This window comes from Raphanus sativus, chromosome 1, assembly GCF_000801105.2.
Source record: "Raphanus sativus cultivar WK10039 chromosome 1, ASM80110v3, whole genome shotgun sequence".
NCBI classification, from domain to species: domain Eukaryota; kingdom Viridiplantae; phylum Streptophyta; class Magnoliopsida; order Brassicales; family Brassicaceae; genus Raphanus; species Raphanus sativus.
Genome location: NC_079511.1, coordinates 13,513,078 through 13,579,259, shown reverse-complemented (window position 1 = coordinate 13,579,259; position 66,182 = coordinate 13,513,078). Strand labels below are relative to the sequence as shown.

The following is a 66,182-nucleotide window of genomic DNA, read 5'->3' as shown; positions in this document are numbered from 1 at the left end:
AATGTGTCTTTACAATGTTATCAAGTGCTAAGGTGAAATAATGTAGATTGAGAAAACCATATATATATATATATATATATATATATATATATATATATGTTAGAGATAAATAATCTATAGTCATGACTTTTGTTAGATTTCAAAACTAAACTTTACAAATGAATGCAATGAAATACAATATTCATTTTTTACTTTAGTACATAGTCTCCAACTAACCAAGTGTTATTAGGAAAATTAAGTTTCTGTAGTGTATTTAAAAGTAAATAAGCTCAAACGATGTATTCTGTTATTTTTTCTTTTACACTATCACTTAAAAACACATCTAGAATGAGAATTTTTTTCAAACAACTCAAATTATATGTTCGTATTCACATACTGTATATATTCTCTTTCTAATTTCAACGTTATCAAAATAACAATATGTGTGAACATAGTACAAATCCAAAAGATCTATAATATAGCTAAGTTTCAAGGGTTGACACTTATCCAATAACAACTCATGGACAAATGGAAACAAAACAAATATATAACATTTAAGATATGTAAATCACTGAATTAGCACAACAGTAGCAAGACTTACTATAGAGTATTACATTTAAGGTAAATAACCTGCAACTAGCACAAGAGTGTGAGGTTTCTTTTGCATCAGTCTCGAAAACCTCAACCTTTGATTCACTTATGATGTTTGAGGAAACCCGAAACACATAAAAAAAAACAATACATTCTTGCCACAAATTTAATTTTACTTGATAAAAAGAATAGAGATAAGTACCAAGATCAAACTCAAATTGTATATAAACAAAGAAAATTTTCTTTACTTTACACTGCGCATAGATACAAGCTAAATTCAAATCGCTAAGTGATTACGAATAATCAAAAAAGTATTATTTTCAAAATCTCCTAGCAAAAAACCAAGTTTGATAAGCAGGATTTAGAAATTGATCAAATGATCGACAGTATATTATATCAGAAAACAAAAGGAAAAATAAAATCTGGATTGAAACCAGAAAAAAACGTAGTAACACAACAATAAATTTATTATTTATGTTTCTACACATTTAATATTTAAACAATAATATTCAATCAGTTCAAATATTTTCAATTAGTATATTTTTATAAGTTATAACTTATTAACATCAATTAATAAAAATTTATTAAATTTGTAGAAAATCTTTCTTTCTAAAAAATGAGAATTATGTGCTTCAGAAACCGAATCCATATACCCACCAAGGTGTTGCCACTAAGATCAACAAGAGATGATATCGCCAAAGCTCAAGTTTCCTGTATAATTTTTCTTTGATTAGCAGCGATGGATGTCAATGAAATGGCATTTGTCAATATGACTCATTCTCTTTCCATCAAAAGTACCAACTGTTAGTCGTTAAAAATCTAATTAAAAATCTATTCAGATAGCAGCAATGATTCACATAGTTGTTAACCCGTTAATATACTTCTCAGTTCTCCCTCCCCACTCTCTTCTATCTTTAAACAAAGTACAACAATCACAGCCTTTGCTTAATGATGTTGTCAATAACTTACAACACTTGTGTTCTGTTCTTCAGAAACTCTTTACAAGAACTCAACAGATTCCCCAAAACCGAATCCGAAGACTCACTTCTCAAACCCACACGTCTGTTCACATCGTCCATTAACCTCAAAACTGAATCTTTCTCAAACCGGTACAAGACCTTGGACCATGCGTCCGTTGAAAATGAACGTAGCTCAGTCTCCTCTATCTTGCCATTAAGGACAGCAAGAGACGATAAGGCCGTTGCATGATCGCCTTTCTCGAGCTTCCTGCAGAATCTTTCTTTGATTAGAGGCGAAGGTGGAATCCTATTACTCCGTCTCAGATGTTCCCATGTCACTTCCATCACTTCTTCCTGATCACAACAAACACATCCAAGAGAGAAAGATTGTTCAGACAAGAAGATAACATAAGAACCTCAACTCGAATCCATTTACCTGTCCTGCTCTGCTAGCTTCAAGGACCATTTTGAGATGGCGTTTGGCATTGAAATGGTATCCGTGACGCAACATCTCTTGATAAGCATAACCAAAATCATCCCACTTCTTTTGTTCAGCGCAAGCTTCTAGCATTGTGTTGAACGTGTACGTGTCTGGCAACACTCTTGATTCAAAATCTGAGCTGTTTTCTATATTACTTCCATCTTCCAACGCCTTCTGGAAAAGTTCTCTGCCTTCTTCAAACAACCCCTCTTGTAGATAAGCTTTTAGCATTATGTTGCAAGTGACTAGGTTCGGGCTGCAGACCTCCTTCATCTGATCGAAAATGTAAGCTGCGTCCTTTACGTTTCCCGCATCGAGGCATGCTTGGATAAGGCCAGTGTAAGTCACCACGAGAGGCTTATTTGCGACTCTGCATATCTTCTTAATCTGTCATTGGATGGTATATAATCAAGATCAGCCTTCTAGATCAGATTATTGATAAGCTTGAGGTTTATAGAATTTTACCATGTTAAGCCCTTCATCACACCTTCCTGCGCTACATAGACAGCGAGCAAGGTCGTAGTAAAGAGCAGCTGAGCCAACAATACCACGGCTTTCCATATCCTCAACCGTCTGTATGGCCTCGTCGGTTTTGCCTTCTTTCCACAGAGTATTAACAAGAACTGATCACAGGAAGAGATAGTTGGGGATTCAAAAAACTAATAACGTAAAGGAAAAAAAAAACAGAAGATCTCACAGAACACCTCTATATGCTAGAGCATTAGGGATAGAGGATTTCTGCATCTTCCTGAAGAATTCATGAACTAAGTTGTATTTCTCGCATGCTAGCATCACCTGATTAGACAGAAAATACAAATCCACTACTGAACTGTGTTGTTGGAACATTAACTGTTATGAGAAGAAAGACTATTTAACCTCCATGACGAGGCCGTACGTGACAGGAGAAGGTTTTTGTCCTCTTTGCTTCAACTGCTGTAACACCCAGAACGCTCCTTCCCACTGCTTCCGTTGAACACATGCGTTGAGTACCTGTGGTGGATTGATATCCAGCACTTAATTAGATAAACGTAGGATACATATATATCTTTATAAGAAGGAGACAATCATAAATCACTGACCGCATTGTAAACAACAACGTCAGGTTCAAGCCGGGGATCCCATTTTACAAGTGTCGTTGGCTTGAACTTCTTTTTTGGTGGAGATCGCATTGTGTCAATCACATGAAAAAGTTCCTTTATATGACCAGCTTGCCCAAGTGTTACTGCAATTGAACGGTATGCTACCATATCCGGATATGATGATATTTGTAACTGGTGAAGAAAACACAAAGATAAAATAAGACAATACCAGAAGCAACAAGAACACATACAGGACTGGCATAAGTTTTTTTTACCAGCATTGCATGGAATACATTGAGAGCTTCCACAGGCCTTCTTGACTTACCAAGCACATTTAGTGCAGTTGTGTAGATGATTCTGGATCCAAAACAGTAATATTTGTCAGTAATATTCCCCTTGAAATAGACTGTAGAGTTCTACAACTAAATTCAAACAGAGCTCACTTTTAGTACCTTAGCTTATTTGATTTGTAACGGTCTTGCCTTTGAAGCCACTCAATGACTTGAAGAACTCGTCTCCAGTTTCCAAGTTTCCCTAGAAAGTGGATCAGTCTCATTACAGTGTAATCCGTATATCTGATCTTTGCACTCCGGATCGCCTTAGAAAACAGCCACTCAGGCATATTGATGTCTGCACCATTCAACCTAGCGAAATAAACTTCCTTAAAACATAAAATTCAGCTGAGTTTGATAATAGTTACTAATCTCACTCCCTAATCTCATCTGCAATAGCACACAACTAAAATCACAATCCAAAACTCCTAGTTTCTTTCTTCCCAGCAAGCTATGAAACTGAACCAAAACAAGATAATACATACACTTTTGCCAACTTCTCGATTCTGTCTTCCATTTCGAGACGTGAAGTGGCTGGCTTGTCCACTATGTCACTGGACTCATCGGAAAACCTGAAGGCAGGAGTTTCCATGTCAAATAAGCTATCATCATCATCATCATCTTTCTTGGCACCCACTCTCCTGGTTCTACTTCTCAAGTCATGCCTCTCGTTGGCTAGTCTCTCAATTCGCCTTTCTTCAGCGAGGAGATTTAATCCATCTCCTTTGGAACCTCTCGATGTACTATTGTCACGCTGATACCTCATCATCTCCTGCTTCGGACTCTGTCTCCTGAAACCCTCACCTTCTGGCGCAATCACTGAAGACTCACCACTCTTACTCCATTTCACATCTTTGGCTGTTCTCTGAAACCGCCTTTCTCCAACGGAAAAACCAGCTCTCTCGGTCCCTCTAGATGCATCAGGGGAACGCTGATACTTAACCATCTCCTGCTTCACGTACCTTCTTCTGCTGCCAAAGCTCTCATCCTCTGGAGCAGTCACTGAAGAAGACTCACCACTCTTCCTCCACTTAACATCTTTGATCACTCTCTCAATTCCACTTTCTTCCTCCCTCTTGAAACCTCTCTCATCACGTTTCTCCCCACCTACCATCCCCTCCTTCACGTACCTTCTCCTAAAGCTTTCATCTTCTGGCGTAGCCAATGAATAAGATTCACCACTGTTACTCCATTTCACATCTCTCTGAGTTCTACTTTCTTCGTTCCTCTTGAAGCTTACCGTCTCCTGCCTCGAGTATCTTCTCCTGAAACCTTCATCTTTTGGCTCACCATTCTTACTCTTCACACCTTCTACATCTCTTCCCAATTCTACTCGTCTATCAGAAACACCATTTTCACCACCACCACCATCCTCACCTTTATCTACCACCAAGCCGTCGACTTTCTTCTTCTTCCGAGCTGTTTTAACCGACTCCATGATTTGCAGGTACTGATCGAAACTCGGCTTGAACTCACTAACCTCCTTCGTGTTCGAACTCAAACAAAAGATTACATTTTTGTTCGATTTCAGACGAACGAGTCGCCGGCCGTTTAACCAAGCTTGAGGAAACACCGGTCCCCGGAGAGAGTTCCAGCGAAAGTTCCGGCTTTCATCGAAGAAGGAAGCGCTGACGAAGAAGCTATTCGTCGATATCATCACCGCCATTTCAGTCACTCTGCTAACTTCAAAGTTCGAAATTTATCGTCGTTGAACCCTATCGATTATCGTCACCGTCACCGTCCAACGTGGCTGGATCAGTTAAAATGCTTGCCGTTTCTCTGTAATCGAATCTCACGGTGCGTTGTTTTTTTGTGTAATGAAATGGGATGTTGTCTTTTGATGTGTGACGGACGGATCGTATGTACCTTTGGGCCTAGGATTTGTGATCTACCCCGAGTTTGTTGTTATCTTAACCGGATTAGGCATATACCGGTCCGGATCATCTTTAGATATTCGAGATCGTTTAGTAAAACTACCTGACGTTTCTTTGTAATCATTTTTCACGCAGTGTTGTGTTTATGTAACGAGACGGGATGTTGTCTTTTGATGTTTGACGAATCGTATGTGTAGCCCAGCTATTATTGGGCCTAAGATCTGAATCTCAACCGGATTAAACATCTCTAAATATTCCAGATCGTTTAGCTTTTACGGCTTTTGGTCGGAGCTCTGAATGCCGGGAAAATTTTCCATGCCGAAGAGCTTGAATGTGCTTTGGTAAGTTCATATGCATGATGAATTTCTATAACACCATTACCTGCTTGTGTATTGTTTTGTTTGGTGAGGAAACAAGAAAAAGATTTTGAGTTAACCGGTACATGGGGTAAGATTTAGTCATTTAGACCATAGAAGGAGATATTTTTTTAGTGTTGGTTTAAGTTGGAACCAACGCAGACATGGTGTTGATTACAGAATCCATTATCTCTTGCTAAAAAGAGGGTACTCAACGGGTAAAAATACTAAATACAATGATGTAAAGGGAGTGTAATGACTCGTGTTAATTAAAAGGTTAAAAAAGGTTTTAAAGTATAATACAATTGGACCTACTTCTTTTGATGCGGCTGATAATCATGGCTTTCACCTCATGTGCTTCTAGAACTGTAAAGCACATCTTCTTGTCTCGTAATAGTAGATTAGTAAGAAAAAAAAAGTTAAATCTTGGTATCTTTTGTTCATATGCTGCTGTTAAGGGATGATTATTTTAAGTCTGGACCGGTCTGGATAAATACGTTATAGTGTGATCGGTTATGTTGTTTTGGTTGAAAATGGTCAAAAGAAGAAGAGTCACGGATGCTATTAAGAAGATGAACAAAAAGCGACTTCACATAGAATCTTACCGTTGGATAATAGACAAAATCGTCACCTAAAAGGCTAAAAGATAAAAGAACAAACAACTAAAGATTTTAAAAGTAGAAAAAGACGTCTTGTATATGAAACACTTTCACTTGCTGTCTCGTTTTCCCCCTACCTAATTTAATGTGTAAATTGAAGCTATATTAGTTTTGATACAAACTACTTAAACGAAAGATGAATACTGAATGAGTCAAAAATGAAATAAAAGACAAACGAAGGTGATCATTTTTATACTATAAAGCTACAAAAATGCATTACGAAGGCATAAACACACTTGGAAACAAAAGGAAACTACAAGTGAGAACATGTTAAAAGACCTTCCACCGATCTGTGCATTAATAAAGCATTCAGACACCGAGAAGCCTTTTTCTTCTTTCTTCTTCAGACAAAAAGTACTACTCTGAGACCATTGTACTCTAAAACCTTCTTAACTCTCTCTCTCTCTCTGTGCTTCTGAGATACACTAGTCTTCTCCAATGGAGCTCCAATAGGTATCTGCAATTTCCATTCTTATCCCCTTCTCTTCTTCTCAAGAATCATGAGGGAGTCTTCTTCTCTTGTACGCTCCGTGTTTGTGCTCTGTTTGCTTTCGTCGTCTGTGTTCTGCCTCGATGACTCCGACCAAAACGCTGCCGCTTCGTCATCTGCTGTTTACATTGTTACTCTCAAGGACCCTCCTCCATCTGTTCATTCCTCCTCCGGCAGAGAAACGGGAATCTCTCTTACATCTACTTCATCTCAAACTTACAGAACATCGTATGTACAAACAAAGTTACCTCCTTTTTAGTTTTTTTTTTTCTTTCATGTTTGCCCACAAATGTTGCAATTCGTCAATTTTGGGTCCCAGATTACTTGTCTGCTTGTGTTCTTTGGTCTTTTCCTGAAACTCTTTAACTATAAAAAGGCTCCAAGCTGATACCTTTATGCTCTGATTACAATCTCAATCTCTCTTTGTTTATACATTTTAGGAACCGAAGCGCTTCCATAGTTAGAGTTCATGACTCGTTGCTGAGAAAAGTATTGAGAAAAGAGAATTACATTAAGCTCTACAGCTACCACTATCTCATCAATGGCTTTTCTGCTGTTATCACCAAACAACAGGTACTCTCTTATCTCTCTAATTGTTACTGTTTCTTCAATGTTTTAACTGCGGTTTTGTTTCTTTCCAAGGCTGATAGACTGGCTGCAAGAGAGGAAGTACACAACGTGGTTCTGGATTTTCCGGTTAAGAAAGCAACCACTCACACGCCTCAGTTCTTAGGTTTGCCACGTGGAGCTTGGCTCCGTGAAGGAGGCTCTGAGTATGCAGGAGAAGGAGTTGTTATAGGGTTTATAGACACTGGAATCGATCCCACTCATCCTAGTTTCAGCGACGAAGTCTCAGGACATTCGTATCCTGTCCCTCCTCGGTTTACTGGTGTCTGTGAAGTCACCACTGGTTTCCCTTCCGGTTCTTGCAACAGGAAGCTCGTTGGAGCACGCCATTTCGCTGAGTCGGCTCTCAGTAGAGGCGTCTTGAACTCGTCTCAGGATGATGCTTCACCGTTTGATGGTGAAGGGCATGGCACGTAAGTGTAGAACCCACTCTTGTGTTTGATTCATACTAGTTTGGTTAATGCTACTGATATTGGTTTGGTTTGGTTTATGGCAGTCATACAGCTTCTGTTGCAGCTGGGAATCATGGTGTCCCGGTGGTGGTTTGTGGTCATCACCTTGGGAATGCTAGTGGGATGGCTCCTCGTGCTCAGTAAGTCAAAACAATGATAATTTTTTTAATTATACAGAGGTATCCTGACCCTACAGAAGTGGTATAAATTAGTCACGTGTTGCCATATGTCGGTTCTCTGTCTCTGTCTCTGGCGAGGCCGAAATGTTAATTATAATAATGTCACTGGCTTTTTTTTTCTGGTTAGTGTTGCTATTTACAAGGCATTGTATAAGAGGTTTGGAGGTTTTGCAGCAGACATCATTGCAGCCATAGATCAGGTATTAAGAAAAAAAACAGATGTCCTCTGAAATTTTTGATGAAATGATTTGGTAGTTGACATATAGTTATTCTTCTTAAAGGCTGCTCAAGATGGAGTTGACATAATAAACTTATCAATCACACCGAATAGACGTCCACCTGGCATCGCCACGTTCTTCAACCCGATCGATATGGCATTGCTTTCAGCTGTGAAAGCTGGCATCTTTGTAGTGCAAGCAGCTGGAAACACAGGTCCAGCTCCTAAGAGCATGTCTTCCTTCAGTCCTTGGATCTTCACAGTTGGAGCTACATCTCATGATAGAGTTTATACCAACTCAATTATCCTCGGAAATAATGTCACTATCACTGGAGTTGGACTCGCATGTAAGTCTTTTTTTTTTGGTTTATAGCTTAGCTTCTTTCTTGACCTTACAAGTTTCTCATTTTTTGCTATTAGCTGGTACAAGAACAATGCATAAACTTGTTTTAGCTTCACATGCGCTTCGCAATGGTACAACCGTTATGGATGCTATATATATTGGGGAGTGCCAAGATTCAAGTAGCTACGATCAGAAGCTGGTGCAGGGAAAGATCCTTGTCTGCAGTTATACAGTCCGGTTCATTCTCGGTGTGTCAACCATCAAACAAGCTTTAATAACAGCTAAGAACTTAACAGCAGCAGGTCTTGTCTTCTATATGGATCCTTCTTCCACCGGTTTTCAGATGACTTCAACTCCGATGGATATTCCAGGGATTCTAATCTCCTCCCCACAAGATTCTCTGGTACAATCACAATCTTGAAGTAGTTTATTACAATGAAGAAGAATGTAGCTTAACTCTTCCTATGTAACATGTGCAGGTTTTACTTCAGTACTACAATACTTCTCTGTCTAGGGACAACGCTTCAGGCAGAATAGTTGGTTCTGCTTCAGTTGCGAGAATAGTTGGAGGCATGAAGCCTACCTATGGCATTACAGCACCAAAGGTCATGTACTTCTCTGCTAGAGGACCTGACCCAGAAGACAATTCTTTCCAAGATGCCGATGTAATGAAACCCAACTTAGTAGCTCCAGGGAACTCAATATGGGGTGCTTGGAGTCCTCTTGGCATCGGTACTCCTGATTTTCAAGGTACACATATCATCATCACTAGTTTTGTCTGTGTGTTTTGTAGAGTCTTTTTTGAGATTTAAACTGTGCTTGGTGTTTAGGTGAGCGTTTTGCGATGGAGTCAGGGACAAGCATGTCAGCTCCACACGTAACGGGTATTGCAGCACTGATCAAGCAGAAGTTCCCTCACTTCACACCTGCTGCCATCGGATCCGCGCTCTCGACAACAGCTTCTCTAACAGACAGAAAGGGTGAGCCTATAATGGCGCAACGCACTGTCTTAAACCCTGACGCTACTCAAACCCCTGCAACGCCTTTCGATATGGGTAGTGGGTTCGTTAATGCTACTGCAGCTCTTGACCCCGGTTTGATTTTTGACATAGGTATATATGTACACACTATCTTGAACCTCCCATGTGACAACCTGTCCTGTACGTCGGACCCCAGGTTCACAGCCCTACAGGGCACCGATCCCAACCCCTCTATTATGAGTTTTCACTAACTCCCTAATTAGGTTGTTGGTGAGCACTCTTTAACAATTTGTCCTGTGGGAGATTTGTTAAAAGGTGAGAACTCATAATAGAGGGGTTGGGGTCGGTGCGCTGCAGGGCTGTGAGCTTGGGTCTATGGATGGGTGGTTCCGCAGGACGGGTTGTTGCATCCCACGTCCAAAACGTCCATCTTCTTCTTTTTTTTTTTATATTTTATTTACGTAGAAGTGTTTCTGCTAAGTGTAGGTTACAATGAATACATGAAGTTTCTGTGCGGCATCAATGGATCATCTCCCGTTGTTCTCAACTACACTGGCGAAAGCTGCTCTTCGTATAACTCCTCGCTTGCAGCCTCTGACCTGAACCTACCCTCGGTGACAATAGCTAAGCTAGTTGGTACTCGAACTGTCCTGAGATGGGTTACTAATATTGCATCCACGGTTACAAACGAGACTTATACAGTGGGGTTGATGGCACCTGATTCTGTCTCTGTTAAGGTCTCACCGGCTAAGTTTACAATCGGTAACGGTCAGACGAGGGTCTTGAGTCTTGTCTTTCGGGCGATGAAGAATGATACGGTGGCGAGTTTTGGAAGAATTGGGATGGTTGGAGACAGAGGTCACGTGGTTAACGTTCCTGTGACAGTCATCTACAAGATTGCTGTCTGAGAGTATGATAATAGTAGGTTTGTTATATGCAGGAGTTTTCGTGTGATGAAACAAACTTGAGGAAGTTGTTTTAAAAAAAAAGATTTAGTGATTGTGTAGTTTGTTTGTTTATTGTCGTGCTGAACTGCTGATTAAAAAGCTTTAGAGAAAATATGTAGTTTTGTAAATGTGTGTTTGGAGTGTTTTTTTTTTTTGTGATGGTTTTGATTGAATCTAATCCAATCTTTGATTTTTTGAGTAATTTGAAAAAAGTAGTCTTTCAGCTTGAGCTTTGTTTTCCAATGTTGAGAGCAACAAACAGTTCAACTTCCATGTACAAGCTGAACGATTTACTCTGATTTGGGTGGTACGGTTTGGTTTACTTTTGGACAGAATTGGTTATAAATATCTAAAGCGATTTTGTGTACTTGTCAATTTTTCGTAATTTTTGAAAACAATAATCAATAGTTATGGTAACAAGTTCTGATAATACTCATAACTATCTGTTCATAACTAATCGACTTTTCAAGATCTGTTCATTCTAGACTTCATTCCATACAACGGAAAGTGCATCAATTTTTTGAAAATTCAAAGATCCTATTTACTGATCATACAATCAATCTCTGCATAATATTTTTTTTGGAATTTTGGTCTCACTCAATAGTTATCACAAATCACATTTTTCAAATAATAATAAATAAAATAATATCTAATATTTATATGGACATTTTAATTTATATATTTTTCAAAACTACTTATTATTAAAACATATGTATTATAAAAATCCCTTATGCATTATTTGATAAGTGATTTTGCCACGTGTCATTTCTACATCAATTTTCACAAAAATAATATGACATTACTAATAAAATTGATGACATGACTTATAATTTAATATGACATGTACAATTACATTTAATGTTAATTTATATTTTTAGTAAACTTTTTTAAATATGGTAACAACTCATAAATTACATTTAATATTAATTTATATTTTTGATTTTTTTTTGAATATGGTAATAACTCATACATCATCATTAAAATAAATATATTCAAATATAACATTACAAATTTTGAAATATCTATTAGTTATGTATTTTTAAATTATACAATTTTATACTAAAATTTTCAAAAATTTATACAATTTTTATAGAAAATTATAAAATTTTAATCGTAAAATCATTAGTTTCCTATATATTTAATTTTTTATAAGACTGTTTAACTTTACATTTTAATAATTATGCAATTTTATATAATTGTATTTAATATATTTTATCAAAATAAAAAGTTATAAAAATCTATCTAAGATTATAATTATAAATATATACATGCATATTTTTAAATATAATTGAAAATAAAAAATTATTTTTTATCTTAATTTATTTTTAATTAAATTAAATTTATATTAAAATATTTATAAGAAAAAGAAAATCTACAATATTAATAAAATTTTATTTTTAAATATAATTTTATTTTATCTGTTAAAAAATTAATTCAAATTAAAATATTTTTACTGCACATGGTGCATGAAAACACATAGTATTTATTAAACCGACTTATTATTCTTAGATTATGGAGAAATCAACAAATAAACAAAAACAAAACTAATCATTCGTTTACAAAAAAAAAAGAAAACAAAACTAATCATGGTTATGGTGCGATGCTATGGTGCGGACGTTGACGTTGCACACTATACTGTACTGTGATTGGAGGTATTTCTAGTAACACTTAACTTGGGTTAGAAAAACTGTATCCGGCAATGATTCGACGTAAACCGGGAAATATCCGTCCGATTTAGACCGGTCTGAGAGCTGCGCTATTTCTCAACTTAACCTAATTAAGATCATCGCCGTTTAGATTCGTTAATCAGCAAAAAAAGACCACACTAGAATCTCTCTCAACTTTTGTTTATTTTCAAGCTCGACACAAAGAGAGAAACATGCCTCCAAAAGCCAAAGCCAAAGACGCAGGTCCCGTAGAGAGGCCTATTCTCGGCCGTTTCTCTTCTCACCTCAAGATCGGAATCGTGATTTACCTCTCTCTTTTATCATTTTTTTTTTGTGTGTGTGTAGATTCTAAGTTAATTCATTTAGAAAGAAGAATGGGACAATCTTAGATATGCCCATCGCAATATTTCCATCGATTGAAGTGTCTTTTGTTACTTATGAGGTAGACCTGGGCATAAAACCAGAACCCAACCCGAAATAAATAAGATACGGGTTTTGATCCACCAACCAACCTGATCCGGATTTCATATTTGTGATATTTCGGATATTTGGGTTATCTAATAACCGAAAACATAGTCCGAATTAAACTGAACATATATATAATTTTATAGTTTTGTGTGGTATATATATACTACGCCTGTTACAGGTTATAATTTTTGAGTTTTGATTTGTCATCATTATTTAGATTTTAGTGTTATCAAATTTTTTATGTTTAGATTTTTTATTATGTATTTTATTTCATTTTTTTATCAAAAAAGTATTTAAACCTGACCTATACTTTTGCAAATTTATTAAGAATGGACTTGGAATTGAATAAAAATCCGAAAAATCCGATCCACACCTGGATACAGAAATGGTCAAGCCTATTTATGAGTTTTTCTTTTACTGTACTACTCTAGGTTAAGTTTGATGGTAGAATCCTAGGGAGATGATGATGTAGAGAATCATGCTTGCTTGCATGTAACGCACCATGGGTTTGTTTGCGTAGGTTGGTTTACCAAACGTGGGAAAGTCTACGCTTTTCAACACTCTGACAAAGCTTTCCATCCCAGCTGAGAACTTCCCCTTTTGTACCATTGAGCCTAACGAGGCACGTGTCAACATCCCCGACGACAGGTTCGACTGGCTCTGCCAATTGTACAAGCCTAAGGCTGAGGTCTGTTAACTCTGTGTGATTGAATCAAGAATGTTTATGCATGTTGCTGCTCAAAGCTCACTTCTTTCTGTTCTGATTTGTCTCTCACTCAGATCCCAGCTTTCTTGGAAATTCATGACATTGCTGGACTTGTTAGAGGCGCTCATGAAGGACAGGGCCTTGGAAACAACTTCTTGTCCCATATTCGTGCTGTTGATGGCATCTTCCATGTTTTGCGTATGTTTCTTTTGCTCCTAGAGTTTAGTCTGATTTGTGGTTCAGATGGTGATTTCATGCATAGATTGGCCTTTCAACGAGCTACTGCTTCTATTTTTTCTTTTTTTTCTTGTTTTCTATCCCATATGGGCATATGTATTTCTCTTGTCTTTTTTTTCTTGTTTTCTATCCCATATGGGCATATGTATTTCTCTTGAATGCATCTTCTGTACATCTGTGTTTCTGTTCCTCATGTTGTTAAGTACTCTTTTAATAGTAAGATTTCTTGTCAATTCTCTTCTTGTTAGTTTAATTTTTACGACCAAACATGTGCAGGTGCATTTGAAGATTCTGATATTATTCATGTCGATGATATTGTTGATCCCGTTAGAGATTTGGAGACCATTACTGAAGAACTGCGACTGAAGGTGAGAATAAAATCTATTACAACTATTGACATCGACATCTTTGACTTTTTTTTTTTAATATTTAAGTCAGTTGGATCTTGTATATTGTTGTTTGGGTAACCTAATGGAACTAACCTGGTGCAACTTTAGGATATTGAGTTCATTAAAAACAAGATTGAAGATGTGGAGAAGAGCATGAAGAGGAGCAATGACAAGGCTCTCAAAGTTGAACTTGACCTCTTGCTAAAGGTATATATGCTTATTAAGTGCTAAACATGCGGTTTTTGTTTGTCAATGTTGTTGGTCATTAGCTATTAATTGGCTCAAAAAATATTGTGAACAGGTAAAAGCTTGGCTGGAAGAAGGAAAGGATGTCCGTCTCGGGGACTGGAAAACAGCTGATATCGAGATTTTGAACACTTTCCAATTGCTCTCGGCAAAGCCCGTTGTTTACCTGGTGAGTCATCTTGGATGTTCATCTCGTTTTGCAATAATTTCCTTTTTTTTTCCTTCTTCTCAGGATAGACTCTGTTGTTTATTTAAATATCATAAAGGCATGTTGTTCGGACGTTTTCTGATCACTTAATGCTCTCAAATTTGAACTCACAGATTAACATGAATGAGAGAGACTACCAGAGGAAGAAAAACAAGTTCTTGCCCAAGATTCATGCTTGGTACTTGCTAATATCCCTTCACCGAACAATGTTGAATAATAATATGTTAACTCTTGCTGCGAAATTATCTTATGTACTTCTTTTATTATACTTCTCTGAAACTACTAAATATGCATGTGTCATCGTTTTGTAGGGTTCAAGAACACGGTGGTGATACTATGATTCCATTTAGTGGTGTTTTTGAAAGGAGTCTCGCTGATATGCTTCCAGACGAAGCATCAAAGTATTGTGAGGAAAACAAACTGCAAAGGTTAGTAATAAAATAACAGCATTAGGCCCCTTTTCAATTGAATAGAGAGTGAATCTAATGGCCCATTGCTGCTTTTTTGACAGTGCTCTTCCGAGGATCATCAAAACCGGATTTTCAGCCATTAACCTCATATATTTCTTTACAGTTGGGCATGGTGAGGTATTAAAATCCCACTTTCCTAGTAATTCACTTGGCTACACAAATACGCTGGCTGTAGTCTCTATTTCTCTTAGATTTTGTTCTAAGCATTATGCTCAGTGTAAAGTCAAGTAGGTAGATGATCCATCAAATGATATTTTTTTCTTTTCAGGTGAGGTGCTGGCAAATTAGACGGCAGTCAAAGGCTCCTCAAGCTGCAGGGGCCATTCATTCTGATTTTGAGAGAGGATTTATTTGTGCCGAGGTCACCTTCCTCTCATTCTCTTGAATCTTTCATCTCACTAGTTTTTTCACACCCTAGAATTTACTTGTGCCAAAGCCTTTTTCCCTCCTAAGTGTTGAAGATTTTTTTTTTTCATGTTGAAGTGTTTCCATAATCTCATTCAACTTGTTGATTTTCTATTAATGATTTGGATAGACGCAGGCTTGTAAATATCAAAGTAGAATCCTAATGCAAACCATATAGAAATTAATCTATTGTCTATATTATTACAGGTTATGAAGTTTGAGGATATCAAGGAACATGGCAATGAACCTGCCGTCAAGGTACTTATCAAACTCCATTTCCTCCCCCATTGCTTTAAGGTTTCTGGAGTAGTAGTAGCCTCTAATCACAGACACGCAGTATATTCTTGTTGAAGATGTGGCATGAGTTAAAAAAAAAAGTAGTCGCATGCTGACGAAAATCTCTATGCGTCACGGATTTGAGAGTTTTGAGTCTCTAACTTCAATCAATCCTGTAAAATAAACTAATGCAGAGCGCAGGAAAATACAGACAGGAGGGGAAAACATATGTTGTTCAGGATGGAGATATCATTTTCTTCAAGTTCAATGTTTCCGGTGGTGGCAAGAAATGAGATCTATCTATCTTGTCTTTTACCTATCCGTGCTATATCCTCCCAGGATCTTGAAGCTTTCTACAATTCCGAGAGAGGAACCAAACTGTCTTCTCTGTTTTTGACAGTTGTATTTTTTTTTGCCTTTACCAAAACACAAACGTATCAACTCTTGTTCCTTTCTGCAGTTTCCTTGAGACAGAGCTTTAAGCCTGCTGTTTGTAGAACCATTTCAACACTTTTTTGGAACCTAAAGTGATTGTGAGCGAGATAATTTGAAATAGAGAACATGTTTCTTCTGATGCAAGTGGAATGACCTGTTGAAGAATCTCCAATGCACAAACCATACTATGCATGCATATTAGCAAAGGAAAAAAGTAGAAACAAATACCTTAAAAAGCAAATCATATTTGCAAGTAGCAGCATAACACATTACAAGCTCTATTACTAAGAGCTTCTGAATAGATCATAATCAATAGAAACAAAAGAACAAAAGAATAATTTTGAGGATAGCCAAATCCGTTGCCTTCCTCTACACTATGTTGTGAAGAGTTGATCCTGTTTGGCTCTTCTCCGCTTCTGAGGAATCTTGATTGGAACAACAAGCTTGCAGAGAACTCTCCGGCGCTTCTTCTAACGCTTGGCTGCTCGAAAACGAGTTCTCTCCATTCTGTTTGCGAAGCCAAGCTTCATGAAGCTGCAAAACATACTCCAAATGCCACAAAACCTCTCCCATCATCGGCCTGTTCTTCCCTTCATCCGCTAAGCACTTCTCCGCTATCTCACCATACTTCTCCAACGACTCAGGACTGTAGTTCCCTCTCAGATTCCGGTCGATGATCGACTCGAGAGACCTCTGTTTCTGCCAGCTTAAAGCCCATTCCGCAAGGTTGATCTGGTCTTTAGGCAAAGTCGGGTTTATAACAGCTCGAGCACAAACAGCTTCAAACAACACAACACCAAAAGAGTACACATCTGACTTCTCTGTCAGCTGCTGCCTCCTGAAGTACTCAGGATCAAGATACCCGAAACTCCCTTTCACAGCTGTACTCACATGAGTATGGTCCATCGAAGGTCCAGCTTTAGACAGCCCAAAATCAGACATCTTGGCCACAAAGTTCTCGTCTAGTAATATATTCGTCGTCTTGACATCTCTGTGGATGATTCCTCTCTCAGACCCCGTGTGGAGGTAATGCAACCCCCTTGCAGAGCCTATACAAGCCTCAAGCCGTTGCTTCCACGACAAAGGAGGTAGGTTGCTTCCAAACAGATGGCTCCTCAGAGTTCCATTAGCCATGTACTCGTAAACCAAGATCATCTCGTTGTGCTCATCGCAGAACCCGATCAAAGACACAAGATGCCTATGCCTAAGCCTCGAGAGCATCACGATCTCCGTCTCGAACTCAGCAAGCCCTTGCTGAGAATGCGGGGTCGCTCGTTTGATAGCTATGACAGTCCCATCTTCAAGCTCTCCTCTGTACACTTTACCGAACCCTCCAACTCCAATAGCTAAACCGTCGTCAAAGTTCTTGGTAGCTGCACGAATCTCAACCAACGTAAACTTCCTACCCATGGTGGACGCCGCGAGAGTGTTCAGCCTCAGCGAGCCGCCGCCACCCGCGTTTGTAGTACTGTTGTTGACGTGCAAGAACAACGGACGCCAGCCAGGAGGGTTGTTTTTGGAGTCGTCATCATCTGATTTGTTTCGACTCCTCATCTTGCACAAACACACAACCATAGTCACCAAGAAGGCCAAAAGAACGAGGGTTGCTACACCTGCACTAAAGCTGATCCAAATAATCCTCATCCTCGAGTTATCTACCGAGTGACCAGACGAATCAAACCTCACGAGATGAGCTAGGTTCCCATTCTTGCTTAGCTTGAAAATCTCAAGACCACTGAGAAGAGCATCGGTCCCGGAAGCGCCAGCGGACGTGTCAGGTCCGAGCTGGATCCAGAGAACGTCGTTCTTGGAGGAGACGGGATCGTAGTAGTCTTGATAAATAGCCTTGTTCTTCCCACCGGCGCGGGCGTATATATCGAAGTTACCAGCAGCCGTCTGGTTGTTGATGTATACTCTGAATATCCTCTGGTTCTGCTTATCAACCACCAGCTCGCAGAAATGGAGCCTGACCAGGTAATCGAAGTTAGGATCCACTTCGAACTTCCAGGACATGTTGAACCTTTTCTCCAAGACTTCGGTGTCCGACGACATGGTCCTCGCGGTTTCGTAAACAAGTAGAGGAGCCACGGGTGAGTCATTATGCGAAGCGTACGAGATACTCGAGCTGTTGTCGACGTGTTCGCCGGCGTTTTCGATCACCATGTAGCTTGAATCTGTCTCCCATGTTCTGTACAGGTTAAGATCTTGGCTTGGACCTAGCTTGGGACCACCGACGTTGAGCCTGTACATTGTCTCGACCCCACGTCCTCCCAAACCAAGCTCCACCTCGCTTCCACCAACTTTAGTAACCGAATCTTTGAAAAGCTTGTCGTCAACTGAAACAATCTCAATAGCGTTGACAAAGCCGAAAGATTCTTTCTCAGGGATGAAACTTAAAACCAGTTTCTCAGGTCCTATGGGTAAGAGAAACTCTTTAACCAGAGAAGAGGCGGTAGCGTTGTGACCAGAGCTCAGCAAGATGAGGTTCTTATGGGCGATTTCTCCCTGGACGTTGATGTCAAGCATCAGCCTCAGACCGTTCGCGTAGACGCTGAAAGAAGAGTCGTTCACGTTGTGGTCTCCCATGGAGAAAGGGCTGAAGTGAAGCCTAACGAAGTAGCTTCCCTGAGGTATCTCGTGGAATGAGTAGTTTAGAGTGGTTGTGAAAACACGAGCGGACTTGTAGATCTCAGCAAAGACAGAAGAAGAACTCTGTGAAGGTGTGGATGAAGTGGCGGCGTCAAGTCCTGATGAAATAAGACTCAAACTGCTGTTGGGAGATGAGTCTCCAACCCATATCCTTCCATCTGCTTTGGTTGAAGTGTTTGAGCCACAATCAACAAGGAAACTCTTGGACTGAGCTTCTCCATAGCCAACAACACAAGTGAAGATTATCAACAACAACACAAGTTCCACAAACTTCGTCCTCTGCTTCGACATACCCACTCAAAGAGCTCTAGAATCACCTAGTCAACCGATTACTGCTACGAAAACGCAAATCCCTTAATCTAATCTCCTCCAAGAAACATAAATGTCCACAAATGTGTGTAGTTTGGTTTAACACTTTTAGTAAGAAGAGTAGGCAGGGCTCACAACAGCCTTTTAGGCAATCAATCCCAAAATGTTGAAACTTTCTATTCAAGAAAGCAATGCAAATTTAACAAAACAAACTAAAGATCCCCCAGCTTTGACAGTATATTATGATCCAATAAGGTGCTAGATCTGAACATAAGAAGAGAGAGCCCACAAGAGGGTACAAACACACACAAAGTAGGATGCTCTCAGTGAAACCAAAATAGAGATGGAACCAAACCAAAGAAATGAAAGAGCCAAAAAGAACAAAGATCTGGGTTTCAACGAAAGAGGAAAACTTTTTGTGAGGAGAAGGAAACAGAGAAAGCTGATAGGGTTATCTGGTGAAGAAACTATGAACATGGGTTGTTTGCTGATACAGATGGGAAAAGGAGTAAGAAGGAATAATAAAACCTTTTCTTGAATATTTGTTTTTTTTAAAAAAAAATTTAAAAAGTAATTCTTTCTGTACTTTTTTGTTATAAAAATTAAATCTTTGTTTCCTGCTTGTTTGTTCTCTTCTTCACCGAGAAGTCAAGTACGCATCACCTTCAATCCCTTTTCTTGTCACCTCTGAAATTGATAGCACTCATTTGATTCATTATTACTAACAACTAGATCATGACCCGCTCGACCGAGCGGGAGTCAAATTTTTTTTATCTTTGTTTTTACTAAATGTTATACATGATCGCAATGTGTATTAATATAAAATTTTGATAAATAACAATGTGTACTAATGTGTTTAAATAAGCAATGTGTTTAATTAATAAATTTGTTTTTTAAATTTTATGATAACGTAAAGTAGATTTTTTCTATATTATTTAAAATATATAGTACTATATATTTTGTATTTTCAACATTTATCATACAAAACTTACATTGGGGTATTATTTATATGAAAATATGTGTAACATAATATATTTATATATTATATAAACATATGCACACCCGCACGGGTTTTATTTTTAAAATGTATTCTATATTGTTTAGTTTTATGTAGTATCGAGTTTGTATAATTCAAATTTTGTGTTTAAAGAACAATATCAAAACTGTTTTTCGTATGTAAAAATAACACTTTGCAAGCACGAGTTGTGTCTTTTTATTGTAACACAAAATTTTATATAAAACTTATGTTTTTTTGTACATTACGAAATTTAATTTTTTAAAATAATTATTACGTAATTTCAAAGTGAATTTTATCGCTGAGGTCTAATATATTTTGTGTGTAAGTGTTCAAAGCATTTTCGATATATATTATATTTCAGTTTGGTCTGTTTTTAGTATTATTGTATAAGTATAATACTATACAATATTACTATATTCTATACAATATATGAAGTTATGTGTTATTTGTTTTAGAAAGTAGATTAGGCCCAACGTAGTTATAAGAATAGTCATATCTTTATGTATGTGTCTATGATTTATCTACCTAATGTTATTCGTACTAATAAAATTAATATGGCCAATGAAAATATACTGATCAATTTAAAATGAATTGTATAGGATAATTATAGAACGATTAATATTTTTAGTATTCTTAGTATATATCTTATTTAAATCGATATGTAATAAATGTAAAAATCATATATGGAATACGGACAAAAATAAGAACTGTATTTAAGGAAATACATCAATGCAAAGTTAGACTATGGTACATATTATATATAAAGAATGAGACATTTAATTTAAATATATGAGGTCCATCTTTAAAAATCTACCTAGAAGAAGTTGTAATGTTCCTGTTTTAATAAGATAGATTTAAAGATAAACTCCGTATTATTTTGGAGTGTTTCGCATATCTAAAGATATACTCCTTCTTTTAATATGTAAGATATTTTGGATGAGATCTTTTATATTAAAAATTTTAATTTTACCTAGAAAATATCATTCAAAATATAAATGAAAATTAAACTAGTCAATTATAAAATACACCACAATATATAATTGGTTGTACAGTTTTTAATAAAGTCAAAAATTACAAAAATTATTGAAAACATTTTATATTTTGAAACATCAAATTTTTTTAACATATATTTAGAAACGAATGGAATATACTATAAATCATGGATGGTTCTTGATTACTAAATAAACGACCGTCATTATCTTTGTCGCCGTAAAATTACTAACAATTTTACTGGGAAAATTCCTTAAAGTGATGAGTAAAGATGGCAAAACCAAATTAAGAAAACGAACAAATGAAGTAACCTGCAAAATTATAAATTAAAAAATGAATCTTAGAAGAACAAAATTTTAAAAAATTGAAGAAAGAGGGAAAAGATAAAAGAGCGGTGGCAATAATAGGGGAGTGGGTGGTCACATGCACCTGTTCGGTAGATCATCAGCATTCATTAATACTCTTTATTCTTAGCTGCAGATTCCTGTAATACCCTTTCGTCAACATACGCTTGCTTCGAGACATATTAAGGACTTTTTCGTCTTTGGCTTATTTGGTCCGTACCGTCCCTAGAAGTACTTACTAGGGGAAAAAACATTTGTTCACATTTCATATTCATTAAGTCACAGATCTGTTTATTTTTTACTTTTATCTTATACCATTATCTATTTTATTAAAACAGAAGTACACATATGGATTAACCCTACAAGTTGCACAGTATTTACGCCTAAATGCCACTGAGAATTAAATTAAACTACCTAATTTAATGCTTGTCTTTTCCAGTTGAGTTAACGTGTTGTTCTAATATAAATTAAGTTACCTATTTTAATGTTGTCTTTTTCAGTTGAGTTAATGTGTTATCCTAATATAAAATTTAATTTTCTTTCTCTATTAAATCAGTTTCGAAATTATTTATAATTTTATTAATGCTGTCTTTTCAGTTTAATAAATACATTTCCTAATTCTAAATTTACCACATTTAATGATAATAAAAATCGCATATGATATGGTAGGAGATCACTATCTTTTGATATTCGAACCAAAACAATTTTTATGTTAAGTTTAAGTTTTTGCCATACATTATTCAAATTTACTTGTTATATAAATTTTTACTTTTATATTTTAAAATTTTTAATATTTTTTTAAACAATTCAAATGAGTTATCCGAACCAGAACATGAACCAAAATTATAAATACCGAATGAGGCTAAAACCTTTCACCCCAAAAATCTAAAACCCAAAGAAACCTGAATCAAATCCGAATGAATATCCGAACGCACATCTCTACTACAAGATATAGAAACTGAATCACTTATTTTCAAAAAATTATTTTCCATTGATTTTCTCATTAGTCTACAGTAATTATGAAAACTAATTGTCAAAATCCAATCTGAAAATTATTGAACACGTAAGCCCATTTATAATGAATTAGCAGTTAGATCAAATATATATTATATTACATTTTATTTTCTTACAAATTATAATCTTAATTTTTATATGTCACAAATTTGTTAAAATTCTAACAATTATTTATTCTTACAAATTTTATAGATAACATATCATGTTTAATAGCATACTAACCATATTGTGTATTTTCATACTTATCATTTAAAAACTTTGTTTGTTATATATCTTACACATACACCTATACTATTTTAATTAGGATAACTGAATTTATATAAGAATATTTTATTAAAATTTTAATTTTAATTTTTGTTATAACTGCAAAAATTAGTTTTCGATATAAATTTATTATCAAATATTACAAATACATTATTTAATACAAAAAAATTAAAAACAGAAAATAAATACCCGTGCAGTCGCACGGGTCAAGATCTAGTTTAGATTTTTAAGCGACAACATTTTAAGGGCTAATGTAGTAATGTTACAGTTATTTTTATTAGTAACAGTAAATTTGTACGATAATATTAAAATGGTTTTTATATTACAAACATGGGTGGATCTAGAAAATGATATAACATGGGCATTTATATAAATATTAAATATATTATAATAAATTAAATTATATTTTTTTTAAAGATCATTATGTTTTAGAATATTTACATTACTTCTTATAAAAATTATATCTTATTTTTAAAAGAATCAATAATAACTAAACAAGTTCTATAATGTAATATCCAGTTTAAGCAATTTTAATAAATAATACACTGCACATATTAATTCAGTATAAAACAATTATTCTTATTTTATTCTAATTGATAAAAAATAATAAAAATTGTGTGAGTAAATTTTAAATAATTGTATATTTTGAAGAAACAAATACTAAATAAAAGAAACAAATTATATAAAAATAGTTTAGGTTACACAAAAACGAAGGTGATAGAAAAATATTTTGTGACAAAGTGATTAAAATGTTTTTAAAAATTTGAAAGACTAAAAACAAAGGTAAAAATGAAATATAGTTTAGGTGACATAAAAACAGAGGGAATAATTTTTTGTTACTAATTAAAAGTATTTTAATTTAGTTTTAATTGTTAAAAACAAACTTAATAAAAATAATTATTTGAGTGAATTTTAAATTAATTATATATTTTTGAAATAAATTAATACTAAAGAAAAAAAAGAAAAACAATTAGAAAACGAAATAGATTAGGTACCACAAAACCAAAAAAAAAAGAAAAATATTTGTGAGAGTGATTAAAAGAGTTTTTTTGTCAACTGATTAAAAGAGTTTTAAAATTTTGAAAAAAGAGTACATAAGGGGATAAAGAGAGATTCGAACGTGGACTGGTGAGGCAACAAAGGCATGAATTAGCCGAAAGAGCCAAGTCGTTCAATGTGTACTCAGAGCATCTTTATCCCTAAAACCCATCAGAGTCTCTTAATCATTTATTTAGTAATAAATTTGTGTTGAAAACTTTAGTTAAGAGACACCTAAATTGTTGTCCTCCATTGCAAGTTTCTTAAATAAAGTTTCTTAGAAAAAATTGAAATAACTTGAGAAAGAAGAAACAACTTGAAAAGGAAGAACAACGACTTGTGAATACACTTTCAACGTAACTACAACAATACAATATACATGTGCTAAACAAGAAGAAAACAAGACCACAGGTCAGAACCAATGGCAAACTGACCTGCACTGCTTGTTGGCATGGTGAGGCAGTGACAAGTCTTGCGTGTACTTGTTCCATTGTTCCTAATTCCACCTGCAACTATCAGTACCATTTACTCCACCAGAAGACTCATCAATGTCAAAGTACGAGTGATGTCCTTCGATAAAAACAGAGTATATGAAGACCATCTCCATGTCACTCGGGTATGGAGTCTCTGCATCATATAAAAAACAGAAAGCTAATGAGAGCTAAGTAAAATAAAAACTTTAAATGTAAATGTTTTTTGACAGACCTCTGATCTTCTCGAGAAGTTTACTTTCAGTAACACAAGTTTTCTCAAGCTTCTTCTCAATATTCCTTTCCCATAGCTCAACAAGATCATTCATCGAACATACGTTTCCAGGCAGCCTTAAGGTACAATGTCTTGTTCAGTGTTCTAGAATCATCAATCGTTTTGATTGTAAACGCTGCAGCATCACTGTGTGCAGCTCCTGACCTCTTCGGATGATGATCTTTATCTTTCTTGCAGAAAGGAACAACGTTGAGCAACACAGTGTCATCAACCATATCAATCTTCATAGTCCTGATCCCAACAAAAGTGTTGTCCTTGACTCTCACTCGCTCCACTTTAGATCCATTCCGTTCTTTCCGAGCGTCTCCACAACATCTTCCTTCTTCCTGAAGATAGTTCCCGTTTCGATCTCAGCCAACAGTCTTCTCTTCTCAGCCTCCAGAAGTCTCTCAACATCGGTGGAATCATCTTGTCCCTTCTTCTCAGAGATACAAACAACAACAGACCCATCAGTCTCCCTTGTGCACATCATCTTGTTCAGCAGACGTTTCCTTGATCTGTTTCAGCTCAACCTTATCCTCATCAAGAAACGAGGAGCTAGCTTCGGATACAGAAAAGACTCCGGGACAATCCACATCCATCATCGCCTGGGCTTCTTTCTCATGTAAAGAAACGACCTTTATCGAGTCTTCAGACGAATCTTCTCTAGAAATCGAAGCTTTCTCTGAGGAGGTTAGCGGGTCTTGCACAAGACAGTCAACGGAATCAGATCTCGTCGTCATCACAAAGAGCGAGAGTAGAGTGAGAGAAGAGAGACGAGTGAGAACAAAACCCTTGAAGGAAGAAGAACTGCAATCAACTTGGAAAAAAGAGAGATGAAAGAGATGAACGCCCAAAGGACAACACGTGTTCCTGAATACGTCTCTTGTGGTCTCGAAATAAGAAACGTTCTTTCGTATTTCATCTAATTTTCATTTTCTTTTAATTTCAATAATACTAAAAGACGGTCGTTAAAGACCGCGATAATAATGCTCTCAGTTTCGCAAACAATTATATTACCTAGTATGTGACATGTGTCGCATCCTTTTGTGAGTGGCTCTACCTCTGACTATAATCTCGGATAAACTGCATGAAAAATTTTGTCGTGTTTATTGTTGAGATCTTTACATTCTTTTCAAAGAAAGAAATGGTTTTATTCCCAATATGAAGCTGCAAAAAGTGTATCATTTCCAAAATCTCTAATGGCTGGATTAGAGAAACGTAAATCAAATGAACAGAAGCCAGTTACAATAGTATTTTGAGAGGATTGGAATAAAGCCAATTTAGGATACTAAAGGTCTAAAGCCCACCTTTATATAAAAGATTCAGAATGACCCAAGTTTACGAATAGCTTCTTGTTTTTGTTTTAAAGCTAACCATGTAATTTCAAAAATCTTATTATTTTCCAGAACAATTTTAGAAACTTCAGTCACAAATCGAAATGGTGTATCCAATATTTATCTGTTTATCAAGAAGTCATAACCTTTTTTGGAAGGGCGAGGGAGGTAGTAAAAGTCTTCTTTGCATACCATTTGAATTGACTCTTATTGTTTGGTTTCGAAAATCTTAATCATTTTTACAGTTCACAAAAAAAATATAACTTTAACAGGAAATTACCCCTCTTTGGATTAGGTTACATGTTTCAGGAGTAAGTACTAACTCAAGATATTATAAAAGCAAGAGGGATATTTTTTCCAATCAAACCTTAAAACCAAAAAAAAATATTACAACGACAATAAATAACGAAGCGGTAGAGACAAGTACAAATCAGATTGAAATAAAAAACAAGGTGATGATATCATACTGAGGACATCAATAGGAGTTCTTGGTTAAGCAGCAGTAACTTCATCATAGTCAAATGATCCCTTAGTCATACTTGTCTATGAGATTCATTTTAGGTTCTTAATATAAATAAGTGATGTATTATGCCTAAATAATACACACATGTAATAATAAGATAATACTAAAGATTCGATCCAATTAATCCAGAGATCAAAGTTTCAGTCATGAACATGTTAAACACACCATCCCAACTAATCTCTACGATGTAACTAGTAAGAAAAGGTTCAATAGTTGTCAAACTGATCATGTTCCATCTAAAATCACAGTGACTATAGCCTACCAAAACAACTATGTTTTTACAAAGGAATATACCCTATTGATATATTGGACATATACACATATTCATTGCTCAAAATGGAAGCAAATGAACCACATATTGGAGAGATGTTCTTCTAATAATCTTGGAATCCTGAAAAACATTTATGGCATAGCTATGACATTTCCATAGATTATGCAAGATGCAGTTTATACATGCCAAGTATACTAATGCAACAACAAAGAAACCTAATGCATCAAACCAGAAAAGAAGATGATATTTTTCAGCTAACACAATTTAATTCATCAGAAATACCATCATGAAACAAACACAAACAAGTCATTTTCAAGCATCCACATTCCGCAATACCGATTTACATGATGCTTAAAAAAAACACATACTACAGACAAAATGAAAAATAATCGCATGCATAACGAACAAACTGAAGAATAATAGTTTCTATCTCAATAAAAAGTTTATAATATGTATCATTTGCAATATTTAACTGTCAATTCTTGCAATATTTAGTCTCCTATATAAGAAATTGTATGCAATGACAAATCACAAACACAATAATAACAAAGAAAACCAGAAAATCACAGCAATCACAAATATACTAGAAAAGAGAAAGATGTAATTATTCAAAGATCATCAAAGACATTTGGAGAAATACATATAAACGATATGAAAAATTGTATTTATTTCTCAGAAGTTGTCTTTCGTTCATTTTTATATTTATTTTTATATTCATTTTTAAAGAATCTTAAAAGTTATCTAAAAATAATTTGGTTAGTTAATTTGTTGGGTAACTTTTAAGTTAATATATTTACAAAATTAAACATATTAATAATTATATCTTTTAAGTCTTATACTATTTCTCTTTGGTCAGTTAAAGCTAAAGTTTTTTTTTTTTGTCATCTATTAGATTAAAAGAGGATTAGCACCAGTACTTATACAAAGCCGGCAAAGGTATAACACCTTTCCGGAACCACAAGCCGGCGTGAAACAAGATACACCCGGAGACAAACGATGAAACTAAAACTGATTTCACAAACTTAAGAGAACGAAAGAGAGAAAAAGAGTCTAAAACATACTGGAGGTTAAGCATAAACTTCAAGAACAAGAAAGCATATCGAAGCCGGAAGCAGGATTGAGAAGGAAAGCGAAGCTGGCCTATCTTATTAGAGTTGAGCTTATCTCTTAGAACCATTCCTTTAGAAACCAAACCAGTAACCAATACACTTACCACTTCTTCAACCAGAGAAGCCACCATAGAACAAGCCATCAACTCGAGCAGCCAAACGAAGAGAAACTTACGCTTTTGGCGATCGACTACTCCAAGACCGTCGCGATTGAGCATAAGCTCCACAGCTCCTTACCAAGAAATCCGGAGAAACCCGTCGGTTGCAAACCAAAGAACTGTATAACTTCCCCGCTTCGATGCTTCATAGACTGAAATTATAGGATCAGAACCAATGATGAAAGAAGAGACAGACCGCTCAAAGACCACAGCAGATAATTTCCAACCGATGGCCCTAGCAAGAGCTCCATCCTACTAAGTCACCAAACCAAACACACTCCAGCACACTACGACCCTCTAACACACCTTCAACTCCGAGAAACCAAGGATGAGATACAAGCTTGATGAATCACCAATGAAACGCTTGAAAGTCGCTTGACTAGGTTCGATGGAAGAATTAAACACCCACATCAGAGCCGGCTATAACTTGCCACCGCGCACCAGAAAACAGATTCGAACCCAAAGAAGCAATCCAAGCTAACCATATAGAAACACCAAAACTTGATCCCGAAACAAGGATCCTCATACAAGAGACCTCAACACAGCCAACCTAAAGAACTAGCTTCACCAAACTCAACACTTTGAGAGAAGGAACAAACGGGAGATGTTCGAAAACAGAACGAGATCCCCAAATTCCGGCGTCGGAACCCTAACCTCAATCCCGCAACCACCGCACAGAACCTAGCAAGACCTCAACCTGCGGAACCTCCAACCTAGTTCGAGTATCGAGAATCCACCAAGAAGACAGATCTTTCCTCCAAACCAGATCGAACCTTCTAACAAAAGCGTTGAGAGAACCGAGGTGAAGAGACACGAAACTACCAATAAGACTTACAGAAGACAGAGAACAGAAGAAAAGGAGACCGGCGGTGGCGCTATCGGAGCCACCACGCGCCGGTCGACGGAGATCTGAAACTTGACGGCTGAGGCTTTACGAGAGAGACGAAGTCGCTTCTTTTTTCTTTCTAGTGTTGGTTAAAGCTAAAGTTTTTAGTTTATTTATTATCAAGTGGTAATCAAAATAAAGAGGAAATAGAGGTCTCTATATCTTCAAGGACCGATTCTTACCATTAGAGGAAAAATACTGAAGTGGTTTCCAATTACAATTATTATATATCGATTCATAGGTATGAAAAATACAATCTCTCCTTTCTTTCTCTATATTATTTTTACTATTATTATTAAATATGTCTATGAATGTGTTTTTCATCTTTAAATTTTCTTAAAATTTTATGGATGTTATTCTTTTATTTTCTAATTTCTATTTATACCAACTATTTTTTCAGAAATTAAGTTTGATGAAAATATGATCAACAGTATGGTACCAGAACAATTATATATTTTAAATATAACTATTAATAATAGGAATTCACAAAATGTTTAAGGATGAGTATTTTCATAATGATGTTTTTTTCATCCTAAAAATTGTGCATAGAGTTTAAAAATTTGCCGCAATGTCTAAGATGCATTTTTTATCCTTAAACTGCATATTTTTTATAAAGAGTTGTCTTTTCCTTCATTTAAAAAAAATAATATATATATATATATATATATATATATATATATATATATATATATATATATACCAACTAATATATCTTTATTTTACTATTAGTTCAGGGTAAGTTATTTTGAAATTACGAATAAACAAAACCAAACCAAATCAGACCAAAACCCACACCAAAAAAGATATTACAACCCATAAATATATATATTACAGTCGTTTGTAGTCCACATGGAAATTACCAATTTGGTTTGCAAAGTCTTCATGAATATATCTTTGTTTAAATTGTAATCCAAAATTATAAAATAAATATAAATTCGCATTATATATGTAAATGATGCAATTTACATTGTGAAACTTGCACTTCTTGAAAAACAAAAGTAAGCAATTTTATATAAAATATAAGTTAAAAATGTAATATACTTATTTTTATAAAAAGAGTTTAATCACGAGTTCCTTACCTAGTTTGTTTAATAGTAAATCGGTTGGAACAATGATATATGGGTAATTAAGTTTTGAACTGTCGATTCAAGAAGAAATATGTTTGTAACTTTAAATTCGAATAGAAATAAGTTTGTAACTTTTAGTTATGTAGGAGTTTGAAACAAGGTTGATGATGGTTTGATAATACATATTAATTTTCATGGGGAAAGTAGATCTTCACCCCTATATATTAATGTTAAAGATATGGTTAGCACACTCTTAAAATCATCAAAAAAAAATTAGGATTTAATTTTTTTTTGACTTTGAATAGTCTTCCTCCGTCTCTCCATCAGCCATCATTTTTATCCATCTCTTCCTTCGTCTTCCTCCGTCGAAATCGAAATTGTGATTTTCTATCTCTCGCAGGCTCATAAGCACTATCTTTTGTTCTAAGTCATATTTTCTTCTTTTTATCTTATGAATCTGGATTTAAGAAAGAGATTATAGTGTCTTTTGTGTTTAAGAAAATAATTCGACTTTGGTTTGCTTCAATATCTTAGTGGTCGCTATAACAATATGTATGACGATTTTGTTTGTTTAGAGTTATAGGGAAAATCAACCTTATTAACTCTGGTGGCTAAAACCTGGTAAGTGGGATGTCTCGTGAGAAGCATGAAGAAAGCTATAATCAATAACTGTAGCAACTCAATTACATTTAACAACTTGAAAGTTTAACAACTTATGTCTCAGAATCATTAAAACTATTAAACATCTTTTGAGGTTTTTAATGAGCTAAATTTCACCTTTTACATCATTTTACTTTTATCTAGTTTTGTTACAGTATGCAATCACATGAGAAAGTTAGTTATTCTTATGGTTATGTTTTATATTCTTATGTTGCTGGGTTTTTGGTTTCTTCAGTGGTCTACAATTTATTTCATTTTTCAATGAGATCTATAACAATTGTTGTTGCATATAATTTTTGCTAGTTTATAATGGAAGATGTTTTATAGGCACTGATTGTGCTAAGGACAGCCACCAGGGGACAAGAGTAAAATCTTAAGCAATAAAAAAAAATATCTGTAATGGCATGATCCAAGCTTTTTGAAAAATCTCTCTGCTAACGATAAAGGCAATATGAGTAGTTTAGGTTTCTTCACCCAATAGTTTAAAGCATTAGCTAGATAAGAATGGAGTTATACTCACCAAAACAGCCTGTTTATTAATATTTTTTTCATGAAGAGTAAAAACCAAATAAATAATATGTTATTGGACTCTGTCGAACTTATCACTTCTTCTTTTTCTAAACAAGACTACTTCACAATCTTTGATTCCAAAAATAGTAGTGATTTGATATAAAGAAAGAGTCAATGGTCCATGAAAACGAAGTTTTAGCACTAAAAAGTGGGTCTAGCTCCTCCTCCTCTCTCAAGAGTTATAAAAGTGCGTTTGAGAAGGAAGTTTGTGATTGTTTTTGTTTGTGTGTGCGAGAAAGAGATATGAACGACGCAGATGTGTCAAAGCAGATACAACAGATGGTCCGGTTCATCCGGCAAGAGGCTGACGAGAAAGCTAACGAGATCTCAATCTCTGCTGAGGAGGAATTCAACATAGAGAAACTTCAGCTTCTTGAAAATGCCAAGCGTAAGCTCCGTCAAGATTATGACCGCAAGCTCAAGCAGGTCGATATCCGCAAGCGCATGTGAGAGCTTCTTCTTCTTCTTTGTTCATCCCATATTCATCTCCTTACTCTCAGGCATCAAACTGATTCCATTTCTCTCTTCAGCGACTACTCGACGCAGCTGAATGCAAGTAGGATTAAGTACCTTCAAGCACAAGATGACGTTGTCACCTCCATGAAAGACTCTGCGGCTAAGGATCTCCTTCGTGTTTCCAACGACAAGAACGCATACAAGAAACTTCTCAAGGCTCTCATCGTTGAGGTATTTTGATTTATCTTTCTATATATATTTACTATCCTTGTCAACTAGTCCTTAATAGTTATCACTGTGCATGCACGTAGAGTTTGCTGCGGCTGAAAGAGCCATCAGTGCTGCTGAGATGCAGAGAGATGGACAAGAGGGTTGTTGAATCCATCATTGACGATGCTAAGAGACAGTATGCAGACAAAGCCAAAGTCGGGTCTCCTAAGATCACAATTGACGAAAAAGTGTTCCTCCCTCCACCTCCTAACCCTAAGCTCCCTGACTCCCATGACCCTCACTGGTAAACATCTCTTTCTTGTTTGCTCACGTAATATTCATCTATACCGACAATGATGGTGTCTTGATGGTGAAGCTCGGGCGGGGTGGTGCTGGCTTCTCAAGATGGAAAGATTGTCTGCGAGAACACTTTAGACGCACGTCTAGACGTTGCCTTCAGACAGAAGCTTCCCCAGGTTTGGAATCTTCTTCTTTTTTTTTCTCATCATACTTAAAAGAACTCTCAAATTAATCAGTTCTTTTCATCTCCACAGATCCGGACACGCCTCGTTGGAGCTCCTGAAATCTCAAGAGCATGATACTACCAAACCAAGCTTGCTTAAGCCCCTTAATAAATGACATTCAAAAGGATCATCACTTTTTTTTTAACATATCTAATTATTTTCATCTTGACGAAGAGAATAAACTTCTAATAATGCCATTTTCATGTCAACTTCTAGAAATTTTATTTAAGAAATCACATTGCAAGATTTGTTTACGAGATATACACTCAGAAGTAGCCATAGACTTTTTTTTTTTTTTAAGAATACAGAAGTAGCCATAGACTTTGTTAAGAATACATAATAGTAAGTGTTCCCTAGCTATTAAAACATAGACTCTGTTCGGTTACTAACGGTCTTGCCCTTCAACCTGGACCTTGTTTTGCGGTTAGCCTTGCGCCGCTTCTCTTCTCTATCTCCACCACCAAATATCGACATCCTCCCAATCCCCTTGGAAAGTGAAGTCAGCAACGTTCCACCATGACCTGACTTCTCCATCATCCCTTGTTTCATCAGAACCTGATCCTTCTCTAACTCGCTAAGCCTCACTCTCACCCTCGAGATCTCAAGCTTCAACTCTCTGTTCTCCCTCCTCAACGATGCATAAGTGTCCCTCGGAGACGTTGCTCCACTCGGGACCCCGCTGCTGAGTTTCTGAGACGACAGCATCATCCCTTCTTCCCCTGACTCTCCTGAAACAATGTTCTTAAGACGCAGCTGTTCCGAGTAGAGCACTCGAACAACCATCTGCACCGGTAACCGGTCGTTCTGAGCCGCGTGGTTGCATGCTTCCCGTGTAAGTTTCTTCGTGTCTACGAATTTGCATAGACTTTTGCATTCTTGTTCGGTCAGCAACGGATGCCCCTAAAACATTGTATCATTACAAAAACATCAATACGAGAATCTTGGAAAATAAAAAGATACTTCCTCCGAAAACACAATTACCTATACACCTAACCATATTTCAATCAATCGAAAAATAAAATAGAAAATCTTTTTAATAATTTTTGCATTGAAACTCTAAAACACACTTGTTTCGAAATGAAAATTTTTTCATACAACAACAATTAAATCGAAATGAAGGGAGTATTCAAGACTACTTTACCTTAAGAAACATATCAATAGCTCTGTAGAGCCCATCATGCGTGACGCGCACGTAATCCGGCAAAATCTCTATCAAATCCCTAAACTTGTTTAGACTCAGGAACGGATCCGGTGCGATCTCTGCCAAGTACGCATCTACGATCAACCCCACTTTAAGTAACGAGCTGTGACACGTGGAATCAATCTCAGTCTCTGTCTCGTTGTCATCTTCGTTACGTTCTTCGTCCTCTACCCTCTTCAAGAAACAGACTAGTATCCTATGCACCGTGTCCACATCGTACATGGAGTCTCCGTCTTGGACGACAGGTATGAGCAGATCATCGAGGGAGACTCTCTCCAGCTGCTGAGCGATTCTCATCTCGAGCTCAACCCTGCAAGAGTCGGAAACGTTTATAGTAACCCCAACCCTCAACATCCCAAAGAGGAAACTCAGAGGGACTTTGTCGTTTGGGAAAAGGCTAACGATAGCTTCAACGACGCTCCTCTGCTCGTTCTCGATAGTTCCTGAGTCGAGCTTGGTCCGTTCCTGTCGGTTTCTGATGCCTTTCAAAGACTCTTGAGAGTAATGAATCAAAGAAGTGATGATACTCTCGGACCGCAACCCTGTTCTCGCCATCGCGGAGACAACACGTGCGTAATAGTCTATTCTTAGAGCAGAGAGGTCTTGGATCCACCACTCTGGAGAGCTAGCTGGAGAGTCTCCTCCTCTCTGGCTGGCTCTGTTAAGACGTGATAGCCCCAGCACTAACTGTTCTCTGCATGCATTCATAGCTATAGCCTCGACGCATCTCTCAGGGACGTGGGAAGCTTCGGCGTGAGGGTGAAGCAACTCGCAGGAAGAGAGGACTTCCACCGACTTCTCCAGGCTTCGAAACACGACCTGCTCGAGGTAAGTCTCGGTCCGTGAGACGAGGTTGTCTTCTTTGTGGTCCTCCGTCATCTCGAGGTAACCGGCTGCGCAGCGGAGAGAGGCCACGTTGGAGACGGTGATCTCGAAGTTGATGCCGTAGCAGAACTTCATGGCGAGCTCGAAGGTGTCAGACCCGCCTGGGAAGTCTGGGAGGTCTGTATGGGAGAGGGCTCTTGAAGAGTCTTTCATCTCCGCTGCCACCAACTTCCTGATCTTTCCACACCGAGCCACCAGAGGAAACTGCAATATTGAAAGTTACCATTAATTTAATAATAACTAGATTTTGACCCGCCCTTAATAATAACAAAAAGGGCGGGTATATTTTTTGTTGGAAAAATTATTTATGTAATAAAAATTATGATTTTTGATAAATTATATATTTTAAAAATTTATGACTTATTTTTGTTATTTTAAATATGACTAAATATTTAAAGACTCTAGATAATTCTAATCCGTAATATGATTTTATTTATTGAACCCGAAGTTCAACTTATTTTACACTGATTTTTTTTAATTTAAATAAAATATTTTATATCTTCCACTCTCTCTGTATTGAAAAATTTATTTGTGCATTTCAAAATATTTTCTTTAATTTTATTAAATTTAGTTTATATGATTTAGTTTTTATTTTCAATGAAACTATTTTTCAAAAAGTTGAGATAATTCAGATCAGTATTATGATTTTGTTGATTTAATCATCTGTTATTTCAATTTGATTTTATTTTGAGGTTTCACTTATTAAATGCTTTCAAATAATTAATAACGTGAAAGATTTTTTAAAAAAATATGGCGTAAATATTTAAGAAACAAAAATTTTTAAAATGGTAAGAACTGAATTATTAAATACTATTTAATATAATTGAAAAATAATGATTTTTTATTGGTTGCAAATACTGACGGCAAAAAAGTACATACAATATTTGTAATTAATTGGAAAAGTTAGGACCATATTCATAAGAAGTATTATGCTTTAATATTATAGATGCTTATGCCTAACTGATTTTATAAATTGATAAAAAGACTGTTTATTTTGTAAAATAATTATATTAAATGAAAAATTAAGTGACAATAAATGTAACACATTTCTATTTTTATTTAAGTTATTATTTTATTCATAAAAACATGGCTTTGAATAATTTTTTTGATTACGTTATTTTCCACCGGTTGAAACTAAAATAATTTTATTTATTGAACCGAAGTTAAACTTATTTTACACTGATTTTTTTTAATTTAAATAAAATATTTTATATCTTCAACACTCTCTGTATTGAAAAAATTATTTGTGTGTTTTAAAACATTTTCTATAATTTTATTAAATTTAGTTTATGTGTTTTAGTTATTATTACAAATTTAACTATTTTTTTAAGAAGTTGAGATAATCTAGACCCGTATTATGATTTTGTTGATTTAATCATTTGTTATTTCAACTTGATTTTATTTTAAAGTTTCATTTAATAAATGCTTTCAAATAATTAATAACATGAAAGATTTTTGGAAAGCTATGGCGTAAATATTTAAGAAACAATTTTTTTTTAAAAATGGTAAGAACTGAATTATTAAATACTCTTTAACGTAATTGCAAAATAATGACTTTTTATTGGTTGCAAATACTGCAGACGAAAAGGTACATACAATATTGGTAATTAATTGGAAAAGTCAAGACAATATCCATAAGAAGTATTATGCTTTAATAGTATAGATGCTCATGCCTAACTGATTTTATAAACTGATAAAAGACTGTTTATTTAGTAAAATAATTATATTAAATGAAAAATTAAGTGACAATAAATGTAACAATTTTTTTATTTATTTAAGTTATTATTTTATTCATAAAACATGGCTTTGAATAATGTTTTTGATTACGTTATTTTCCACCGTTGAAACTAAAATAATTTTTTTTTACTAAATCAAACATTTAACCATATATAAAACTTAGTTATTTACATTTTTGATTTTATAATTGGCACAAAATCTATATTGATTAACTAATAAATAAAAATCTACACTATTATTATTATGGTAATATAATTAATGATATGTATTAACGTTAAGGTAATATAATTAATAATATTATTAAGCTAATGAAATATGGAAATACAATTAATGTAATACTACTATTCATGTTTCCAAACAATTTTCATTTAGAATACTATACTTGTTTCCAAACATCTCCAAAATGTACTTCAACTTTAATAATATAGATAATAATAATTGAACTTTGTTGAACTTGCTTATGTGTGTGTTTGTAAGTCACTAACCTTGTGGAGTAGAAAAGGCTCTCCATCGACGATAATTGTTATATCTCCCGCTACATCGGAGAATATGCTGCAAAATCCTTAAATTCATTAGTAAACATAAGTCACAAAAAAGGAACAAAATTGGACATGTATTAGAGAGAGAAGAGAACCGGGTGGTAAATGATTTGGAGAAGGTGGTGGGAGGAGAAGGAGAGTTGTTCGATGTACCCATCAAGAAGACGAAAGTCTCTGCAGACACTCTCTCTATGGTGTGGAGGAACACCTTTCAAAAACATAGGCTTTGGGGGAAGTTCACTTTATCTTTGAGAAAAGTAGTTCCAAGTTGAACACTTTCTTTTTCTCTCATCCAAATCTTTTTGATTTTTTTTTTTTAAATTTAATAGTATTACACTATCAGTTTCGTGATCTTCACTCTAAATAGGCAAATATACTGATACATGTGATTGGAAGCACGTGAGAAAAGAAGGTTTGTGTGGCACAGGGCTCCATAAAGACTCAATTATCATACTCTATTGGGGACACACACACAGACACACTCTTTCCCTTTACTATCTTTTACAACCTCCACTCCAATTTTATAACCAAGTCTTTTAACACTAAAACCACCTTCAAAAAAACCTTACTTTCTGGTATAAACAATCTCAATTGTGTATTGGTCCCACCATGTCACCACTACTTTTGCTCCATTTCGTTTCAGCAAATATATGACATGATGATTTGAGGCCGGACCAGAAATCTACCCACTAGCAGCAAACAAATGGCAAAAGGACAGAGAGCCAATGCATCCTTGTGTTGAATATCTTATAGACTCTCAATCACTAGTACTATCACTCTGTTTTCCTTTAATTATTTAAAAACACCTTTTGTCAAGTCAAATTTCTGTTTTGGTATGTTCTTGTTGGTGCTTCTATATCTTGATTCCTTTGGATGTGGACATGGTTGAAGATAATCGGTAATCACATTTAGATGCTTGGCTTTTTAAACAATAATTTGTTGTTGTCTTTTCTGAATGCCCCCAAGAGATCACTCATCCGCTTGATGGTATGGTCCTCTATGTTTTTGAGTAACGGCCAAATGCCTGGTGTTTGTAAACTAGGCAACTTGACTGAGTTGACTCGTCTCATCTTTTCGAAAGTAGTCTTTTTGGCCTTTTGTTTTCATATCTTGCAAGTAGTCTTGATCATTGTTTCATCAATACTAGCTCTTCAAGACAACATCACTTGTAAGCAGTTGATGTTCTGTTTTTTTTGGTAAGCCGACTACTAGAGTGGAAGACTACTTCGTCAACTCAAAGAGAAGTAACTCGAGGCAGTAAAGATTGAAATGTCAAAAACGTAAATATTACGATCCAACTTCGGCAAAGGCCCGTTAACGTTACGGGTTTTTTTCGAAACCGGTTGAGGTTTAAGGTTTTGTTTATGAACAACCATTTAATCCAAATAATACCAAAACCGAGTGTTTCGATTTCCGGGTAGATCGAAACACACACCTTGAAACACAAGTTTGACTCTTTTGACTCCCGAGTTAACAACAACAAGACACCGGTGAACGTCAAGAACCGATCGCGCTTGGAGAAATGTAAGCTAACAGGTAGCTGCTCAACGGTCAATACTTAATCAAGCTTTAAGTCCATTGTTCTGCTTTCTATCTATTGACAATCAATATATTTTCTAACTAGTGCTGGGATTTAAAACCGAACCGAACCAAAATTTGGTCATTTCGATTTCACTTCGGTTATCAAGACAAAATTGATCGGCATAAATCTCAAATGTTATCGATTATCGGTTCGGGTAGGTTCAATTCGACGAACCGAACGGTTAACCGAAACAATCATTCCAAAGCTATGACAGTGGTTTCTTCCCTCCGATCAAAGAATGAAGACTCATTCATCTCCAACATTTATATCCGAACTTTCACCTGATAAACCCAACTAAAAGGTTCCACTGTATATTTTTTCCGTTGTGTAGTTGATGATGTGTATTATTGTGAAATGTTTCACAATAATTTAAGTTTCCATTTGTGCAATGAGTCCGTGTTATATATGTTTTACTAGGGGAGCCCGGCGCTACGCGCCGGATTTCGATGATAATATTATTATTTTTGACAACTTCGATGATAATATATGCTCTACTGAAATTTGACTTAATTTTATAGTCTTCTAAAATATTGTATCCGCCTAACATACGAAGTTGCATATATTTTTTTTTACTCCTGCATTAATTAATGTTCCTAAAAATTATTTTGAAAGAAAATAAATTTAGCATTTTAGAGTATTTTATAGCATTTTGTATTGTATTTGATGATTTTGAAATAATTAGATACAATGTTCCTACATTTTACAAAGGGAAATGTATATACTTATAATAATTATATACAGTGATTCTACATTTTAGAAAGAGAGATATGTATACTGGCTAGACACATCTCATTTATATAAAATAATAATACAAATCTAATTTAAATCTTTAATTTACTTTTAACTAAAAATGCCAATAAGGTTCATATTTTACAACAATTTCATCTACGTATTTTAAATAATTAATTTATAAATTATTTTCTAATTATAATAAAAAAAAATCATTATTTATTTTTTCAATGTTTATTTTAGTTTACCTATACCAATAAGACTCAAACAATTTTTTAAAAAATCACTATGACACATTAGATACTTTAAAAATATTATTATTAAATTGTTATTCTTTTTATTTATTTTTTTCAACTTTTATAGTTAAAATTGTTTGATTTTATGATATTCAATATCAAATTCGTTGTGGATAACTAAATTTCATAAGATACTGCTACAATTTAATGCGATAATTTGATATGTTAATTTTATTGAGATTTTGCTAAAGTTTAGCTCATGATCTTCTCACTACAAATACATCTCTTTTTTTTAGTTCACCATTCAGCCAATATACTTCCACTCTTCTTACCCACATACCATGAATTTTAGAAGATCACCAGAAGACCTCCACCTCCCCCCCCCTTCCTCCCCATGTAAAGACATAACTATATAAATAGTATTGACCATGTTGGAAGATGTCGTGTTATTTAGAAATTAAGAGCCAAAATGAGAAAAAATATCATTTACGAATCTTTCTTAACGCCAACTGTAAAATGGGTTTTTGTATACATGCAAAAATAAATGTGTGTAGATTCTTACATATGACTGAGGCGTTGAACATGTAATGTGCGTTGTCATCAATCATAGTACCCATTAAGCAAAAAAGAGTGATCCTTTTTCCAATACGACATTACGACTCCTTCCATGTTCACCTTCGCGTTTTGATCTTCTTCTTTCATAACCTTTTCAAGATCAGCTGTGACGACTATATATTCTTTATTTCCTACGCCGCTGTAATATTGTCTGGATCCGAAGATGAGTCCGAGTCTAAGGTCCGTGTTTTGGTTCCGAGTATTAGTCGAAGAGCCACCAAATGGATTGCTTTTGCATCTACTTTCTATTGATGCAAACGATGATCTTCTTTTACCTCTTCCCAGTTTTTCTGGTAGGGTGCAGGAAGAACATTAACTGAAATTTGAAGGTGTTAGCCAAAGCAAGCAGCTGCTCTTCATTGCGTAACCAACACAGTTTGAAATGTATCAGGTTGGCCGTGTAGATAAATGAATGTCAACTATATAAATATCTTAAATTTTAATGAGTACTTACAATATAGGTATAATATCTTAACTATATTTGTTTCTTTAGTTTTCTTAGATTCCAAAAATCTCAGTTTTTAAAAGGAATCATGAATACATAATTATTTTAAATATTTTATATTTTAATTATGAAAGTAAGTATAAGATTTGTTGAGCAACAATAAGTATAAGATTATTTTTAAAACTGCAAGCATTAGGTTTAAAACGCAAAATAAATATTTAATGATATTTTTACTTTTATTTTTATTTTTATAATTATTTATTTAAACGATGTGAAAAAGGAATAGATTGTTTACGGCGATAAAAGGTACAGTATTTTTGAGTGGGTTAGCCATTGTGAAAACCTACTATTAATCTCTACTATCTAATATCGCACTTTCCAGAAGTCTTAATTAGTTAGTTGATTGCCAATTGGCACTTGACTTCGTCCTGACCTTTCTCTCGTTTTGATGATCAACTTTTTTGTAGGTGCTGAGCTTTCTTTACAGCCGTTTTTGTGGTAGGAAAAACTATGGACTCATAACAGAAAACGTCAAGCATTGGTCTAGAGCTTAATATGTATAATATCCTTTTGTTCATGTGTTCCTTTTTAATTGTGCATGTTGACGTTTATAGCGAGCTGTGATATTTATCTAAGTGTATGTACGAACTCGAAATAAGTCAGGAAATACGTTTTGAATAAAGATATATCCTTTCACAGTAGTCTCTGTTTGGTCCTGAGGATTAGTTTAAACTATTTGGTGAGATTTGTACTTCCAGCCCTCTTGTTTTTTTGAAATCGTAATTAAGTGTGTTTTTTTCTGGAAAGCTTAATAACTCGGTCTTCTGTTTTTTTCTTTCTAGGTCCTGTTGAAAAAAATAGAAGAATGTGGTTGCTGTCTTGTCTTTTGTAAGAAATAATGATTTCTGATTAAAAATCTTCAAATTGCCCCAAGCCTTACATAAGAAGTGTTTTCCATTGAAAGACAAATTGAAAATATTGGTTTTCGTTTGGTACAATAAATCTATTAAGTTGAATCAAATATAGTAAAATATAAAATTGTGACTTATTCTTGTCACATATTGTGGTTATTCTAGAAGTTGAAATAGACGTGTAGGCGTTTACAACCTCCACCATATTCTGCCCCTCTTTTGAGTTGAGAGACACCGCCTCCATCTCTATAAGTCTCCAGCATCTATGCAGCTTCTCTTGTGGTGTGTCCTCTCTTCTCATCCATCTCATTCTCTCTCGTCTGTTCTTATTACTTTGCTGTCGCCAACTCTTTCTCAACAGTTCCTACAGTGGGCTCAGTCATCACCAGGTTACAACTTTGAAAACTGTGGTTTCTGTTTCCTACATTCCCTTACACCATCACCCTAGTTACAGCTGGATTCAGGGGATCATCTTCCTTTGTAAGGTCACTTACATGAGTATAAGATAAGAGGTTTATTCATCAGAATTGGGGACGTTGTGACTCAGCTTGTAAAAGTCTACACATCTCTTGAGATCATACTCACACTCTATAAGTTCCAAGTACTGTACATAAACAGAATGATCAACACAAAGGCATCAACATGATACATCAAATATAAATTTTAGATGCATAGACATACCTCTCCATAGCTAAACGCGCTTCTTCTGGTCCTCCACGGACACATATGCAGCACCACTTTCAAAAAATATTAGATTGTTAGTATGATACTATGATTAGAGGAACTACGAGTAAACTAAACATACCTAATGAAGAGACTCTTAGATCTTTGAATCATATAGAAAGACACTTTAGAATTTCTACTTACCCATATACTGCTTCTTCATCTTTTTCAAATGTGCAAGTCCTTGATTGATGCTCTAGTGTACTTCTTTGATCAATGGAAGACAACGAATCACATCAAACACAAAAGAAATCAATCAAGCATAGGTGGGAAGCATAAATCGATCAAATAAGAAAAAGAACAATTACTTACCAAGATCAAAGAAACGTGTGTGTCTCTAGATGAAATCTTAGTGAAGGCGGACTCTCACCGTTGAGCCAACCAAGAACCGCCATTTTCACTGCTGCCGTTGTTAAGCCAAGCAAGAATCTCCGCAACGGTGAGATGCTTGGAAGATCTGTCCGACAGAGTAAGATCTGGGAGTCCATGGTTATGGCTCTGGCCCGGTCCCCTGTAATTCACCATCACTAAAACGATTCAACAGGCAAACAAAGAGAAAAAGAGAGATTCCTTGCTTCCCAAAATCATTAAGAACGTAATAACCTTAGAATCAAGGAGGATTTTGTGTTGATGGAAGATGGCAAGCTCTTGTGTCCTCCTAATCTCATACAAAACTACACCACTGAAACTCGATCAGAGATGCTTCATGACGATTCACGGCCAAAAAATAGAACACAACTCTCTGAAATACCTTCTTATAGTCGTTTCCACCGCCTTGAACAACAAAAATATCGCATTGAATCCAAATCGTGGGCGAAATATTAATGGGTGATAGATTGATCTGTTAATGAGTTCTTGCGATGAAGGAGACGGAAGGTCAGCTACGTAATTGAAAACGTTGTGTTTCGCCACGACTGTGTTCTGCAGAACTTTATGGGCTGCACAATAATAAGGCCCAATGAAACCGAGAAACCCAATAACACAAACTTAATTGATCCGATGCGCTTTGGATGGAGGGACAGGTGTTGGATTCTCATCACCCTATTTGATGAGGTGGCAAGAGGAGAAGAGAATAGACCTCTTCTTTATAGTATTAGAAGATAGTCCAAGGCGTTGCCAAAAAAAAAAAAAAAAAAGAAGATAGTCCAATTATAATAACAAGCCGTAGGCCTAAACGTTTTAAATATCGCACTTATGTCACGTGCTTATTTTCTTCTTGAAATTTCAGCCCTATTTTTCACTTTCTTCTAGCCGGCATTAACTACTCTGCAACTACAAAAAAATTTGGTCATCTGTAAATATTCAGAATCAACATAAAAGCTTGAACATAAAAGCACGTGAGAAAAGAAGTTTAATCAACTACGGAGCGAATATAAAGAGTTAAAGAAAGAGATATCATATCTCGATTCCATGAACATTTTTCGTTCCGGTTTCATTTCGGCTTTTATTTCGTTTCTTTCCTTAACATCTCGTTTTTATTATATAGTTTATTTGATTCGGTTTTCCGGCTTCTACAGTGGTTTTCGTACAGGTTACACAGCTAAGGATATACAGCTATCAAACCATTTTGAACTTTAGGATTGTGTGTTGTCACATGCTGAGTTGTCCTCTATCTTATCTGTACTCAAGCACACAATCTGTCTATATATTAGCTCTCATTGTAAGCGTGTAACCCGAACAGAAAACAATCAATAAGAAAGTTATTTTCTTCACTTATTTCCCTTGATATCATCAAGCTCATATGGTATCAGAGCCATAGATGGAAACCCTCTTTCTTCTCCGTTAACAATCACACAGTGTGTGACACTTAAACTCAATGACTCGAACTATCTGTATTGGAAGTTCCAGTTTGAGCAATTTCTCAATTCTCAATCTCTTCTTGATTACGTTAGCGGCGACACCTCCTCCTCCTCCTCCGACTCCCACCGTTAGAAATGAAGATCAAGTTATTGAGACACCAAATCCAGCATACGCCAATTTCTACTATCATCAAATACTCGATGAAACTTTCCCAGGACCAAACTTTGAAGATATGGTCTTAAATTATTCGGTTTCAACAAGAAGCTGTCCTCTTATGAGGCTCCTACTGAAGCTTGCTCTACATCAGGCTTTCTACACCAACAGAGGCGGATACTCTTCATGAGGTCGTGGTCAACGCCGTCGAGTTTATCGTGGTAGAGGAAACTACTCGACTCAAAGTGTCTTGTCGTGGTGCCTCCTCAGGGTCTAACAACCGTTCATTACACCTAACATCATAATGTTCCTACCGCAAAATGTTGATTTAGCACAACTGGAAGAGCTTGCTTGGCTCTCCTCTCCACCTCTAACTCTTGAGGTAACGCATATTTGTCTAAGGAAGAGCACAATGAGGAGATCATTTATTTGCAAAACTGTGTTGGAGGCAAATTGAAAGCCATCACGGCTTATTTTAGACATTTTGCTTGGGACTGGTTAGGTGACATAACTAGGAGGTCTCTGGTTTATGGATTCTTATCGGTATTAAGGTTGTCCTTTCATCTCTCATGGCACTGAGGGAAAAAAAAACTTGTTTGATTTGATTTGGTATTAACACTAATAGCACATGCAAGCATATACACCTAAAAACAAAATCACAACACATGTCTCTCTTCATATAGACTTCTCTTCCTGATTAAGTGACTCGTGTTTAGTTTCTACCACACTGCTGCTATATTTGTTTCAACACCAAAACGAACTTTAAACTATATCTCCAACTTAAATGATTGGCCTCCTGATTGGGGAAAAAGGGACTTAAATGGTTGTAAATTATTGAGTGAGATTCAATCTTCAATCTTGAACCTCAAATCAAAGTGAAAAAATAAAAAAAAATTCACGTGGATATATTGATTTTTTTGTCCCCCTTTGTCGTTGATAAACCTCTAAAACAAAAAAAAAAAGAAACTCGTGAATTACGCTTTTCATTGTCAAGCATGAGATAAATATCTTCCGTGGAAAATTGTAGATATCCCAATCCTTGATCTGCCGATCGAAAGGCACTAACTTTCCGACGACCCATTGCTCCACCTTCCTTGATCTCATCTGGGTTGTTTGAGATTCCCAGTTTTTTTTTTGTTGTATGATTAAAAATGAGGAATCCGCATAGCAATGGAAACCTGGAAGAAGAAGAAGGAAGAGGAGAAGCAGCGGTGGAGAACGGCTTCGGAGATGGCCTCATCTTGGGCCTCGACGGTGGCGCCACCTCAACTGTCTGCGTCTGCGTGCCGTTTTTCCCCTACGGAGATCGTTTCCCCGAGCCTCTTCCGATCCTCGGTCGAGCCGTCGCCGGCTGCACCAATCGCAATAGCGTAGGAGGTACGTTCCCAATTTCGAACCTTTCTCAATTTTAATCAGTAATTTAGATTTGGTTGATGAACACAAAAGAAGTCTTTTCAGTTATGTAATGTGCTTCTTTGGTTCTTTTAGTCCTATGGAATGTTGAATCTATCTATTGGCTTTTTTTCATTGCAGCAAATATGTTTGGTTATGCTTGTTTGTGGGGCACCACTTTGATTGATTCTACCTTTTTTTTAAAGTCAGTACATTTATCTACTGCGTATGCAGAGACTGCAGCGAGAGATTCACTAGAGCAAGTTATTTCTGAGGCGCTTGTAGAGTCCGGTTCAGATAAGTCACATGTCCGTGGTGTGTGCTTAGGTGTTTCTGGTGTTAATCATCCCTCCGACCAGGATATGATTCAGAATTGGATTAGGTGCTATTCATCTCTGTTTGATATAGTAGGTAGGAGTTCGATTATCTCTCGGTTCTTACCATTATGTTTTTTTGTTTCAGGGACATGTTCCCTAGTCATGTCAAGGTATATGTTCAGAATGATGCTATAGTGGCTTTAGCTAGTGGGACAATGGGAAAGCTTCATGGATGTGTTTTGATAGCCGGTACTGGATGTATAGCCTATGGCTTTGATGAAGATGGTAGGGAGGCTAGAGCTTCTGGTGCTGGACCTATCTTAGGTGATTGGGGAAGGTATTTATTTTCCTTTCCCTTCGAAGCTATAAGACTTCTCCATATGCTATTTGTTGGAAATACACTTTGTGAATGTATGGAGTTTCTTTTACCCGATATGATTATGTGAACAACGATGATGTGATTATTAACAGTGGCTATGGGATATCTGCACAAGCCTTAACGGCGGTGATTAGAGCTCATGATGGTCGTGGTCCAGAAACGATGCTCACAAGTACCATCTTAAAAGCGCTTGGACTTTCCTCTCCTGATGAACTCATCGGGTACCTTCTTTTCCAAAATAATGACTTGCTCACTTTCTATAATTTATTGGTAGCCATGTACATTCAGAATTCTTCAGACATGAAGAGAAGTACTCCTTTTTGTTTGTTTTAGTAAATCCTTTATTAGGACGAAAACACCAACACCACATTAAAATTGGCAATCTAACGTTTCTGGATGTAGGTGGACGTACGCTGATCCATCTTGGGCACGTATTGCTGCTCTTGTTCCTCAAGTAGTCTCCTGTGCAGAAGCTGGTGACGAAATTTCGGATAAGATCTTGGTTGATGCAGCTGATGATTTAGCTCTAAGTGTAAAAGCTGTTGTTCAGAGACTTGGTTTATGTGGCAAAGGTGATTTCACATTATCCAACGGATTCTTGTTATTTTTGCCACTCGGTTCCTTAACAGTGTCAGTATTGTGTACTCGTTTGCAGATGGAAAAGCTTGTTTCCCGGTTGTAATGGTGGGCGGTGTCCTAAACGCTAATATGAAATGGGATATTGGAAAAGAAGTCTCAAAGCGTATCAACCAACACTTTCCTGGCGCTCAAACCATCATACCAAAGGTTCAGTCAGCCTTTTTTTTTACTTCTCTCGTTCATTATCTCTCTCGCAAAGACTGAATTAAGTAAATATATTGATATGTTGTTCAGGTAGAGCCAGCTGTTGGAGCTGCATTGTTGGCCATGAATTTCTTAACTGTCAAAATCGATGTTTCTTGAATCTTTTTTAGCACATGCCACCCATAGTGATCTATTTTTCTCTTGTTTTGGTACATATGTACAATATACAACACACTAAAATCTCAATGTCAAAGCCCAATTCTTGTTATTGTCAAGTTCCATTTTTTGTTATATATGATCTCTTGAGTTGCTCTAATGCTTAAGCATTGTAGAGTTAAAGAAATTTCTTAAGACCATCCAAGGGAACGAAATCAACCTATAAGTCAAGAAGCTATGAAAAAAAGACAATCGTCAACACCTATTCTTGCTATTGATTATATCTCTGGGTTACAAAAAATACCTACTTGGCTTGGACAACAGGGAATGCAATGAAACTTGTGAGAAAAGAGATTTATATGAAGACTAGATCAGAAAACTGATAATCTCTTTGAGTCTCTTCTCAATTCTCTCTGGACAAGCTTCAAGATCTCGATAATCTGCAAAAGATGAAGATCGAAAAGATGATGAAATGAAAGCTTACTATACAATGTAAGCTTCATAAAATCAACACTATAAGAGAGGGATATGCTTACGCCAGGGTAATGCTTCAGAATTGGTGAGTAATGATCAAGAGCTATATATATTTTCTGAAGGAGGTCCAAGAGAGAATCGATTTCATCACCAAGAAGATCAACCTACGATTCAAGTAGCACATTAAAAAAAAAAAGATTTATGTCATTACAATGATGGCTGAAGAAAGGAAACAACTCACTATATGCACGTCATTGTGAAAATAGGATTAAAAGAAGCTTCTATGAACTGTTCAAGATAGAAGAACAATAGCAACTCACCTCAGTCTCAGCCTTTTGGAGATCACAAGTCTTCTTCTCCATTTGTTGCTTGTACATCGATTCTCTCACTTTGAGTTCATCCACTTCATCTACAAGATCATTTAATTGGCTCTGCATACTTCTCAACCTACAAATCAACAAATGCTCATACGTCAACTGAATGAAATGCCTAGATAAACTATGTATAGAGTAAACTTTTAAGCAAAACAGAGATTTGAGTAAACCTAGAGTTTATCTTTTTCGTCTTTTCTGCTACCAAACACTCCACATCTTGACTACATTTAGCAAGACTCATAACCGTAGATACAATCTGATCCTGAAGTAGTTTCTGCTCTGCTTGTGCTGTTGATAACTTCAGCTCAGACTTCACTCTCTCATTTTCGGTTATCTTCATATCCTTTCTAGCCAACTCAAGCTTCTGTTTCAACTCGGACACCTCCATAACATAACCTTCTTTCTTTTCCAGAGCAACTCTCAGTTCCTTGTTTCTGTCTTGAATCACTACTTCTTGCAGATCAAGTTGAAACTGCAGATTGTTAACCTGTTGAAAGACTATCTCTAGCTTCTCCTTCACTGTACCCAAATCATTCTCCTTCTCCTTAACAAGACATTCCAGCGAGTGAATCTTTTCTTTCAGTATTTCTTTCTCAGCGATCTCCCATCTCAACGCTCGTTCTCTTTCTGATACACTCATGTTCAACTCTCCAATCTTTTCACCAGCTTCTTTCAAAGCTTCTTTGTATATCACCGCGCAGTACTCTTCTGCCATGTAGGACTCAACACAATAGTCTTCAAGAGCAACCTTGCTTGCAGAGGCTTCTTCTCTCCTAGCCTCTTCTTTTGCACAATGAATCTGGTTCACAAACTCCCCCACAACAGACCCATACACATCTTCATAGATAGAAGCTTCAACATGCAAATCCTCAACATCTGATAGTGAATCTTTAAGCTGACTGTTTTCTAGAAGCAGAGAATCTAACAGCCTCTTGGAATCAGCACTGTTCTTTCCTTCCTCCAATACAACCTTATCCAGCTTGGAAATGACATCAGGGATCTTCTTACGCAGGACATCAAAATCCTTGTCCTTGTTCAAAGAAGAAAGCGAAGGGCACTCCTCTAGTCTCAAGCACCTTCTCTTAATGCTAAAATACTCTTCAGTCATCTCTTGCATCGTGCACTCATGCTCTCTTTTCAACCGACTCATCTCAGCCTGAAAATGGTTGATCAACTCTTCACGCGATAACCGTCTTAAATACTCCAAATTCTCAGGCTTTGACGTGACGGATCCTATATGCTTACCAGAGACTTTACTACGTTGCAGTAGATCAGCTCCTTCATGGTCCTTGACGTCTCCCTTCTCATGACCCGAAAGCAACTCGGATATCAACTCTAGTTCCCGGCGCAAACCGGTAATCTCTTTAGCCTTGTCAAGTACCAAACTTTTCTCATCCTCCTGCACTAACAATCTTTGCTCATCTTTACACGCTACACTCTCAACTTCATTTACCATCCCGCTTGTAACCGAATCACTAACGAAACTTGAAACTGTTAACCGGTTGTTATTCATATCGTCCACAAGAAAATCAACATCAGGATTCTCCTTAATCACACTATCAATAAGGACTGATTTGTCATGATCATGAGACTCCGAACTACCACTACCACCAATCACAACCTCTGAATCCATAAGGAAAAAAACCCCTGAAACAGATAAAAATAGAAGTATGGAAGGGTTTTAGAATAACCGGGGAAATCTAATAGCTTTACACCAACCGGGCACAAATCAGAGATAGAAATTAAAAATGAAAACTTGGATTAAAAAGGTAACAAATTTAGACTGTAAGAGGAAAAAAAATTCGACAAAAACAACTTACGAACTCGGACGTGTGCATATTAGATTTCTTTTGGCGGAGAAAGGTGGTGGGACCGAGATCTATGGAGGTGGGTCTTTGTTCTGAATAAAAGAACTTTAGGGTTTCTATTTCTAAACGAGGGGAAACGCAAAGAAGAAGATGGATCGACTTTTAAGCAAAAATATGCTTTGGGAAACGGAGCGGGAGAGAAGTAAAGGACAAAGCTTTTTTAGTGAATCAAGGAATCTCAATTTTTACGAGAATGCCCCCACGCAGAAGTTTTAATGTTCGGTTGCAGTGTGAAAGTGGTGCACTGGTGCGAGTGGTAACAGTTTATATACGCCATGTTCATAAACTTAACCGGCTCTGGTAAACTAGTAAACCAAATTAGATCAGAGCTGTTCGGTTTGGTTTTGTTGAGTCTGTGTCCAATGTCCATGTATTTACCAATGTGTTGGTTAACGTATACCACCGGTCTAGCATTACCTGATTTGAACCATATTGGTTTAGTTAGGGTCATGTGTTTAGCACGTGATATGAGCTAATGTAAAGAGACGAGTGTATAAGTCGTTATAGCTCAAGTCTCAGTGATTTAGTTCTTAAGGTGAAAAGAGGTTAAGAACGAGAGAGAGAAAGAGTCAGTTAGATCGGTGGTTACGGTTGTAATCGGAGCTCAAGATCGGAGCTAAGATAGTGGATTGCTGATCTCGGATCAGCCCCAGGAGTATAGCGGCTTCTCCACCTTGGAGGAGTGCGGTGAACCTGGGTAATCATTGTGTGTGTTCTTGATCTGTTTTCTCTGTTCTAGATTCAAGTATTATCGATTCGTTAGATCACCAAAGGCACAAGGTTTCACAAATTGGTATCAGAGCTTTGGTTCAGCCTTGAAGAGATCGCGATCGAAGAATCTAGTTTTTCATATCCGAGACGATGAAGGGATCGAAGGTCGAGATCGAACGATTCGATGGAGACGGTGACTTCTCTCTTTGGAAACGAAGAATGTACGCTTACCTAAGCGTATCAGGATTGAAGGATGTTCTGATCGAGAAAACCTCCAGCTCTGAGGTCAAAGGCGATGATCAGAAAGAAGACGATCCAGATGTTAAGAAGAAGAAAGTAGCGGATGAAGAATCAAGAATGGAGAGGTGCGAAAAGGCGATGAATATGATATTTCTCAACGTTGGAGATCACGTGTTGAGAAAGATCGAAAGATGCACTACAGCAGCTGAGACATGGTCGCTACTGGAGACTCTCTATATGCCAAAGTCTCTGCCGAACAGAGTTCACGCACAACTCAAACTATATGGATTCAAGATGCAAGATCAGAAGTCTATCGATGATAACATAGATGAGTTCTTGAAGATTGTAGGTGAGCTGAGTCATCTAAGTATAGAGGTCCCAGAAGAAGTCCAAGCGATACTGCTATTGAATGCTTTACCATCAAGATATGATCAACTCAAGGAGACTTTGAAGTATAGCAGAGACGTCATCAAGGTTGAGGATGTGGCAAGTTCTTCTAAGTCCAAGGAGAAGGAGTTCAACGAGACTGCAGGCACATGTCCAAGTTCAGAAGGTCATTTTGGTCGAGGAAGATCGGATTCTAGGAACTGGTCAGCAAAAGGAAAGAGGCACGGTAGATCAAGATCCAAGTCAGTTGAAGGAAAGAAAATCTGATGGATTTGTGGCAAGGAAGGTCACTTCAAGAAGCAATGCTACAAGTGGTTGGAGCGCAACAAGGGGAAGTTTCAGTCGAGTGGTAAACCGAAATCATCACTAGCTCGAGACGATGCTCAGGATCTTGTTGGGTTGGTTGCAAGCGAGGTGAACATCTCAGTGAACAACAATGATGCAGAAGAATGGGTAATGGATACATGATGTTCTTTTCACATGTCTTCTAGAAAGGAGCTGTTCATTGGGTTTCAGGAGGTCTCTGGAGGAAGAGTAAGGATGTCAAACGACAGTCATACAGAGGTTAAAGGTATTGGTTCAGTGAGATTCTGCAATCCAGATGGTACGACGTTTGTGCTACACGAGGTTAGTTATATGCCGGGAATTGCGAGAAACTTGATATCTTTAGGCACTCTGGAGAGAAAGGGCTGTGTGTTCAAGGGTTCTGGAGGCTGTATCAAGATTATTTTTGGATGCACGGTTATTATGAGAGGAGCTCGTAAGGATAATGACACCCTCTATATTCTTCAAGGCAGAGCAGTCAAGGCGGAAGCTTGTAGTGTCAAAGCTTCAGGGGAGAGTCAAGCTGATCAAACAAAACTTGCTGTGACTAAGCTTTGGCACAGCAGGTTAGGTCATGTTGGTCAGAAAGGGTTAGATGTTCTGGCTAAGGAAGGATGCATCGACAAGAGCACAATTACCGGTTTGGAGTTTTGTGAAGACTGTGTGATAGGAAAGGCACACAGAGTCAGCTTCGATTCAGCTAAGCACGTCACGAAGGAGAAACTGGATTATGTTCATTCTGATCTGTGGGGGTCACCAAACGTTCCTAGAAGCTTGGGGAATTGTCAGTATTTCGTGTCCTTCATAGAAGATTGGTCAAGGAAGGCTTGGATATATTTTCTCAAGTCTAAAGATGAAGCGTTTGAGAAGTTCGTGGAGTGGAAGAAGATGGTAGAAACACAGTCAGAGTGGAAGGTTAAGAAGCTGAGGACAGATAATGGACTTGAGTACTGCAATAATCGTTTTGATCGTTTCTGTAAGGATGAGGGTGTTGTGCGTCATAGGACATGTACGTACACGCCGCAGCAAAATGGGATTGCAGAACGATTGAACAGGAGTATCATGAATAAAGTCAGAAGTATGTTGAGTGAGAGTGGCTTAGAAGTGAAGTTTTGGGCCGAAGCTGCATCTACTTCTGTCTATTTGATCAACAGACTACCGTCGTCTGCAGTTGAGTTCAGGATTCCGGAGCAAATGTGGTCATCAGTTGCTCCTGACTTGTCTGGTTTGCGAAGGTTTGGGTGTGTTGTCTACGTTCACGCAAATCAGGGTAAGCTCAATCCTAGGTCCAAGAAAGGAGTCTTCACAGGGTATCCCGATGGAGTAAAGGGATTTCGAGTCTGGCTTTTAGATGAAGAAAAGTGTGTGATCAGTAGAGATGTGATCTTCCGAGAAGAATTGATGTACAAAGACATCAACAAGACTGATTCAACAGGTACTCCTAACTCAACAAATATCATTTTAACTAACAGTAGTTCGAGTTTGGATATTGCAGGTGAATCAGGAGATAACGTTCAAGGAGGAGCAGTGGATTCAACAGAAGAAGGGGGAAATCTAGAGCTACTTCTGATGAATCTACAGCTACCAGCGAGCAACCACAGGATCTCAGTGATTACCAGTTGGTTAGAGACAGAGGCAAGCGTCAGATCAGGCAGCCAGCAAAGCTAAAGGACTACATGGTTTATGAAGGAGATGATGTCATTGCTGGGTTTGCTTATTTGATTCATGAGGATGCTGGCAGACCCGAACCAGGCAGTTATCGGGAAGCTTTGGAAGATCCAGACAGCGAGTTGTGGACAAGGGCAGCAGATGAAGAGATGGAGTCTCTTATCAAGAACGAGACATGGGTTCTTGTCGACAGAGTTGAAGGTCAGAAGCCTATCGGTTGCAGATGGATCTTCAAGAGAAAAGCAGGCATTGATGGTGTTGTAGATCCGAGGTATAAAGGGAGGCTAGTGGCAAAGGGATATGCACAGAAGGAAGGCGTAGATTTCCAGGAAATCTTCTCCCCAGTGGCAAAGCATGTATCGATCAGATTTCTCTTGTCTATGGTCGTGCATTTTGATATGGAACTCCAGCAGATGGATGTGAAGACAGCTTTCTTGCATGGGTATCTGGATGAAGACATCTACATGGAGCAGCCAGAAGGTTACGTTGACAAGGATCATCCTGAGAAGGTGTGTTTACTGAAGAGGTCTCTCTACGGGTTGAGACAGTCGCCACGACAATGGAACACAAGATTTGATGAGTTCATCTTGAGTCATGGCTTCACAAGAAGTGAGTATGACTTGTGCGTATACTTCAAAGAGTACGAGATAAATGCCTACATCTACTTGCTTCTCTACGTAGATGATATACTGATAGCATCAAGAAGCAAGAGTCAAGTTACAGAGTTGAAGAAGACTTTTGCATCAGAGTTCGAGATGAAAGATCTAGGAGATGCAAAGAAGATATTGGGGATGGAGATCACACGCGATAGAGAAAAGGGTATCTTAACTATTTCTCAAGAAGACTATGCTATGAAGGTGTTGGGCACGTACAACATGGATAGGTCTAAGAGTGTTTCTACACCATTAGGAGCACATTTCAGATTGAGTTCAGCTACCGAAAAGGAAGTGAAGGAGCAAGCTGTGTATATGAGGGATGTACCTTATCAAAGTGCTGTTGGATCGCTCATGTAATCAATGGTGGGTACTCGACCTGACATGGCGTAGCAGTAGGAATGGTCTGCAGGTATATGAGTAATCCGATCAAGATTCATTGGCAGGCAGTCAAGTGGGTTCTCAGATATCTACGAGGTACTACAAAGATGAAGCTTACGTTTAGAAAGGAAGGTCAGTTCGTGGTGAAAGGTTATTGTGATGCGGATTATGGATCTGATCTGGATAAGAGAAGATCTATAACTGGTATGGTCTTCACGGTTGGAGGGAATGTTATTAGTTGGAGGTCAAGTTTGCAGAAGGTGATAGCATTGTCCACTACGGAGGCAGAATATATTGCGTTGTGTGAGGCTTCGAAGGAAGCCATCTGGCTAAGAGGACTCATTAATGAACTTGGTTTTGATCAAGATCAGGTAGAATTCTACTGCGATTCTCAGAGTGCAATAGCGTTATCGAGAAACCCTGTTCATCATGAGAAGACGAACCATGTTGATGTGAAATACAACTTTGTGCGAGAGTTAGTCAGCGAGAAGTTCATCAATGTGGTGAAGATAGCTACTCAGTATAATCCGGCAGACATTTTCACGAAGGTTCTACCAGTTGGCAAGATGCGGGAAGCATTGAGGTTTCTCAGGGTTACTGAGAACTGAGCGGTGAAGCTCAGAAGATTGGAAGCCGAGTGGGTTTACTCGGGAGATCAGAAGCTGGGTTGGTTTTACTTAGGAGGTATCTATGAAGCTGCAGAAGTTGGTTGCAGGAGGAGTTGGCAAGAAGAGTCAACAAGAGAAGCAAGTATCATCCACTAAGGCAATACTGGACAAGGAGGAGATTTGTTGAGTCTGTGTCCATGTATTTACCAATGTGTTGGTTAACGTATACCACCGGTCTAGCATTACCTGATTTGAACCATATTGGTTTAGTTAGGGTCATGTGTTTAGCACGTGATATAAGCTAATGTAAAAAGACGAGTGTATAAGTCGTTATAGCTCAAGTCTCAGTGATTTAGTTCTTAAGGTGAAAAGAGGTTAAGAACGAGAGAGAGAAAGAGTCAGTTAGATCGGTGGTTACGGTTGTAATCGGAGCTCAAGATCGGAGCTAAGATAGTGGATTGCTGATCTCGGATCAGCCCTAGGAGTATAGCAGCTTCTCCACCTTGGAGGAGTGCGGTGAACCTGGGTAATCATTGTGTGTGTTCTTGATCTGTTTTCTCTGTTCTAGATTCAAGTATTATCGATTCGTTAGATCACCAAAGGCACAAGGTTTCATAGGTTTTTTAGTTCTTTTTTTTTTTGACATCTGGTTTTTTAGTTCATGAGTGGAGTGAGAAAGGCAATAATGGGTTTACCGTTTACTGATCCAACTATAACAAGAAGTTTGATTTTTTATTAGTATACAAAAAAAGTTTTAAAGAATGTAATAATGGTCAGAGAGAGCTAGTCAAAATTTGGAAGTGAGACATAACTTCTCTTCGGACTTCATCTCGTTTCACTTTACCAGTTGTTGTCAACGGAAACTGATTCTCCCATCGGACAAACCTCTTTGGAATCTTAAACCTGACCACATTTCACACAATCTCATTAATCAACTGACTACAATAAAAAAAATTCCTTTTGTTAAGATATTTTACCCTGTTAGATTCTTTGTTCTACAATGATACTTGAGTGCCTCACTAGACAGTTGAGAATCTCGGTTGCGGTTTTCGACATCAGACCATAGCCAATTCTCTTGTAAACGAACACAAGCAACAATCATCTCACCAAGACGAACATCAATGACTCCTATGACCACTGCAGACACAATCCCAGGATGCTCTAACAGAACAGCTTCGACCTGCACAACATTAATATAATGGATGTAAAAAAAGATGCACAACACTTGAGGCTGATATCAACAAGTTTCTAACCTCTTCAGGGTAAACATTCTCGCCTCCAGTTTTGATTCGTCCACTGGACCGACCTATGAGCCATAAGTTACCAAACTCATCGATGGTCCCAATATCACCTGTGTCAAGCCAAGCTCCACTGCTGTTTTCTTGAACTACTTGATGATGACCACCCCAATATCCAAGCATTGTATGTGGTCCGCGAGTTAGAATTTTCCCAACCTTCAATGAGTTTTCTTCGAGCTTAACCCCTAGTTCAATATGAGGCGCTGGCTTTCCAACACATGTGCCTTGCTTTGGTCGGTTAACCAAAGGATATGCCACTTTACAAGACTCTTGTGCTGTTGGGTCATAGAGAGTCATGAAGGTAAGCGAAGAGCACGCTTCTGTCATCCCTTTATACCAAACCAAAAAAAAAACGCAAAGAGCTTAGTGCATAAAGATCAATGAAAATGGTTTGACTTGAGAAGACAACAATGACTCACCATATGCTGAGAATATTTTAGCTCTTGGGAAGATTTTTGCGGCATCTTTTAGGAGTTCGGTGGATAAAGAACCTCCTCCATTTAGTATCTTTCTCACGCAGCTATTTTGCGCTCCATTTTTCGTCGTCCTTTGAGAACCAAAACGTAAGTTTCAGCTCATTAACAACTTTAAAGAAGAAGATCTACTTCTCGTGAGGAAATTTGTTTACCTGTTGAGAGAGACAAGATCAGCCATCATAGCTGGGACGGTGATGAAACAAGTCACATGGTGTTGTTCCATTGCTTGGAGAGCTGTTTCAGCATCAAACTTTGGCAGCAGAACATGGCTAGCTCCGACCATTAGCATGGCCATAGCTGATGATAGACCGCCGATATGAACTAATGGTGATGTATGCAAATACACCTGCATAAATTGAAAGATAAAAAGAAAACACGATGACAAACTCTGCAAGAAGCATATTCAGCTCTAATAGAGTTGAATTGAAGACAAGGCAAATACATCATCTTCACCGTAGCCAACAATAGCAATCTTGGCTAGAGACTGCGTGATGAATGCCAAGTGGCTTATAGTCACACCCTTGGGTCTTCCCGTTGTACCTATTTACCAAGAATAAAACAAAAGGAGATTTAAGTAGGGTGAGGATGACGAAGCAGAAGTCAATATGTTGTACCAGAAGTGAAGCATATCACAACAGCATCATCAGGAGCCCACGCATATGTTATCGATAAGGAAGGCACCAGGCCGTGCTTTTTAAGCATCTCGGTTGTCAAAACTGCCAGGTAACAAGACAATAGCATTATCTTCTAACCGTTGAGTAGTGTTAAAATGTTTATATACACAAATCATACATTGTTTATGTTCGCTTGTTGAGGTAGACTCCTCCATCAACACACGCCATTTTAATGAAGGTATATCGATATTCTGTACGTCGATGCACCACGAGACACAGGTCCCATCGGTGACCAGGAGAACAGGTTCTACAAGCTGCATCGCCAGTTTTGCTTCTTTCAAGCTCTGACCATTGGCAAAAAAAATACAAAAAGAAAAAAAGAAGAGCTGTCAAGAACTCTCTTTCGCACATAAAAAGTCTACTAAAGAGATTTAATCAGCAGACATAACGTTATTTCTTTTGATCATCACAGGATTTCAGACAAGACATGACTTAAGTTAAGAAAGTGATTACTGACCCATCTGTAATTCAAAGGAGCGACTACTCCTCCAACCAATGCAACAGCCAATAACCACTCCAAGAACAAATCACTGTAAGGAACAAAAGAAGAAGAAGAAAAAAAACTTTAAATTCACCTTAAAAGAAAGTCAACGGAAAAACAATGACGGTCAACGCAAGGAACCCAAAGAAAATGAAAACGTGTCTATAAAATTACGCATTTGACCTGTTAAGAGCAGCAATAGAGACGACGTCGCCGTTTTGGAGGCCGAGACGAATCAACCCTCCAGCTAGGCTTAATACGCCGTCGACGAACTCCAGGCCGGTGCGCCTACGCTGACCGAAGACTGTAACGACGGCATTACGTTTGACGGAGGCTAGCCGAGTCAAACAATGACATATATGGGGCCGAGAGTAATTAGCCATTTCGAACTATCTTTTATCTCATCGGAGGTTTATTGAACTTGGGAAGAAGAAGAAGGAAAAGGCGCGGGATATTGTCTTGATGACGTGGCAGTATATGTCAATCGCTTGGACGACCCTCTCCTTATCTTATCTTGTAAGAAAAATCTTATTAGAATCGCTGTTTAGTGAGTATATTTGGGCCAAGTCCATTTTAAACTAATGGGCTTTCTTATAAGACTGATATATATAACCCATAACTATAGTCTATATATATCTTCTGTGGTAATCTAATAAGTTCTGATTTTGAGTCTAATTTGAGAAATTACCCCTTTCGAATACAGATTAGACTTAAACGAAACAAAAGGAAAGGTTTATTTCTTGCTTTATAGAAAGAGAAACCTTGGATACCACTCAACTACAAATGCTTTTTTTTTTTTTGGAATTGTACTTATTTATTCTTCCGTATGTGCCATTTTATTTTCTGAAAGTATTTTCAAAACCTTTTGCAAAAAAAAAGTATTTTCAAAACCATATTTATGTGGATATTTTCTTTTAACCTATGGCAATCATACTCTCTTGATAAACTTTTTTTATATACTCTCTTGATAATATAACCTGACATTTGCCGTACCTTAATTCGTTAAAATTCCCGTAAATTTAGGGCCAATCTCCGACAAAAGAAATTCACGAGACATTTTATTTAAAACTAAATTCAGACAAAAAGCACGAGAGTCAGTCGAGAGACACTGTTCTTAGGCGGCCTGCTGTAATAAATAAAACATTTGCCATCGATAGGCCGTTTGCTTGTTCACGGGATTGTTACTTTATAAACGGCACCGTTTCTCCGTGAATCGTATACTTTGTACAGTAGTATACTTTTCTCATATAAATAACCAGCATTCTTTCACTTCACGGGCTGGACTTTGTACCTTGCCGTAACTCTCTCCAAAAGCACACCAAAAAAAAAATGACTTCGCAAAGAACCATTGTGTTTCTACCAACGCTAATCTCATTCATGATCGTATTCATTATCTTAGACGCGACGACGACCATTGATGGTAGAGAATTACGACCGGCGGATCATGGACTGGAGTACTACTACGAACCAAGCGAATCGTCATCGGAAATGACGTCCTTCTTCGGACCCCCTTCTTGGAATGAGCTGGATTCGACACCGTCATCATCATCGTCACCTGCTGCCTCCATATTGCCTAGTGCGGTGAAATCATCGGCACCGAAAGACCGGGGTGGTGATGATGGTCACGTGATGAATCACGTGCTGGTTGTGGGGAGCTTCGTGTGTGGACTCACCGGCGTTGCTTTGATGGTCGCTTCTGCTTTCATTTATTTTCGTGGACGATACCCAAAACTACAAAATTCGTCTGTTACTTGTGATCAGATTCATGCAGATACCAAGTAGACGAACCATTTCATATTTTCTTTCTTCTTTTTTTTCCTTTTTGCTGTCTATAGATTCTGAAATTAATTCTCGAAAATAAATTTGTTTTTGTTCACCTGATTAATGTGAATGATTATTGTAGAAAGCAAAAGATTATTATTATGTTGGCCTGTCCGCTACAGAAGAATAAAAAAATACTTAACCGGGTATAATTGGTTCGGTTTTAAAAAGTTGCCAATTTGGTTCGGTTCTTTGGAAGATAATACACAATTAATGATATTTTACTCATAGTTGGGTTTGTAAAGTTTAGAAGAAAAAAATAAATAAATTAAATAAAAAAGTGTCACCAACTCAGAAGCGTCAGTTGGAGGAGTCCAAGAGAGGGGAGGAAGCCTGGCCCTTGACGACTGTCAAAGGATCGTGTAGCCTTACTCTCTATTTATAAAACCCTTAATTTGATCATCTTTCTCAAATCGAACATACTAATTCGACTGCTTCTCAATTAGATTCGGAAGAAACTGATCATCCTCTCTCTCTCTGTCCAAATCGATAACGATGTCTCACTCTGCTGTTTCTCAGGTCAGATCATTTTTTCTGCAATTTTCTTTTCCTGATGTGTTTAGTCAAGGATCCGTTTTTAAAGCCTGTGTCCGTATTAGGGATATGATCCGAGTTAATGTGTGTACCCTTGTCTGGCTGTCTGTTTGCGGAGAATACGAGGGAATTTTATTTTTTTGAATTTACCGGTCTTGGGGGGTTTTTATGATCTTTAATCTGCTTTTGATTAATTAGAGAAAGAGACTTTTATGTTCTAATCCGACGGATATTTCATTTCTCTACAGCAGGCTGCTACTGCTGTCTCTGTTTCAGTTGGCAACGAACGTTCTCTTAGAAGATCTGTCTTCAAGGTGATCCATCCTATCTCTCTAGTTTTATTTCTTGTCTTTCTTTATGATGTACTTTTGTTTTATTTCCTCTGGCTTTTGTGTCACATTCCTTGAGATTATGTTTACTTGATTTTCATTTTTTTTTTTAATCCTGCAGCATAACAATAGCATCAGCTTCAACACCAAGTCATCATGGTCATCTTCCTTAGCGTTGAACCAGAAAACAACTACTACCATAAGAGATGCAAGACGGTACACGAGCACAACAACGTTATGCATGTCGGTTCAACAAGCAAGCAGCTCCAAAGTTTCCGTCTCTCCTATAGAGTTGGAAGACCCCAGTGATCCTCCTTTGAACTTGTACAAACCCAAAGATTCTTACACAGCTAAGATCGTCTCCGTGGAGCGAGTCGTCGGTCCAAAAGCTCCAGGAGAGACTTGTCACATCGTCATCGATCATGACGGTAACCTTCCTTACTGGGAAGGACAGAGTTACGGTGTCATCCCTCCCGTAAGTCATCACGTCCTCTTTTGGTGCTGTTACATTGTTATTATCATTGTCTTCAAAATGTATACTAACGAACTCGATTATAGGGTGAGAACCCGAAGAAACCAGGAGCTCCACACAATGTGCGTCTTTACTCCATTGCATCAACGAGGTATGGAGACTTCTTTGACGGCAAAACAGCGAGTCTGTGTGTACGCAGAGCTGTTTATTACGACCCCGAGACTGGTAAAGAAGACCCTTCAAAGAACGGAGTCTGCAGCAACTTCTTATGCGATTCAAAACCTGGAGACAATATTCAAATCACAGGTCCATCGGGGAAGGTAATGCTATTACCAGAGAACGATCCAAACGCGACGCACATAATGATAGCAACGGGAACAGGGGTGGCTCCGTACAGAGGCTACCTGCGTCGATTGTTCATGGAAGACGTCCCAAACTACGGATTTAAGGGCTTAGCTTGGCTCTTCTTGGGAGTGGCTAACACTGACAGCCTTCTCTACGATGATGAGTTCAGCAAGTACTTGAAAGACCACCCGGATAACTTTAGGTTCGACAAGGCGTTGAGCAGAGAAGAGAAGAACAAGAAAGGTGGGAAGATGTACGTGCAGGACAAGATTGAAGAGTATAGCGATGAGATCTTCAAGCTTTTGGATAACGGAGCTCATATTTACTTCTGTGGGCTTAAAGGAATGATGCCTGGGATTCAAGATACGCTTAAGAGAGTTGCTGAGGAGAGAGGTGAGAGCTGGGACGCCAAGCTTTCTCAGCTCAGGAAGAACAAGCAGTGGCACGTGGAAGTCTATTAAGCTTCTTTACCTTTCTATTTTCACTTTGTTTTTTTTTTTGGTTTTTGATTTGATTTTAAGCTTCTTAATAAAATAATTGAATTGATGTGGTTTGAGAAGAAATATTCTTCGGAATATTCTCAGAGAACGAACCATGTTATGACAAGAGTCATCAAGAATAATCTTATCTTAGCTTTCCATGTGCTGCCATAAACCCCAACCAAACGTTTTATAGAATATTACAAAGAGATTCGAACCGGTCTAAACCAAGAAACAAAATATTTCGTAACTTTTTGAAAAAAAATTTAAAGAACCATACAATTGTTGGAATAGTGAAAGTTTTGTTGTAACTTTTAGACTGTTTTGGTTTTTTAACATACGAATAAGCTGACACGATTGAGTTAGAATTTGGTTTGGTGTATAAATCGAGTGTGTGCATGAAGAGACCTAACCAAACCAAACCAAGATTTGGTTTCTTGTCTCTGGAATTCGAACAAAAGAGAACCGGTTCGCTTTCGATGACTCACAAATGGGAAAATAATATTTAAATTTAGGGTAGCGGGTAGAGGTGGGACCCGGAGAAACCCGTGGACTAAATAACACAATGAGCAACTTGGGGCAGAAACAGAAGATCTGCCCGTTATCTACTTACTACGTGTCTCTCATTCTCCACTTGTACGATCGATATTGCGTCCGCATCAACTATTATTATAAACCTTGCTGTTTTTCCACTTCCTGAAGCGGAAAGACAGCATGATGTTTTTGACTGATGTAGAAGAATGCTCTGATGTGTAAGGTGTGAAATTGCGGAATAACTTGCGGAAGGGAAGAAAACGACACTCGCTCCTTTTTCTGTTGATTATTATTTCTTCTCTTTCTTTTCTTTTTTCTTCTCGGAGACTTTGAAGAAGAGAGACATAGAACATTGCAGTAGGTATTTTTTAATGATTTTTTTTGGTTATGGATTTGTGGGATTTTGATAATTCTGATTCATGATTAGTTGCTTTTACCATGCCATGCACTTACTCTTTTGATGTTTCCTTCCTTCTTTGGAACTTTCAGAGTTGTGTTTTTGGACATTAAAGCTGCTCATGAGTCATGGCTTCTTCAATCCATGAGCTCTCTGGTTCCACTCTCTCTTTCTCTCTCTTTATTCGTTTCATGTTTATGTTGCTCTTATTCAAAGTTAAGCTTTGCTGAAACATAATTTTCTTACATAACCTTGCTTGTTCATGTGGCTCTCAGTCTCTCACTGATTCTTGGTGGTGCTCTCTTGGTTAAGTTTATTGTATTCTTGTCCAGATAACATAGAAATTCATGACAAACAAGGACATAAAGATTCTCAATTCCAAATCCAACCACCAATTCCTCCAGGAAGAAACTCTGCAGTCTACTCGGAACAGCTTCCTCACTCCATGGTAAAACACATCTCTCAGTAGCCAAGACCCATCAGAACTTTATGTTTAGTTTAGTTTTTTTTTCTTAAACTCTTTTATCTCTGTACAAAAGATTTTTTTATTAAGTCTATCTTCATCGCTGCTAATGATTTTCAACAAATAATTACTATGGAAAATACTTGATTCCCTTTCTAATTAATTTGGAGGCCTTAGACCTTAGTAGTTGACAAATTGTAGTGTCACTACTTCTTGGCATGCCGGTCCAGATTTTGGGGACAGTTTAGTAAGACATGTATTAAAATTTTGTTATTAACAATTTGAAGGGTTATGTTTACGCATAACAATTCCTAAAAGTTTAAAGGGGTCATGGGTCAATGTTTCGCTAGGCTCTGCTTGTTGTGACCATTTACTATATCAATTTGTTATAATAACAGATTTGTTGGTTATTATATATATTGAAGGCACCTGGGCACTACCCATATCCAGATCATTACTACAGAAGTATCTGTGCACCAAACCCACAAGCGTTTCCGCCACGACCTTATGAGACCGGGGTATGTGTGTATTACAAAGACTTCTTGATTTCGGATCATGTTAACATCATCATTTCAGGTACATGCACATTTAATGGGAGTCCAGCAACAATGTGTGCCTTTACCATCTGATGCAGTCGAGGAACCTGTTTTTGTTAACGCAAAGCAATACCACGGGATACTGAGACGTAGGCAATCCAGAGCAAAGCTTGAGTCCCAGAATAAAGTTGTCAAGTCACGTAAGGTAAGAATACTCCGCGTTTTGTTATGTTTCTTTCCTTCGATACTTTCATTTGTGTGGTTAATCTTGAGTGTCTTATTCGCAGCCGTATCTTCATGAGTCTCGGCATTTGCATGCGATAAGACGACCTAGAGGATGTGGCGGTCGGTTTCTCAATGCTAAGAAGGAAGAGGAGCATCACGAAGGCAGTCATGTTGAAGAAAAGTCCATGGCTGCTTCTGCTGGTACGTCTTGAGAGAGAGGGACATACACGTACACTGCGGTGTGGCTCTGTTTGGTCTTATCAGCTCATCGGTGTCTCTAGTGTGTTACGAAATACAAATATTTGTAGAAATGAATAGGAGGATCTTGGGAGGGATTAGATAAAGTGGGTTTTGAGTTGTGATTAAAAATAAAGCCCACGAGTAACGAAAATAAAATAAACAATGTCATCTTGAAGTTTTTGGTTAAGAAACAGTGCTACTCATATTGTTTTCTTGTAAGAAACTTTTGTAACAAAATGTTTTAGGAAAACGAGTGTGGTAATATTCTACTTTTTGTTGGAACTATTTTCTGAATATTATATTCTCTCCGTTTCAATATAGTTGATGTTTTAAAAGGATAATTTTGTTTCAAATTAGATGAAGTTTTGAGATTTTAAGGTTAACTTTAACTTTATTGGAAACTGTTCAACCAATTAGATTTCACTGTCTTTTTTATTATTGATTAATTGATTCTAAAGTAATATTTTTATAATATTTTTTTTAGAAAAATTTAGTTTTCTTAATTTTTGTGCAAGAAGGCAAAACATCAAGTATTATGAAACAGAGGGAGTATTAAATAGTGTATTCATATGTTAAAATGAAGTTTTATTTAAATGAAAAATAGAGATTTAATGTGTGTAATTTGAAAAACTTGTACAAAGTAACAAAATGTACATACTGAGTATTTGAATTTAGATTTAGGTTTTAATTTATTAGTTGGATTTTATGTTCATTAACTTAATCCTATAAACTAAATATATGATCATCTTTTATATTGATAAAACTAGATGATAATCCGCACCTTGCGCGAAATGAGTTTTTTTAATTATGATATATTTAAATATTATAAATAATACTTATTTTGTTATCGATAAATTTTTTATATTTGATTAAAAATGGGCATTTAGGTATCATTTTGTTATGTTTGGTTATGTTTAGTTCGGATCTTTACGGATTCGGTTCGGATCTTTATGGATTCGGTTTAGGTTCTGATAACCCATTTAATTTAAAAAAAAACTAAATTTCATATATATTTTTAATTTCTAAAAGTCTAAAAATAAAATAATATATAATATATAAATTTTAATAAGGGCAGTTGTCCTAAATAGACATTTTCTATGTTTTTGTCACAAAAATAGCACAAAAGAAAGAAAATGACCAAAATATTTTATTTAAGAAGTCAAAAGACTTTTATATCCTAGATATATAAAAAAAAAAAAAACTAAAAAAAAAAAACTAAAAAATAATATTTTATATGTTTTCAGATTTTTATAAATTTTTTATTTTTTGGAAACATTTTTTCAAACTTTTTACTTTTGAAACTATTTTTATTTTTAAATTAATACCTTTAATGAAATATTTTGGTCATTTTTTCTTTGTGTGCTATATTTGTTACAAAAACTTTTTTTAAAACTATCCTAGATATTTTCTCTTTTAATAATGTATGCCAAAATATTTAAACTAACATAAAAATTGCTTTAACTTACATAGTTGCATAGAAAATCAATTTTTAAGTATTTTTTGTTACTTTGAGTATCGTTTAGCTATTTAAACATGTATTTTGTTTGTGTATATTTTCAAGTATTTTAGACAACTTAAAAACATCTTATATATTTTATATATTCTTTTAGATATTAAATTAACAATAATTAATATATTTAAGTATACAAATCTGGTTTGAATATACTTGGACACCCTAAATATTTCGGTCAGATCAGATTCGGTTCTGATTCTCTAAATACCAAAATTTCTATTCGGATATCTAACCAATTTTGGTTAAAGCTCAGTACTACTTTTCATATTGGATTTAGTTCGGTTTTTTGGATGCAGATTTTACCCAACCCTATATTTTATTGTAACAAAGTTTTAAATGAAAAGTGATGATGGTTCATATTTATTTTAGGTACGCAACAATTTTTAAACCAAAACCTACATTCTACTATGTACGGTACGGAAAAACGCAATTTCCCGTCAAAACCGGAAAACGCAATTTCCTGCCAAAACCAGAAAAACGCAATTTCCCGTCAAAATCGGAAAAACGCAATTTCCCACCAAAACCGACAAAACGCAATTTCCAGCAAAAACCGGCAAAACGCAATTTCCCGCAAAAACCGGAAAACACAATTCCCGCCAAAAACGGAAAATGCAATTTCTCGCCAAAACCGGAAAAACGCAATTTCCCGCAAAACTGGAAAAACGCAATTTTATGCAAAAACCGGAAAATGCAATTTCCCACCAAAACCGAAAAATGCAATTTCCCGCCAAAACCGGAATAACGCAATTCCCGCTAAATCCGGAAAACACAATTTCCCGCAAAACCAGTTAAACGCATTTTTTTTGCAAAAACCTTAAAAATGCAATTTCCCGCCAAAACCGGAAAACCTAATTTTTTTGCCAAAATCGAAAAACGTAATTTTCTGTCGAAACCGGAAAAA

At 36.7% G+C, this 66,182-nt stretch overlaps 12 protein-coding genes and 2 long non-coding RNA genes across 21 annotated transcripts; 7 read left to right on the top strand and 7 right to left on the bottom strand.

The window, feature by feature from the left end:
• Positions 1–1,386: 1,386 nt before the first annotated feature.
• LOC108836181 (pentatricopeptide repeat-containing protein At1g30610, chloroplastic) lies at positions 1,387–5,197 on the bottom strand. The gene is made up of 9 exons (XM_056985952.1): positions 3,907–5,197; positions 3,542–3,733; positions 3,365–3,446; positions 3,090–3,281; positions 2,887–3,000; positions 2,715–2,805; positions 2,476–2,633; positions 1,966–2,397; positions 1,387–1,883 (listed from the first exon to the last, which is right to left on the bottom strand). Exons 1-9 carry the CDS (start codon positions 5,085–5,087, stop codon positions 1,536–1,538), a joined length of 2,790 nt encoding a protein of 929 aa, XP_056841932.1. The 5' UTR covers positions 5,088–5,197; the 3' UTR covers positions 1,387–1,535.
• Positions 5,198–6,522: 1,325 nt separating this feature from the next.
• LOC108863466 (subtilisin-like protease SBT2.1) lies at positions 6,523–10,747 on the top strand. Its single transcript, XM_018637903.2, has 10 exons — positions 6,523–7,028; positions 7,241–7,373; positions 7,443–7,840; positions 7,924–8,019; positions 8,186–8,258; positions 8,340–8,622; positions 8,696–9,021; positions 9,098–9,368; positions 9,449–9,730; positions 10,085–10,747. The coding sequence occupies exons 1-10, from the start codon at positions 6,811–6,813 to the stop codon at positions 10,504–10,506; spliced, it is 2,502 nt and encodes an 833-aa protein (XP_018493405.2). The 5' UTR covers positions 6,523–6,810; the 3' UTR covers positions 10,507–10,747.
• A 1,582-nt stretch (positions 10,748–12,329) lies between these two features.
• LOC108863476 (obg-like ATPase 1) lies at positions 12,330–16,196 on the top strand. Its single transcript, XM_018637915.2, has 12 exons — positions 12,330–12,511; positions 13,201–13,368; positions 13,461–13,584; positions 13,900–13,991; positions 14,121–14,219; positions 14,314–14,427; positions 14,580–14,644; positions 14,778–14,894; positions 14,978–15,053; positions 15,205–15,297; positions 15,549–15,599; positions 15,812–16,196. Exons 1-12 carry the CDS (start codon positions 12,425–12,427, stop codon positions 15,908–15,910), a joined length of 1,185 nt encoding a protein of 394 aa, XP_018493417.1. The 5' UTR covers positions 12,330–12,424; the 3' UTR covers positions 15,911–16,196.
• A 66-nt stretch (positions 16,197–16,262) lies between these two features.
• On the bottom strand, positions 16,263–19,521 carry LOC108863455 (probable receptor-like protein kinase At1g30570). Its single transcript, XM_018637893.2, has one exon. The coding sequence runs from the start codon at positions 18,990–18,992 to the stop codon at positions 16,422–16,424; it is 2,571 nt and encodes an 856-aa protein (XP_018493395.2). The 5' UTR covers positions 18,993–19,521; the 3' UTR covers positions 16,263–16,421.
• A 4,450-nt stretch (positions 19,522–23,971) lies between these two features.
• Positions 23,972–25,532, bottom strand: LOC130495026 (uncharacterized). 2 transcript variants are annotated; one of them, XR_008934276.1, is made up of 3 exons: positions 25,443–25,532; positions 24,384–25,232; positions 23,972–24,305 (listed from the first exon to the last, which is right to left on the bottom strand). It is a non-coding gene; the product is annotated as an uncharacterized LOC130495026 (long non-coding RNA). The 2 variants fall into 2 exon arrangements; XR_008934275.1 differs by lacking the exon at positions 25,443–25,532 and having other exon boundaries at positions 24,384–25,432.
• Positions 25,533–30,700: 5,168 nt separating this feature from the next.
• Positions 30,701–32,268, top strand: LOC108830277 (V-type proton ATPase subunit E2). Its single transcript, XM_018603908.2, has 5 exons — positions 30,701–31,449; positions 31,534–31,690; positions 31,771–31,973; positions 32,046–32,145; positions 32,224–32,268. Exons 1-5 carry the CDS (start codon positions 31,118–31,120, stop codon positions 32,266–32,268), a joined length of 837 nt encoding a protein of 278 aa, XP_018459410.2. The 5' UTR covers positions 30,701–31,117.
• A 124-nt stretch (positions 32,269–32,392) lies between these two features.
• Positions 32,393–36,900, bottom strand: LOC108830198 (BTB/POZ domain-containing protein At3g08570). The gene is made up of 4 exons (XM_018603821.2): positions 36,651–36,900; positions 36,502–36,568; positions 33,335–34,483; positions 32,393–33,093 (listed from the first exon to the last, which is right to left on the bottom strand). Exons 1-4 carry the CDS (start codon positions 36,710–36,712, stop codon positions 32,554–32,556), a joined length of 1,818 nt encoding a protein of 605 aa, XP_018459323.2. The 5' UTR covers positions 36,713–36,900; the 3' UTR covers positions 32,393–32,553.
• Positions 36,901–41,098: 4,198 nt separating this feature from the next.
• Positions 41,099–42,706, bottom strand: LOC108833364 (uncharacterized). Of its 3 annotated transcripts, none has more exons than XR_001946680.2 (6): positions 42,548–42,706; positions 42,400–42,470; positions 42,109–42,307; positions 41,941–42,003; positions 41,755–41,810; positions 41,099–41,677 (listed from the first exon to the last, which is right to left on the bottom strand). It is a non-coding gene; the product is annotated as an uncharacterized LOC108833364 (long non-coding RNA). The 3 variants fall into 3 exon arrangements; XR_001946679.2 differs by having other exon boundaries at positions 41,941–42,000; XR_001946681.2 differs by having other exon boundaries at positions 41,941–42,000; positions 42,400–42,478; positions 42,548–42,703.
• Positions 42,707–44,675: 1,969 nt separating this feature from the next.
• On the top strand, positions 44,676–46,888 carry LOC108839405 (uncharacterized). Of its 2 annotated transcripts, none has more exons than XM_018612175.2 (7): positions 44,676–45,126; positions 45,283–45,523; positions 45,604–45,795; positions 45,930–46,058; positions 46,240–46,409; positions 46,493–46,623; positions 46,711–46,888. In XM_018612175.2, the coding sequence occupies exons 1-7, from the start codon at positions 44,901–44,903 to the stop codon at positions 46,777–46,779; spliced, it is 1,158 nt and encodes a 385-aa protein (XP_018467677.2). In that variant the 5' UTR covers positions 44,676–44,900; the 3' UTR covers positions 46,780–46,888. The 2 variants fall into 2 exon arrangements, with proteins under 2 accessions (XP_018467677.2, XP_018467682.2); XM_018612180.2 differs by having other exon boundaries at positions 44,682–45,126; positions 45,376–45,523.
• Positions 46,889–47,024: 136 nt separating this feature from the next.
• Positions 47,025–49,739, bottom strand: LOC108852676 (WPP domain-associated protein-like). The gene is made up of 5 exons (XM_018626176.2): positions 49,445–49,739; positions 47,795–49,271; positions 47,571–47,697; positions 47,313–47,414; positions 47,025–47,216 (listed from the first exon to the last, which is right to left on the bottom strand). The coding sequence occupies exons 2-5, from the start codon at positions 49,255–49,257 to the stop codon at positions 47,148–47,150; spliced, it is 1,761 nt and encodes a 586-aa protein (XP_018481678.2). The 5' UTR covers positions 49,258–49,271; positions 49,445–49,739; the 3' UTR covers positions 47,025–47,147.
• Positions 49,740–55,139: 5,400 nt separating this feature from the next.
• Positions 55,140–57,878, bottom strand: LOC108850883 (2-succinylbenzoate--CoA ligase, chloroplastic/peroxisomal). The gene is made up of 10 exons (XM_018624346.2): positions 57,577–57,878; positions 57,370–57,442; positions 57,031–57,196; positions 56,853–56,954; positions 56,681–56,778; positions 56,391–56,584; positions 56,182–56,309; positions 55,718–56,091; positions 55,442–55,644; positions 55,140–55,367 (listed from the first exon to the last, which is right to left on the bottom strand). The coding sequence occupies exons 1-10, from the start codon at positions 57,774–57,776 to the stop codon at positions 55,238–55,240; spliced, it is 1,668 nt and encodes a 555-aa protein (XP_018479848.2). The 5' UTR covers positions 57,777–57,878; the 3' UTR covers positions 55,140–55,237.
• A 777-nt stretch (positions 57,879–58,655) lies between these two features.
• Positions 58,656–59,316, top strand: LOC108852715 (uncharacterized). The gene has a single exon (XM_018626211.2). It carries the CDS (start codon positions 58,723–58,725, stop codon positions 59,173–59,175), a length of 453 nt encoding a protein of 150 aa, XP_018481713.2. The 5' UTR covers positions 58,656–58,722; the 3' UTR covers positions 59,176–59,316.
• Positions 59,317–59,494: 178 nt separating this feature from the next.
• LOC108815085 (ferredoxin--NADP reductase, root isozyme 2, chloroplastic) lies at positions 59,495–61,532 on the top strand. Of its 3 annotated transcripts, none has more exons than XM_056985908.1 (5): positions 59,505–59,576; positions 59,661–59,733; positions 60,000–60,062; positions 60,199–60,552; positions 60,636–61,532. In XM_056985908.1, the coding sequence occupies exons 2-5, from the start codon at positions 59,710–59,712 to the stop codon at positions 61,353–61,355; spliced, it is 1,161 nt and encodes a 386-aa protein (XP_056841888.1). In that variant the 5' UTR covers positions 59,505–59,576; positions 59,661–59,709; the 3' UTR covers positions 61,356–61,532. The 3 variants fall into 3 exon arrangements, with proteins under 3 accessions (XP_018443258.1, XP_056841888.1, XP_056841881.1); XM_056985901.1 differs by having other exon boundaries at positions 59,516–59,576; positions 59,997–60,062; XM_018587756.2 differs by having other exon boundaries at positions 59,495–59,733.
• Positions 61,533–62,158: 626 nt separating this feature from the next.
• LOC108841982 (nuclear transcription factor Y subunit A-7) lies at positions 62,159–64,053 on the top strand. Of its 2 annotated transcripts, none has more exons than XM_018614774.2 (6): positions 62,159–62,268; positions 62,397–62,460; positions 62,637–62,752; positions 63,193–63,285; positions 63,344–63,508; positions 63,591–64,053. In XM_018614774.2, exons 2-6 carry the CDS (start codon positions 62,433–62,435, stop codon positions 63,738–63,740), a joined length of 552 nt encoding a protein of 183 aa, XP_018470276.2. In that variant the 5' UTR covers positions 62,159–62,268; positions 62,397–62,432; the 3' UTR covers positions 63,741–64,053. The 2 variants fall into 2 exon arrangements, with proteins under 2 accessions (XP_018470276.2, XP_018470284.2); XM_018614782.2 differs by having other exon boundaries at positions 62,175–62,264.
• Positions 64,054–66,182: the final 2,129 nt, after the last annotated feature.

What these genes read in the sequence shown, in the direction of transcription:
- LOC108815085 (XM_056985901.1), top strand. Translation starts at nt 59,710, where the DNA reads ATGTCTCACTCTGCTGTTTCTCAG. An exon ending in CTCACTCTGCTGTTTCTCAG is followed by an intron (nt 59,734 to 59,996) that starts GTCAGATCATTT and finishes ATTTCTCTACAG; the next exon opens with CAGGCTGCTACTGCTGTCTC. An exon ending in GTTACGGTGTCATCCCTCCC is followed by an intron (nt 60,553 to 60,635) that starts GTAAGTCATCAC and finishes ACTCGATTATAG; the next exon opens with GGTGAGAACCCGAAGAAACC.
- LOC108863476 (XM_018637915.2), top strand. Translation starts at nt 12,425, where the DNA reads ATGCCTCCAAAAGCCAAAGCCAAAGACGCAGGTCCCGTAGAGAGGCCT. An exon ending in TGTACAAGCCTAAGGCTGAG is followed by an intron (nt 13,369 to 13,460) that starts GTCTGTTAACTC and finishes TCTCTCACTCAG; the next exon opens with ATCCCAGCTTTCTTGGAAAT. An exon ending in TTACAGTTGGGCATGGTGAG is followed by an intron (nt 15,054 to 15,204) that starts GTATTAAAATCC and finishes TTTTCTTTTCAG; the next exon opens with GTGAGGTGCTGGCAAATTAG.
- LOC108830198 (XM_018603821.2), bottom strand. Translation starts at nt 36,712, where the DNA reads ATGGGTACATCGAACAACTCTCCTTCTCCTCCCACCACCTTCTCCAAA. An exon ending in TCCAAATCATTTACCACCCG is followed by an intron (nt 36,569 to 36,650) that starts GTTCTCTTCTCT and finishes AGGATTTTGCAG; the next exon opens with CATATTCTCCGATGTAGCGG. An exon ending in CTATTGATATGTTTCTTAAG is followed by an intron (nt 33,094 to 33,334) that starts GTAAAGTAGTCT and finishes ACAATGTTTTAG; the next exon opens with GGGCATCCGTTGCTGACCGA.
- LOC108850883 (XM_018624346.2), bottom strand. Translation starts at nt 57,776, where the DNA reads ATGGCTAATTACTCTCGGCCCCATATATGTCATTGTTTGACTCGGCTA. An exon ending in TCTATTGCTGCTCTTAACAG is followed by an intron (nt 57,443 to 57,576) that starts GTCAAATGCGTA and finishes TGTTCCTTACAG; the next exon opens with TGATTTGTTCTTGGAGTGGT. An exon ending in TAAAATATTCTCAGCATATG is followed by an intron (nt 56,092 to 56,181) that starts GTGAGTCATTGT and finishes TTTGGTATAAAG; the next exon opens with GGATGACAGAAGCGTGCTCT.
- LOC108852715 (XM_018626211.2), top strand. Translation starts at nt 58,723, where the DNA reads ATGACTTCGCAAAGAACCATTGTGTTTCTACCAACGCTAATCTCATTC.
- LOC108863455 (XM_018637893.2), bottom strand. Translation starts at nt 18,992, where the DNA reads ATGTCGAAGCAGAGGACGAAGTTTGTGGAACTTGTGTTGTTGTTGATA.
- LOC108830277 (XM_018603908.2), top strand. Translation starts at nt 31,118, where the DNA reads ATGGTCCATGAAAACGAAGTTTTAGCACTAAAAAGTGGGTCTAGCTCC. An exon ending in TCAAGGCTCTCATCGTTGAG is followed by an intron (nt 31,691 to 31,770) that starts GTATTTTGATTT and finishes GCATGCACGTAG; the next exon opens with AGTTTGCTGCGGCTGAAAGA. An exon ending in TCAGACAGAAGCTTCCCCAG is followed by an intron (nt 32,146 to 32,223) that starts GTTTGGAATCTT and finishes TCATCTCCACAG; the next exon opens with ATCCGGACACGCCTCGTTGG.
- LOC108863466 (XM_018637903.2), top strand. Translation starts at nt 6,811, where the DNA reads ATGAGGGAGTCTTCTTCTCTTGTACGCTCCGTGTTTGTGCTCTGTTTG. An exon ending in TCTCAAACTTACAGAACATC is followed by an intron (nt 7,029 to 7,240) that starts GTATGTACAAAC and finishes TATACATTTTAG; the next exon opens with GAACCGAAGCGCTTCCATAG. An exon ending in CGGTACTCCTGATTTTCAAG is followed by an intron (nt 9,369 to 9,448) that starts GTACACATATCA and finishes CTTGGTGTTTAG; the next exon opens with GTGAGCGTTTTGCGATGGAG.
- LOC108841982 (XM_018614774.2), top strand. Translation starts at nt 62,433, where the DNA reads ATGGCTTCTTCAATCCATGAGCTCTCTG. An exon ending in AACAGCTTCCTCACTCCATG is followed by an intron (nt 62,753 to 63,192) that starts GTAAAACACATC and finishes TATATATTGAAG; the next exon opens with GCACCTGGGCACTACCCATA. An exon ending in AAGTTGTCAAGTCACGTAAG is followed by an intron (nt 63,509 to 63,590) that starts GTAAGAATACTC and finishes TCTTATTCGCAG; the next exon opens with CCGTATCTTCATGAGTCTCG.
- LOC108836181 (XM_056985952.1), bottom strand. Translation starts at nt 5,087, where the DNA reads ATGGCGGTGATGATATCGACGAATAGCTTCTTCGTCAGCGCTTCCTTC. An exon ending in TACAAATCAAATAAGCTAAG is followed by an intron (nt 3,447 to 3,541) that starts GTACTAAAAGTG and finishes TTTTGGATCCAG; the next exon opens with AATCATCTACACAACTGCAC. An exon ending in TAATGCTCTAGCATATAGAG is followed by an intron (nt 2,634 to 2,714) that starts GTGTTCTGTGAG and finishes TCCTGTGATCAG; the next exon opens with TTCTTGTTAATACTCTGTGG.
- LOC108839405 (XM_018612175.2), top strand. Translation starts at nt 44,901, where the DNA reads ATGAGGAATCCGCATAGCAATGGAAACCTGGAAGAAGAAGAAGGAAGA. An exon ending in ATGATTCAGAATTGGATTAG is followed by an intron (nt 45,524 to 45,603) that starts GTGCTATTCATC and finishes TTTTTGTTTCAG; the next exon opens with GGACATGTTCCCTAGTCATG. An exon ending in CTCAAACCATCATACCAAAG is followed by an intron (nt 46,624 to 46,710) that starts GTTCAGTCAGCC and finishes TATGTTGTTCAG; the next exon opens with GTAGAGCCAGCTGTTGGAGC.
- LOC108852676 (XM_018626176.2), bottom strand. Translation starts at nt 49,257, where the DNA reads ATGGATTCAGAGGTTGTGATTGGTGGTAGTGGTAGTTCGGAGTCTCAT. An exon ending in ACGAAAAAGATAAACTCTAG is followed by an intron (nt 47,698 to 47,794) that starts GTTTACTCAAAT and finishes GTTGATTTGTAG; the next exon opens with GTTGAGAAGTATGCAGAGCC. An exon ending in TTCTGAAGCATTACCCTGGC is followed by an intron (nt 47,217 to 47,312) that starts GTAAGCATATCC and finishes CATCTTTTGCAG; the next exon opens with ATTATCGAGATCTTGAAGCT.